The sequence below is a fragment of the Pinus tabuliformis genome, chromosome 6, assembly GCF_031772625.1.
Source record: "Pinus tabuliformis cultivar Carrire ecotype Pingquan chromosome 6, CPIR1, whole genome shotgun sequence".
In the NCBI taxonomy this organism is placed as follows: domain Eukaryota; kingdom Viridiplantae; phylum Streptophyta; class Pinopsida; order Pinales; family Pinaceae; genus Pinus; species Pinus tabuliformis.
Genome location: NC_142292.1, coordinates 2,060,417,942 through 2,060,490,030, shown reverse-complemented (window position 1 = coordinate 2,060,490,030; position 72,089 = coordinate 2,060,417,942). Strand labels below are relative to the sequence as shown.

Here is a 72,089-nt window from a genome sequence, read left to right as displayed (position 1 = left end):
GTCCACCCCGAACAGCCAGTCCTTCCTTTCTATTATCCAGCAAAATGAAGAGACACAACCTACAGCAAATCCGTTGTAATATCCTCTGTTTTCTCTCACAGTCTCACCTCTCCGTTTCTCGCTCACAGAATACACATCTATATCTCAGCCTCAAATACAATGCCCTCATACAAAGAGAGGGGGTTGCCTTCTAGGGCAAAAAACCCTAAACTAAACATAAGTTCTACCGTCAGATCATCTGCCTAATGAACGGCCCAGATTGACTAGAAATTATTATACTTTTACAAGGCAATTTTACATTTGTTTTTAGCTTCGAGGGCGCTGCCCCCGAGCCCCCGCCGGGGGACCGCTGGCCCCCGGACCCCCGCGGGGGGGGGACAAGTCCCCCGCGCACCCCCCCGCGTGGAGGGGTGTACAAAATTCCTGGGGTATACATCCGGCTGAAACAAAGACCTCTGAACAATCATGCTCCACACACAACAATCTCCCACTTGGAGAATGATTGTAGAAACTCCACCGCTGCTTCATTTGCTGGAAAATGACTCCTCTTTGGACCTGGCTGTTTCTCATCTTCATCATCATCCTTGAAGACCAATTGAAACTGAGCATATTCACAGTTTCTCCCTGGTTACAACTTTTGTTAGCATATCTGTAGGATTCTGGCTAGTGTGTATCTTTTCCAGCTTCAACTCTCCATCTTCCAACACTGATCGTATGAAATGGTACTTGAGCTGTATGTGTTTAGTCCTATAATGAAATGCTGAGTTCTTTGCAAGATGAATGGCACTTTGGCTATCATTGTATAACGTGCCCATATCATGCTCCTTACCCAATTCACCCATAAACCTTTGTAACCAAATCATTTCTTTACTAGCCTCTGTAGCAGCAACATACTCTGCTTCTGTTGTTGAAAGTGCAACAACACTTTGGATTTTTGAAACCCAACTGACAGCTGTTCCTCCAACAGTAAATACATATCCTGTAGTGCTCCTCTTGTTATCTCTGTCACCTACCATATCTGCATCAACATATCCCTGTAGAGAAATGCTTGAACCACCAAAGCATAATGCTTGATTTGTGGTACCTTTCAAATATCTGAGAATCCATTTCACTGCCATCCAATGTTCCTTTCTGGGATTGTTCATGTACCTGCTTACAACTCCCACTGCATGTGCAATATCAGGCCTTGTGCAGACCATTGCATACATTAAGCTTCCAACTGCTGATGCATATGGAACTTTAGACATATAATCCATGTCTTCTTGGGTCTTTGGGCACATTTCCTTGCTAAGTTTGAAATGGCTAGCAAAAGGTGTACTAACTGGTTTTGCATTTTGCATATTAAATCTTTTCAACACCTTTTGTATGTACTCATTCTGAGACAATGTTAATTTGCGATTTTTCCTGTCTCTAGTTATTCTCATACCAAGGATTTGTTTTGCAGCTCCCAAATCCTTCATTGCAAATGAATTTGCCAATTTTCTTTTGAGTACATTTATTTCCTGCATGTTAGATCCTGCAACAAGCATGTCATCCACATACAATAACAATATAATATAGCTGCCATCATTTTGATTTTTCAGATAAACACAATGATCAGAGTGACATCTAGTATAACCTTGTTCAGACATAAACTTGTCAAATTTTAGATACCACTGCCTTGGAGCCTGTTTTAAGCCATACAAGCTCTTCTTCAACCTGCACACTAGTTTCTCCTTCCCTTTCACCTCATATCCTTGTGGTTGCTGCATATATATCTCTTCCTCCAAATCCCCATGGAGAAAGGCTGTCTTTACATCTAACTGCTCAAGATGCAAATCTTCAGCTGCTACAAGACTTAAAATAGTTCTGATTGAAGTCATTTTAACAACAGGAGAAAATATTTCATCAAAATCAATACCTTTCTTCTGTGCAAACCCCTTCACCACAAGTCTAGCTTTGTACCTCTGTTTTCCTCCATCTTCTTCCTTCAGCCTGTAAACCCATTTATTCTTCAATGTAGTTTTTCCTGCAGGCAACCTGACTAAATCCCAAGTCTGGTTATGCATTAAGGAGTCCATCTCTTCTTCCATGGCTACCTCCCACTTCTTCCTGCTTTCAACCTGCATTGCTTCTTCATAACATTCGGGTTCACCAAAATCAATCAACAATAAATAATATAATGAAGGAGAGTATCGTTCAGGTGGTCTACTTATCCTGGTAGATCTTCTAACACCACTTTCAGGTGTTTGGGGTGCCTGTTGCTATTGTGGTGGTTGTTGTTGTTGATTATTATTATTTCCAGGCACCTTTACCTTTTCAGTGATGTCATCAAGAACTACGTATTCCTTGTTTTTGTTTTCTTTCTTTCTTTCCTGCAACTGATTCTTATACAAGACCTTTTCATTGAATATTACATCTCTGCTCCTAATGATTTTGTGATTTTCATAATCATATAAGCAATAACCAAAATCATTAACACCATATCCAATAAAGGTACATTTCTTTGACTTTGCCTCAAGCTTTGTTCTATTTTTTTTATCAATATGGACAAAGGCCTCACAACCAAAATGCTTTAAAAAAGAGTAGTTTACCTTTTTACCTGTCCATGCTTCCTCCGGAACACCACCATCCAAGGAACTTGAAGGCCCTCTGTTTATTAGATAAACAGTAGTATCTACAGCATCTGCCCAAAACTGTAAAGGCAATCCTGCATGCAATCTCATGCACCTTGCACGCTCCATGATTGTTCTATTCATCCTTTCTGACACACCATTTACTTGTGGTGTTCTTGGAACTGTCTTCTCTCTGGGAACTCCATGTTCTGAACAGTACCTATCAAACTCTTTGCTGCAATATTCACCTCCATTGTCTGATCTAAGACACTTCAATTTCTTTCCTGTCTCAATCTCAACCAAAGCTTTCCATTTCTTGAAAGTATCAAATACATCAAATTTATTCTTAATACAATAAATCCAAGTTTTTCTAGTTGCATCATCAATAAAGGCAACATAATAACGAGAGCCACCGAGAGATGATACCTGAGCAGGTCCCCATACGTCTGTATGCACAAGCTCTAATTTTGCGTTCTTCTTTTCTTTCCCAACTCTGAGAAAACTGACTCTCTTCTGTTTTCCATAAATGTAGTTCTCACAGAAGTCCAAATCAACATTCTTCAAGCCTGGCAACAAATTCCTTGAGTGAAGAATCTTCATCCCTTTTTCACTCATGTGTCCGAGCCTATGATGCCATAATGCTGCATCTACTCCTTTGGAATTCAAAGCATTAACAGAGTTAGAAATACCATTGCATAAATACAATGTACCAACCTTTTCGCCTTTTGCTATTACCAGGGCTCCTTTGGTGACCTTCCAAGCTTTATCTGTGAAAGTTGTCACACAACCTTCACCGCCTAGCTGCCCTGTTGAAATCAGATTTTTCTTTAGATCTGGAACATGCCTTACCTCCTTTAGTAGCCATTGGTTTCCATTCTATTGTTTTACAAGAACCTTACCCATTCCAACAATTTTACAGGGTTTATCATCACCCAGACGAACTTGTCCAAAATCTCCTTGAACATAGTCATGAAAGTATTTCTTATCAGGTGTGGCATGGAATGACACCCCTAAATCTACCACCCAGGAATCAGTAATATTTTCGAAAGAAATAATCAAAGCATATTGTAACACCTCACCTGTCACATTTGCTTCATGATTGTTTTCTTGCTGTGCATCTCCTTCTTTTCCCTTTCGAGATCTACAGTATTTCTTTAGGTGTGTAGGTTTTAACCCTGTACAGAAATTACCTGCATACGAATTCTTAAACAAAGAAAATAAACAATGTGAGAGCATAACCCATAAAACACATATGCACATATATTTTTCCCTGGATCCCAAAACCGGGATTACCAGCTTGATTTTTCATTATGTTCCTTTCAATGTTACAATACATATTTATACATGCCGAAGCATCCAATACCATGGACCGAAAACCATCGCGTCCAAAAAACATGTGCGAAAATCATGCACAAAACCATAGGTGGGTCCGCCCAACCTAACATATGGTCCAAAACCAAAATTTTCCGGGGCGCTGCCCCGGACCCCATAAAGTGGGGTTACGGGTTCCCTTCAAACCCCCTATTAACTACGTGGAAAGAATATAACACAACCCAACAATCTCCCACTTGTTGTTTTCTTTCCACAGGGGGCCACAGGAGAGCTTAGTCATTTTTCAGCCCTGAGATTCCCATTGCTTCTCTACACCAAGAGAACTTCTCAGAGCTCACAGATTTTGTCAATGCATCTGTAGTATTCTTCAAAGTGTCCACCTTTACCAGCAACACCTTTCTGTCTTCTATCATATCCCTCACAAAGTGATATTGAACATCAATGTGCTTTGTCTTTGAATGATAACCAGGGTTCTTTGCCAAGAAAATTGCACTTTGGCTGTCACAGTCTATTCTTATAGCTCCCTGTACTAACCCCATACTTGAACACAATCTCTGCAACCAAACTGCTTCCTTGCTTGCATGAGTGGCTGCCATGTATTCTGCCTCTGTAGTTGATAGTGCCACTACAGATTGTTTCTTACTCATCCAACTGACTGCACCTCCAAATAGGTTAAACACATACCCACTTGTAGATCTTCTCTGATCCAGATCTCCAGCCCAGTCTGCATCAACAAAGCCATGAATATCCAACACTCTGTCCAATCCTGGTCTTCCTTGGTAGCACAAACCATAATCACTAGTGCCACGCAAATACCTGAAAACCGCTTCACTGCTGTCCAGTGCTCCTTCCCAGGTTTTGACATAAACCTGCTCAATACTTCCACTGCATGTGCAATGTCTGGTCTAGTACAGACCATTTCATACATCAGGCTACCCACTGCACTTGCATATGGAACACGGGACATGTCCTCTTCCTCTTCTTGTGTCTTGGGACACTGTTCAGCAGATAACCTCACACCTACAGGAATAGGAAACTTCACCGGTTTACTATCCTGCATATTAAACCTCTGGAGTATTGTCTCGACATACTTCCTCTGGTTTAACCAAAGCTTCCTCTTTGACCGATCTCTTTTAATTTCCATGCCCAAAATATAGTTTGCAGCACCAAGATATTTCATGTCGAATTTGGAGGACAATTGGGTCTTCAAATCCTGGATAATTTCTTTGTCATTTCCAACCAGCAACATATCATCCACATACAAGACCAGATAAATAATACGGTCACCAATTAATTTAAAATACACACAATGATCTGCTTTTCTTCTAGTGAAGCCAAGTCCCCGTATAAATGTATCAAATTTCTGATACCACATCCTTGGTGACTGTTTTAACCCATACAGAGACTTCTTTAACTTGCATACCAGTTCTTTCTTACCCTTCACCGCAAAGCCTTCAGGTTGCTTCATGTAGATTTCCTCTTCCAAATCCCCATGAAGAAATGTTGTCTTCACATCCATCTGTTCTACCTCAAAATCAAAAGCAGTAGCAACAGATAAAAGTAATTTAATAGAAGTTACCTTGGCAACAGGAGAAAAAATATCACCAAAATCAATTCCCGGCACCTGGGAATAACCTTTTGCTACCAACCGAGCTTTGTATTTCTCCACCTTTCCTTCTGCATTTGTCTTCTTCTTGAACACCCATTTGCTGCCAATGGGTTTCCTTCCAGTCGGCAACTCCACCAGATCCCAAGCCTCATTTTTGTGCAAAGATGTCATTTCATCGACCATGGCCTCTTTCCAGAGTTTTCCATCCTCTGAATCCACTGCTTCCTTCACAGTTCTGGGATCATTATCAGTAACAGACAAAGCAAAATTTGAACTAAAATCAGATGGACTATACCTTTATGGCTGCCTTCTTTCTCGAACTGATCTTCTCACAGCCGGAGTTTGTGGCTCTTCATCTTTTGATTCCTCCTCTGCTGCAGAGTCTGATTCTTCCTCCTTTGGCTCAAACTCTATCTTCTCAAGTTCCTTTGGTTGGACTTCATGTTGAATAACATCTTTTACCTCTCTGAACAGCACATCTCGGCTGTACACAACCTTCCGTGTGACTGGGTTCCAAAGCTTATAACCCTTTAAACCATCCTTATACCCAATAAAGATGCACTTTTTAGATTTACTATCCAACTTGGTTCGTTTCTCCTTTGGAACATGTACATATGCATCACATCCAAATACCCTTAGATGTGAAAGAGAGGGTTTCTTACCAGTCCATACTTCTTGTGGAGTCTTATCCTCCAACGCTGATGAAGGTGATCTGTTGATCAAGTAACATGCAGTATCCATCGCCTCTGCCCAGAATTCCTATCCTAACCCGGCACCACTGAGCATGCTTCTTGCCCTTTCCATCAACGTCTTGTTCATTCTTTCTGCGACTCCATTTTGCTGAGGTGTATATGGAGTAGTCTTCTGCCGTGCTATACCACACTTCTTACAAAATTCTTCAAATTCCTTGCTGCAAAATTCTCCACCATTATCTTCTTCTCTGTCTGATTTTCCACCAGAGCCTTAAATTCTTTAAACCTGTCAAAGACTTTAGATTTCTTCTTAAGAAAATATATCCATGTATTCCTTGAGAAGTCATCTATGAATGATACATAGTACACAGACTTACCCAGTGATGGAACCTTCACAGGTCCAAACACATCACTGTGCACAAGCTCTAATATCTGTTTCGTCCTCTTACCACCAGAGGGGAAACTCACCCGATTCTGCTTCCCATATACACAATTTTCACAGAAATCAAAATCCAGAGAGCTATTATTCATACCTTCTACCATACCTTTACCATGAAGTATTCGAAGGCCCTTCTCTCCAATATGTCCAAGCCTTTGATGCCACAACATGGTCTTCTCTCCAGAGACCACTAGATTCTCTACTTCATTTTCAGGAACCATAGAACTATTGCACCCATCAACAACAGTGCTACCTTGCAGCTTGTACAGAGTTCCAATCCGAACTCCCTGCATTAATATCAGTGCTCCTCGAACCATCTTGCAGGTATCTTTCTCGAACGCCGTCTTTACACCTGCATCATCCAACTTGCTTATAGAAATCAGATTTCTGGCCAATGCAGGAATATGTAGAACACTCGGAAGTGTTCTAACCCTTCCACCTTGCAACTTCAACTTTACTTTTCCCCGACCAATGATTCTAGCCTTCCTATCATCTCCTAAGAAGACATCACCACCATCGTATTTCTCATACTCGCAGAACCACTCTCTATGGGGAGTGAAGTGAAAGGATGCACCTGAGTCAATCAACCATGCCTCATGATCTACATGTGTACTTGAAGAAGCCAAGTACACATCCCCACCTTCATCTGAGGTGGTTTTCGCCTCTGCAGAAGGAGCATCATCAGATCCCTTTCCTTTATCAGGAGCTTTAGATTTACAATCCCTTCTGAAGTACCCTTCCTTTCCGCATTTCCAGCACACCACCTTTGTAGGTTTTCCTGGAGATTTAGATCTCCCTCTAGATTTAGATCTCCCACTCGATGACTTATTTTTGTTTCTGTTCTGGGACTGTCCTCGTACAGACAAGGCATCACCATTCTGGTTGTCCATATTTTTCCGTCTCATCTCCTCCGTCAGCAAGGCTGAGACTATTTCATCAAACTGCAAAGCAGTTGCATTGCTACCTATTGCAATAACCAGACTATCCCACGAATCTGGTAGAGAACACAACAGACTGATGCACTTATCTTCATCTGAAATTTTAATATCAACAGATAATAACTGACTTACCACAGTATTAAATGCATTCAGATGCTCTGTCACCGAGTCTCCATCTTTCATCCTCAGGTTATACAGCTTTTTCCACAGGAACAGTTTATTCACCAGAGACTTAGATTGGTACAAAGTCCCTAACTTGACCCACAAAGCCTTTGCCGTAGCTTCCCCTGATACATTCAGCAATACTGAATCCGAGACACACAATCGTATTGTGCTCTTTGCCTTCTGATCCAACTTCTTCCATTCTTCATCGGTCACTCCCGACGGTTTAGTACCCGGATCTACCGCGATCCACTAATCTTTATCCACCAACAGATCCTCCATCTTGAGTTTCCACAACTCAAAATTCTGACCATTGAACTTCTCAATCTCTATCTTTCCACTGCTCGCCATCTTCTTTCACCACCAGAATCGATCTCGCAGATCTCCCACTGAACAGGGTCTACCACAGGCCCGAGCGAAACCCCTCAGCAACAAAGGCATCCCCTTGAAGACAAAATAGCTCTGATACCAAATGTAGGTTTTAACCCTGTACATAAATTACCTGCATACGAATTCTTAAACAAAGAAAATAAACAATGCGAGAGCATAACCCATAAAACACATATGCACATATATTTTTCCCTGGATCCCAAAACCGGGATTACCAGCTTGATTTTTCATTATGTTCCTTTCAATGTTACAATACATATTTATACATGCCGAAGCATCCAATACCATGGACCGAAAACCATCGCGTCCAAAAAACATGTGCGAAAATCATGCACAAAACCATAGGTGGGTCCGCCCAACCTAACATATGGTCCAAAACCAAAATTTTCCGGGGCGCTGCCCCGAACCCCATAAAGTGGGGTTACAGGTGCCCTTCAAACCCCCTATTAACTACGTGGAAAGAATATAACACAACCCAACAAGGTGTCCTTTCTTTCCACATTTCCAGCACACTATCCCCGATCTAGACTTGGATCTGCCTTTCCTTGATTTACTGCGATATCCTGAGCTCTTTCCTCTTTCCATTTTTCTTCCTCTAGACTTTGCACTCAAAGCATTTCTTGATGTCCCACCAGAGCTTTTCCGTCGCATTTCCTCGCTAAGGATAGCATCGACAACATCATCAAACTTTAAAGTACTAGATCCAAAAACGGAGTTACTAATGGCCATTACCAAACCATTCCAACTTTCTGGTAATGAGCACAAGAATAACAGAGCTCTAACTTCATCATCAAAGTTTACCCCTACAAAACTTAACTAACTTGTAACTGTATTAAAATCATTTAAATGGTTTGCAACATATCCACCTTCCGACATATTCATATTAAATAACCATTTCATAAGAAATACCTTGTTTGAGGCCTAGGGTTTTTCATATAGTTTCGACAACGTCTGCATCAAACCCTCTGTCATGGTTTCCTTCGAAATGTTGAAGGCCACTAACACAGCAAGGCACAACCGTATTGTTCCGAGTGCCTTTCTATTGAGAAGGTTCCATTCTCATCTTTCATACCCGTCAGCATCTTTGTTTTTCCGCCCAATGGTAGGTATAGATCTTTCTGATACAGATAATCTTCCATCTGCATCTTCCACAGCGAGAAGTTTTGGCCGTTAAATTTCTCGACCCTAAACTTACCATCTTCCGCCATTGCTCCCACTCGAACCAGGAACCCTTCTTTCCTGCGAGTTTATCAGCCAAATAGACCTTCGGCTCCGATACCAGTTGTTAGAAAATTATATATTACGGAGCAATGGAACACATAAAATATTGCAGAAATATAAACACAGAAAACGCACAAAACAAGAGAGACACAGATATACGTGGTTCACCCAGTTTGGCCTACATCCACCCCGAACAGCCAGTCCTTCCTTTCTATTATCCAGCAAAATGAAGAGACACAACCTACAGCAAATCCGTTGTAATATCCTCTGTTTTCTCTCATAGTCTCACCTCTCTGTTTCTCGCTCACAGAATACACATCTATATCTCAGCCTCAAATACAATGCCCTCATACAAAGAGAGGGGGTTGCCTTCTAGGGAAAAAAACCCTAAACTAAACATAAGTTCTACTGTCAGATCATATGCCTAATGAACGGCCCAGATTGACTAGAAATTACTATACTTTTACAAGGCAATTTTACATTTGTTTTTAGCTTCGGGGGCGCTGCCCCGAGCCCCCGCCGGGGACCGCTGGCCCCCAGACTCCCATTGGGGGGACAAGTCCCCCCCGCACCCCCCCACGTGGAGGGGTGTACAAACTTCCTGGGGTATACATCCGATTGAAACAAAGACCTCTGAACAATCATGCTCCACACACAACATATGATGGAGAGACTGTATGAATTGGTAGAATGAGAAAACAAGTGAGTATAATGAAGGTTTACGAAGATGAGTTATTTGTTTGAATGCATTCAATTCAATGATTCAAAGATCAAATAGATGGATTCGAAATGGGGATGAGATAGGAGTTAAAATGGTGGCAAACTATAATGGATTTGACAAGCGACTATCATCCATGAACTGCAATTATTTCGTTTTTCTTTTGGTAATGTTATGTCCACATAATTCATATACGCAATAGGTTAACTCTTATTCGAAAACTAAAGTTTCACATACCTTAGATTGATTTTCTAACCTTTATTTGTCTTTTTATGTATTTTGCAGCTACCTTTCACTTTGAAAGGAGGTAATCATTTCATCAATTTGAGCCACCAAGTGTCCCTGTCAGATTGGCTGCAAAAATATTATTAGAGCTGCAGAAACTTGTCCAAGCTGCAGAAAGTCACTAATTCTATAGCTGAAAGATTTTTAAGAAAGGGATGTTTAGAAAAAGGAATTTTCTTTTTAGAATAAATGGTGAAGAGAAAATTTAAGGTGCCAACAAGAGTTGGTTTTCTCTTTAATTTTTTTTTATAAGCATGCCAACAACTTGCTAGTTTTTATGTTTATACATTATTATTAGTTTTGTTGTTATTATTATTATTATTATTATTATATATATTAGCTGATAGAGAAAAATAAAATATTAAGGTGGAAAAGAAGAAGAATTCTTCTCAACCATCTCCAATTCTGAATTGTCCTGGAAAATTTTGGCAAATTCTTATTTTGTCAATGGCTTCTGATAAAGTCTAAGTCGATGTCCATTCACTAAAAGAGGAATTTTCTCTTCATAAATAGTCCTGATTCTGACTACACCATTGTCAAAGACATTTTCAACTTCATAAGGTCCAAGCCAATGAGTTTGGAATTTTCTTTGGAAGTTTTTGAACTTTGAATCAAAAAGTAATTCCCAATCTCCTGGATGAAATTTTCTTTCTTTAATGTATTTGTCATGCTATCTGGATCTTTGTTGCTAAACTAGGTTGGTCTTCTGGAATTCTTATTGTCTTATTTCATCAAGCTCATTGAGTTGTCCCATCCTTTACTTTTGTGCTTCTGATAAGTCAAGATCCAACTGAACTGATGTTTTATAGGTCTAGATCTAGAACTCTATTGGAAGTAAGACTTTCTTCCCATCAATAAGTTCATAGGGAGTATGTCCTATAGTACTTCTCCATGTAGTTCTATAAGCCCACAAAGCTTCTGGAAGCTTTTCTTCCCAATCCTTCCTATGTAAGTGTACAATCTTGGTAAGAATTGCTTCAATCACCTTGTTTGTAGACTCAACTTGTCCATTGGCTTGTGGATGGTATGGAGTGGATTTCCGATGCTTGATTTTGTACTACTCCATAAGCTCTGCACTAATCTAGATGTAAACTGTGTTCCTTGATCTGTTACAATTTCTCTTGGGACACCAAAACGAGTGAAAATATCCTCAAAAAGAAATGAAACTACAACATTTTCAGTAGCAAAAGGAAGTGATTTAGCTTCTACCCATTTAGTGACATAATCAGTACATACCAGAATATACCTTTTTTGTTTTGAAGGTGGATTGATTGGACCAAAAAAATCTAGTGCCCATTTCTCAAATAGTTCAATGAGTACCTGAGGTTGTAATGGCATTTCATTTGAAAGAGTAGGTTTCCCCATTCTCTGACAATTGTCACATCTCTTAACATATTCCTTGGTATCCTTAAAGATGCAAGGTCAATAATATCCTACGAGTAGGAAATTATAAGCAGTTCTTCTGTCATAAAAATGTCCTCCACATGGTTCATCATGGCATGATTTAAGTATTTCTGGTATTTCATCTTCTTCAACACATCTTCTGATGATGAGATCTGGTCCTATTTTGTACAATTCTTCATTTATCCATGAATAATATGTGTTGTTGTGAATTATATTCCTCTTTTCTCTAGGATACAAATGAAATGGTAATTTTCATGTAGCTAAATAGTTGGAAATATTTGCATACCAAGGTGATTAATATATACTACAAAAAGATATTCATCAGGAAATTTATCCTCCACAAGTTGATCATTGTTATCATTCTGAATTCTAGATAAAAAGTCAGCAATTATATTTTGTTTTCCGGGTCTATCTAGAATGGTGATGTTGAATTCTTGTAACAATAAGAGCCATCTAGTTATTCTTCCATTAGTGATTGGTTTATTCATTATATATGTAATGGTAGAATGGTCTGTGTGAATGAAAGTTTCATAGCTAGTTATATAATGTCTAAATTTGTTAATGGCATGAACTACAGCTAAAAACTCCTTTTCGGTTACAATATAATTTAGCTCTGTTGGAGTTAAAATTTTACTGGTATAATAGATTGCATGAGTAAGGTATTTTTGTCCTAACACAGCTCCGAAGAATCAGTTGATATATGGAAAGGAAATTTCCAATTAGGTCCTTTTAAGATAGGTGCTTCAGAGATTTTCTTTTTCAAAGTTTCAAAGACGGCTTGACAATCAGGATCCCAACTAAATTCATAGTATTTGGTAAGTAGTTTGAAGTGGAGATGCAATTTTTGTGAAGTTTTCTATAAATCTTGTATAATATCCAGTAAAACCAAGAAAACTCCTAACATGTCGTTGACAGTTTGGCACTGATAATTTAGAAATGACCTCTACTTTAGATGAGTCTACCTTAATTCCATCTCCTGAAATATGGTGACCTAAAACAATTCCTTCATTAAACATCATAAAACATTTCTCATGACTTAACGCAAGATTTGTTTCTTTATATCTTATTAGAACTTTCTCTAAATTTTCAAGTGCTTCTTTAAAAGAATTTCCATAAACTGTGAAATCATCCATATACACTTCCACACAATCATGAATAAGATCATAGAAAATTTAGAGGAATGCTCTTTGGAATGTTGCCGAAGCATTGCATAATCCAAAGGGAAGTACTCGGTAAACATAAGTTCCCCATGGATAGGTAAATGTGGTTTTATCTTGATCCTCAGGTGCTACCTAAATCTGATTATATCCACTAAAACCGTCCAAAAATGAAAAATATTTTTTCCCTGCTAATGTGTCCAAGACTTGATCTATGAAAGGGAGTGGAAAGTAGTATTTTAATGTTGCTTTATTCAATTCCCTGTAATCGATACATACTCTCCATTTCCCATTTTTCTTAGGAACAATTACTAGGGATGAAACCCACTGACTGTCTGATATTGGATAGATGAAGTTTACATTTAGCAGTTTTTGTAATTCCTCCTTAACAATTTCTTTTAGATTTGGGTTCATTCTTCTTTGTGGTTGTCTAACTGGTCTTGCACTTTGTTCAATGTAGATATGATGCATGCAAGTTTTAGGATTAATTCCTCTCATATCAGTGTATTCCCATGCATAAGCAGAAGAATGTTTTTGTAAAATTTCTACCAGTTGATTCTTTTGTAATTCTTCCAGGTTTTCATTAATGTTCAAAGTTTTACCTGGAAAAATTTCTATTGAAGAATTTCCAAATTTTTCCATAGAGAGTAAAGATACTTGTCTAGATGAGAGATATTCATTTCGAATACGGTCATAATGTGAGGAGGATTCATTATTTTCCATTAGATTTAAAATTTGGTCCTCCTCTCTTACTTGTTCAGTAGTGAAAACAGGTTGTATATCATCATCATCATCTATCCATTCCTCATTCTCTATTTCTATTGTTGTTTTTGCAGGTGGATACAATGTAAATTTCTTTGTAGAACTTCCATCTGAGATAAACATGTCACCTGATCTACAACCGATGAAAGCATCAGTTGTAGCTAACCAAGGTCTTCCTAGGATTAATGGATGTCCTCCTAGATTATTCTTGGGTGTTAAGACCATGAAGTTGACAGGATATTCCCAAGAATCTAAGGATACACAAACATCTTCTAACACACCATCAGGTTTAATTACAGACCTATCTACTAATTGTAACAGTGTTGGTGTGTATTGAAGGTTAGGAAGCCTAAGTGAATCTTTGACTTTTTTACTCATTATGTTTATGGCTACTCCTAGATCAATCAGTGTGTTTGGTATTTCAATTCCATTGATTTGAATTTTCACAATGGGTCTCCCTGGATCTAGATTTTTTTTATTGTTATTTCCCCATCATGATGTCTACAATTTTTTCGACTAATTGAATTCTTCTTATATCTTTTCGCTTTCTTCTTGATCTTTGAGTACTTAATTCCTTGATTGTTTTTTCAAAGATTGGTATTTCTTTTATGGCTTTCAACAAAGGAATTTGTATACAAACATTTATTAATTCATCCAACATATTATAATCAAGCAATGTGATTTCTTTTTCTACTCCTTCATCAATTTTCAACTGTTCAAGGAAATGTGGTCTAATGGATACTGAGGGTTGTACTATAATAGGAGTATTTATTGGAACATTTTCTATTTGATTATTTTCTTTCTGAGGAAGAGAGGTTTCTCCTTCTTCAGATTGATTTTTATCTTTTTGAAGATTTGTCCTTACTTCCTGAATAACAACAGGGGGTTTTCTTTGCAATACTCTACCAGACCTTAATTGAACATTATTTAGATCTAGTGGAGTTATTACATATGTTTGGGATTTTCCCTTCCATATTGTAAACAGGTTGTTGTGACATTTTATTATTGGGATTCAGAAGTGGTTGAGTGGGTAATTGATTTGATTTTTTTGCAAATGGTAGGGAGAGTTGTGGATTTTGATTTTGAATTTGGACTTGAGGTAATTGGTTAGCTTGAGGAATTTGATTAGTTTGGGGTAAGAATTGTGGTGGAAAATTAGGATAGGATGGTGAATATTGTTGATATTGAGCATAGGCCCCATAAGGATTTTTCCATCCTTGATTCCAAGATTGTGATTGTGGCTGAGCCCAAGACTGCCAAGATGGATTCCAATTATTTTTTGAAGACAGAGAAAATTGTTGTGATCTAAAGCCTTGTGGTTGATTTGCTTGAGAGTTTTGCCATGGTCTTTTGGCAATAAAATAAAGAGGGTCTACTTGTTCTGGTATCCCTTCATCATTAAATACAACCTTGAGACTTGGTAAAGAAGGACATTCCTTAGTATCATGGTTATCTACACATATGGCACAAGTTTCTATGGTTTTTAAGTCTAAAGGACATTCTCTTAGAGCATGCTTCTTTCGACACCTAGGAAAAAAAATGGATAATGCAACATTTTCATACTTTTGCTTGTTTTGTAGCTTAAGGGTGTCAATTTTTTCACTTAGACTCCCTAAAATATCTGTCTTAAAAGTATCAAGAAAACTTCCTAATTCTTCCCTACTGATTGTCCCAGCTGCAGATTTATTGATTCTTGATAAGAGAGGGTCCCTAGGACTTTTTCCAACTTGTGCTTTACCCCTTGAGATATGTACACATAAATCACAGATATCTGTAAATGGTAGTTGAGAAATATCTCCTTTTCCTGTTAAGTTAAGGATATCAATCCACTCATCTCTAATAGATTTGAGTAGGAGGGCTTTCAAATTTTCCTCATCTAAACTATCCATTTTTTCCCTTTTAAGATTATAGACAAATCTCTCGACTAAGTCTTCAAGATTCTCATCTTCTTTTTGTGTCATTTTGAAGACTTCGTCTCTAATGTTGTGAGGCATACAGTAGTCTCTATATTTCTCTAAGAAATCTTCTTTCATTTGTGCCCATGTCCTTATAGAATTCGTTCCTAGACTCATGAACCATTTTAATGTTGAATCCTTTAAGGTAGCAGGGAACAATTTCAATTTTTGATCATCATGCAAATAATCATATGATTTGCATAATACTTCAAATTCAAAGAGAAATGTCTCTGGGTCTTCACTCCTTTTTCCATGGAAATTAGGAAGAATAGAAGGTGAAATATTTTTCATTGTGAGGGTTGTATCTTCATCAAAAATAGGAAATCCAAAAGGATCTTGATTTCCTCTACCTCTACCCCCTCCCCTGCCTCTATCTCCACCTCCTCCTCTACCTCTACCTCCTCCAATCCTATTTTTCTCACCATTGACATTGTGTACCTCCCCTTCTCCTTCTTCAACCATGATAGATTCTTCAGAACTAATGTAAGGATCTTCTAATTCTTTTGGTTCCTCTATCAATGGATAGTCAAAATGAGTTTCTTGTTCCTCTTCTTCACTAGGAATTTCTAATTCTTCTCCTAGAATTTGTTCACCAGTGGAAGATAGAAAAACTACTCCTGTAGTTGGGGATGTAGGGTTTTCTTCGATTATGGCTTCAACAGATGAAGTAGGTGAAGTTCTAGATTGGATTTCTGATCTTAAGACTTCAAGAAGTCTTTGTTGACCTACAAATGGAATTCGGGTTTGAGTAGGTGGTGTGGAACTTCAAAGTCGTGGTGGAGTGAGCAGATTTGTGGGAATTAAAATTCTTCCTTGTCCTACAAATCTACCTCTAAAGTCTCTTTCCCTATGCATATCATGTTTTTAATTGATGATTTTTTTATTTTTATTTTAAATTCTATTTGCACTTCCCCAACAATGGCGCCAAAATGTTTAGTCAATTTAATGTTCTTAAATTGTAAGCATAAATTATTGACCAGGGCAGGTAAACTGATGAAGTACAAGTGCACTGTATGTGCTAGAAGTTGTTTATGTCATTAAGGTGATTATGTTATTGTTATCTAAATTAATGTCAAACTCTAGAATCAGTGTTGAGATGATGTTATTATCTATACTAGGATGTTATTTCTAAGTTTGTTAATTGATTACTCTAAATGATATCTCTAGAATTAGTTCCGATTTGAATTGAGCTTTTAGAATAGTTGGTTAATGATTTTAATTCTTTTCAATGAATATGTTAAGTTAATCTACTTTTCAACTTATCAAATGTTTTTGGATTTTTATGCTGCAGCTAAGAAAAGCTAATTATGAAAACATGAAATTACATAAAGAAAATCATATTTTATCAATTTGAAAAATGAAATATGCTTGAGTTCAGATGCTGAGAAAGATTGTCACTCTTATCTACTGCAACTTCATTCAATGCAAAAGTAAAGCAGAAACAAGATTACTAATCTATGAAATAACTAAACTATGAATGAAATGAAATGACTGAGTTATACTAGGTATAAAGAAAATGAGATAATTGAGTTATGCTAGGTATAAAGCAAACGAGATTATTGAGTTATGCTAGGTATAAAGCAAAAAAGATTACTGATGTAGAGATCAATCAAGTGAACCTAGTCGCAAACTCCATTGAACTGCATCCTAAAAATATAAAAACAGAGCATCCATAAATTAAATCTATAAAATAAAATCTAATTGTGGTGAATCAAAGACCTGATCTGCATGCAGGGGCCCTCCATGACGCAGTCAACAACTTTAATCGAAAACACATTAAATGTATGAACCAATATCTTTGCATTAATCGGAAAATAGTTTCTACAAGATGCTTCAAAATTACATACTGTGGTGCACCCCTAACACAGAGCGGCCATTGTTCTTATAGAGTTTTTAATTAACAACATGAGAAATTCAAGCCTACGGATCTTCGCTACAATCCTTATCAAACCAAATCATATCACTTATTCGTTGATTTTCTATTGAAAAAGAAAATCGATAATATCTCTTGAAACTCGAACTCTGTTCCAGCACATTATCTTGCGGTTGACTGTCATGGTTGACCATGTTGTAGTGTGAACATTTTGATGGATTAGCTCGAGTAAACAGGAATAAATCCATGAGAGGATCATTCCCTATTGTTACAGGAAAATTTGGGCACATCAACCCCAGCTTCCAGATCTGTATTATTAGGGTACATAAACCCCTAATTCAGTTGTTTTCATTCCCTAATGAAGTTAACCTACATCATGCTTGCTTCCCAAGGGTTTCATGACACCATTCATCCAATAAATGTCCCTAAGGAGATCATCGCAAGTGGCCTTCTATCTGGCTGCAATGAATGGAAGGCACTACACTGTCTGGGTGCTATGCATAGCACCTGGCCTTTGTATCACATGCGATGAGTGAGATCCATCGAATTTTTCAAATGAATCCATTGGATTCCTCATCCAATGGATGCTTCTAGAGGTTTCTAGAAAGATTGGGCTCGCTTTTGGATGAGGAAAGAGATGAATGAACCTTAATCCATTATCCCTTCCTCCATGGAACTTCTTCCCAATTATGGCAAAGCATTCATGAGGGCCATTAATGGCTTAACCTCCTCCATTCAGCTATAAATGGACCAGGCATTCAAGGCCGGTCTAAGGTTGAGACTTCTTGAGCTAAGGAAATGCTGCTTGGATGAGATTAGTAGAGAGAGTAACGTTATCATGTCAAATTGTTGTTTCCATGAGGAGAGAAGGGTTTGAAGCTGGGAGGATGACGCTGAATCAGACATGCATCTACATGGGTTGTAATCTTCCTTTCTATCAGTAAAGAGTTCTTTGCTTTTTCCATTCATGTGTTATGAAATGTACATTGTATTTTTTATTCTATAATGTGTTTAGTTAACAGATTGATATGTATGCTTTGATGGTTTTCTGTCTCGGCTCGTGTGCAAGTACCATTCAAGTGAGTTAAGTACGGAAGGGAGTGGCAAAAGCGGTCGAAGGGAAGAGGGATCGAGCGAGATATACAGGTTGGTACTTTTTCTCCTCTTTCTTTTATCTGTTAGCTATAGGAAAAGCAATAGAATTACTTTAACTGTTGTTCTAGACTTTCTACTAGGTCTAGAGGTTAGTCGTTTGAAAAGACACTAAATTTTCCCATAACAAAATGGCGACTCCGATAGGGAGCAATTTTATCCCTTATAGTAGCTAATCAATCTCTTGGAACACTTTGACATACTTTACCCTTTATTTCTCATCAAATTCAAGTCCAATTCACTGAAATTGAGTCAATTTTGAGCATAAAATTGTCATTTTGAAATCATTGCAGCCTTGTAACTGACAGGGTGCTATGCATTGCACCCTCTACATAGAGATAGTGATATGCATCGCACTATACCTCATTCTGGCCTACGATGATTCCTTTAGGATCAATTTTCCCATCTAGAAGCTGAAAGCTTAAGTCAATTTTCAATTGTTTGAATTGCTTGTTGGATTTAAATGAGGTCTTGTCTCTGAAAACAGTCTTTGTTTCCTTGTTTCAACCTGATTTAGACTAGATTGTCAAATGTTTGTTTGTGTATTTATTTTATCATTTGCAGTACATAGTCGAAAGTAGTTTCAGTCGATTGTTTTGTCAAATACGAAGTGTCGTAAAATCTTCCTTCATTAAAATAATCGATTGGTCTACTTGTACATCTGATTCATATTTTCGTTTAAGTTTTGAAAATCTTTGTTTCCTTAAATTTTAAAGTGTCATTTAGTCTTCCTTTATCTTTAAGTGAAATTGTCATAAATCGACATTTTTGTGAAAAAGGATTTTGAATCATTGTGCATTTGTTCTTTTTAGTGCATAATTCACATTAAGGAGAACTAAAAAGAAAAAGAAATACATGTAATTGCATTTTAGGAGATTGAATGTGTGTGCTTAAAAGGAATGGATAGGGAAATGTATTAGTGAGTGCTCTTTGTTGTTTGATCCAAAAAGTACTTGTTTTCTCTTTCCCTTGTAGCTAGTATTTTCATTGTCAAAATGGAAAGAGTGCTTCTCATTTTAATTGCATTCTTAGGAATTTTGGAAAACATCATGTGGTGAAACCCAAAGGAAAATTTTAAGCAAGATCAACCTAAAACTAACCTCAATTAACCTAATAACGCATTGGAATTTAACGCAAACATCTAGAGGTGTCTAGGCTAGAGATGTGTTCCGGCGTCTTAAAACCTAGTGGCTATCGTTTCATTGAGGTTTGGTGATTCCTCCTCTCTGAACCAGTAAGTACTAGTACGGACTTGTGCTCCCTGTATTGTCATGTATATAGTGGGAGACCCCAATAGGCTTAAATCCTTTATCCCTAGGAAGCCGAGTCTGCCGCCTTACCGATCACAATGCACTGAACACAACATTCTGGAAGACTAATTGCCGTACGGTAAATCCTTGGTATTTAATTTTCCACCAAGGTGTATATTGCAGTTTTGTGATTATTTTGGTAAACCCTCTTGCTTAGTATCTCCAGAGCAGTCACTTTTGTTCCTTTTCAACTCCTTAAAAGAAAAGGTCCATCTAAGCGCTTGTCCTTACAAGCTCATTAAACAACGAAAGCGACTAGAGTCATTGTTTGCTTTTTCTCGACTCTTAAAAAATGGAAAAGCAAAGTTAAGTTCTAATGTCATAAAAATTAATTGACCGCGGATAACATCCTCCATGCTTGCATTTTAAGTTGATCTTAGGTTGAAACATATGGCAACAAATTCGGAGTCCACCAATCAAGGAATTTCTTTTGATGGGAATCCTAGTCTTTTTCCTCCTTTCAGAAATATCAGTGCTCCTTATATGGCTACATTGTCCCTTCCGGGATTTACCATTGGCTTGCTAGTATGGTTGTTTTCAACCTCTTTGGTTCAAAATGTCGTGATTTCTCCACAACCAAGTACACCTCAAACTAGACAAAATCAACCTCCAGTTGATCCTAAGGTTGACCCTTTGCCTTCTTCCTCATTTGTTTCTTCCTCTCCTTCTTCCTCTTCGCCTGGTGAAAGTGTTGGTACTAGTAACCAGGTGGCTAAGAAGAAGAAGAAAGGGAAGAAGAAGAAGAAGAAGCAAATTCAGCAGAGGGGCAACCAAGCAACCATTGCTTTGAATGCAAAATCTGATGAGAAACCATCCATTAAGCCTCACAAAGTTCGATATCCATGCAAACTTTGTGCGGGATACCATCTTCTTCGAAATTGTCATGATATTCCTTAGATCTTAGAAGAATGGTCTTCTCGTTCACATCATCCCGTGTCATCAACTTCTGGAGATCATGTTGGTGACATACCATCAACTAGTGATAGTAAAGTTCATGGAAAGAAGGGAAAAGTTAAGTTTCCATGTAGGTTATGTGAAGGGAATCAGCCCATTCACCTTTGTCCCTATCTAGATGAAGCCAAGAGAGTGTTGGATAACCGTCCTACTTCACCACAACGACATCCATCTGGTTACAGGAAACTTTCCCTAAATCCTTCACTAGTTGATGAATTGACTAACCAAAATCAACCGTCTGTCAAACCCACTCTCTCTGAAAGTGAATCCTCTGAGTCTATACCCGACCCAAATCAACAAGTCGAGGTAACAGTTGACCCAGTTTCACCTTCAGCAAATCGTACCTTTTCCGAAGAGAGTGAACATGATACCACTCAAGTTATTTTTGTTTCATCAGATTCAAATGAGCTTGGGGGCAGTCCTCCTGTTCCATCATGACAAGAGGAAAATCCTCCAGTTCCCGTAACTCAAGGGGTTAATACTCCCATTTCTACAGTCCCCCCTCCAAGTAGTCCAGTCACTTCCTTTGATTGGAATCGACTGGCAGCATTCCGCCTTCCTTCCTATGTGCCTTTCCAAATCATAGTATAAGTTTGTAATATGATTGTATTGGGCACTATTATAGATGAAGGTGCATCAGTGAGTATCCTTTCCTCAACTGCTTGGCAAGCGCTTGGCTCGCCACTGCTTGTGCCTATTACATAGAATTTGTTGGGTTTTAACAGAGCAACGACTCAACCATTAGGGATCCTCCCTCAGTTACCTATTACTTTGGGAGGAAAAACCGTTTATCTGAACGTGATGGTAGTCCCAGGACCTTTAGATTACAATTTACTTCTTGGGCGCGACTATGTTTATGGCATGGGAGCTATTGTTTCAACACTCTTTCGAGTGATTTGTTTCCCGCATGAAGGCAGGATTGTCACTGTTGACTAGCTTTAATTTCCCGGTCCAAATATAGCTCCTAGTCAACCATCTTCCCTAAATGGTCCATTTATACCATTGGTATCATCCCCACCATGGGTTAATTATGTGGAAACCTGTTCCATACCTACATCAACTGACAATCAATTCAGTGATGTTTTACATCATGTACTGGGGGCATTGGAACCAGATCTCTCCTTCATGACCTCGTATGGGTCATGAAACCAAGGAGTCTAAGGATAGTTCTTTTACTGTGTCAACCTCATTAAAAAAATGAAACAGCTCCTCGAGGATAGTTCGTTGTCTTATGTCAACCTCGTTAAAAAATGAAAACAAGGAGTCTGAGGATAGTTCCTTGTCTTGTGTCAACCTCATTAAAAAAAGAAACAAGGGTTTGAGGATAGTACCTTGTCTTATGTCAACCTCGTTAAAAAATGAAAACAAGGAGTCCGAGGATAGTTCCTTGTCTTGTGTCAACCTCGTTAAAAAATGAAACAAGGGTTTGAGGACAATTTATGGTCTTATGTCAACCTCGTTAAAAAATGAAACAAGGGTCTCCAAGGAAAGTTCATTGTCATGTGTCAACCTCGTTAAAAAATGAAAGAAGGGGTCCGAGGGTAGTTCATTGTCTTGTGTCAACCTTGTTAAAAAATGAAACAAGGGACTATGAGGATGGTTCTTTTACTGTGTCAATCTCGTTAAAAAATGAAACAGGTCCATGAGGATAGTTCCTGGTCTTGTGTCAACCTCGTTAAAAAATGAAACAAAGGGTATGAGGATAGTTCTTTTACTGTGTCAACCTCATTAAAAAATGAAACAGCTCCTTGAGGATAGTTCATTGTCTTGTGTCAACCTTGTTAAAAAAATGAAACCAAGGAATATGAGGATAGTTCCTGGTCTTGTGTCAACCTCGTTAAACAATGAAATCAAGGAGTATGAACATAGTTCCTTGTCTTGTGTCAAGCTCATTAAAAAATGAAACAATGTCCCCTGGAGCAAAGTTCTAAGTCGAGTCTTTCACTTGATCTTGTAAGCTAACCTTCATTCCATCCACCTGATAGCCACGAGTAGTCTACTTAGGTGAATGTAATGAAGCTTGGGGGCATGCACCTAATGGTAAAGATAAGTTTCCCTGTAGGTTATGTGAAGGGAATCACCCCATTCACCTTTGTCTATCTGGACGAAGCCAAAAAGGTGTTGGATAACTGTCCTGCTTCACCGCAGCAACTTCCATCTGGTTACCGGAGACTCTCCTTTTCATCATGTTGGGGGCATGTAAACCAATTCAAGCATAGTTTTTCATTTTAAGCTTGTGTAAAAATGAAACTGAAGCCAAGCATAGTTTGTTCGTTTCAAGCTTCTGTAAACATGAAACTGAATCCAAGCACAGTTCCCTATGGTTCAAGCTTATCTAAAAATGAACCCATTTCCATTTTTAACCCTCATGATTGCCATTCTTTCAGCCTTTTCTATTAGATGAGCCTTGGTTGTTTCATTCCATCACCGCCATCCCTTTTGCCGATCATACACATTCACTTGGTTATTTTACCCTTTTTTAGGAACAGTTGTAATGAGTGGTCTTATTAGCCAGCGTCTTCACATAAATCAACATGTTTTGAGAAGTTCCAACATCACCGGAACCAGTTGCTACCCTAGACACCACTCGTTCCTCAAAGTGAAGTCCTCTTTAAGCTCTTTTAAGACTCTTTAAACATGAAAAGATTGCCGAGCACTTGTCCTTTCTAGCTCGTTAACGGATTAGAATCGATATCTACTCAGTATAGTTTTACCCCTTCTTTGGGATGAGATAGATTAACTACGAAAAAGGTACTCATTGATCAAACATGATCAATAGGTTCTCTCATGTATTGTTTTATGCTTTTTCGAGCTTGAGAGACAAATTTACGAAAAAGAACTTGTGGAGTTTCCTTTTAGTCCCTTTTCAAACTCTCTAAATGTGAAAAGGACCGAGTTATATTTGTCATTAAACTCGTTAAAAATATTTAATAGCGACAAACTTGTCCATCTAAACAAGACCTAGTTTCACCTTTGCTAGACTCGTTAAAACATCAAATAGCGATGGATTCACTCAAAGGGTGAAATTATACAACAAGCATATGTTATACTCCTCAAGCTTGATTAAAAATAAAGAGGTATTGGTTAGAAATGACTGGGAAAAATGGGAAAAATCTGGGAACACTTTATGGAAGCAGGTTGCTCTTGAACATGACACTTTCACCTCATCACCGTGACTATGTGGGTTGGGTCATTCAGCTTGATGGTTATCACATTATTGGTCTATCATACCATCCATCACTTTGTTTTGGGTAAATGCTACCAATTCACTTCATTGTTGCCAATATGTTCAAGAGAAGTCATTCAGTCTAAAACTTCATCCTTTACAATACAATAAACCTTCATTTTCATGCCCGCCATTCTTGAACCTTGTGTTGATAGTCGATGTTTCATCTCCAAAAATAATTTACCTCGTTTCATGTCATTGATGTGGGATACATCAAGGCCCTCCTGCGACGAGTCACTTCTTGTCGACATCAGCGCATCATCCAAGAACTTGACTTAGAAACACCCCTTCAGTACCTTGAGGCTTGCATACATCAATGGCAGGTTTCTTACTTCCGGCGATAGGTTGACATCAATGGCCTTTGACCGAAAAACTTCGTTTGGTGTTCGACATCAAATCATTTATTCACACCTTGTGAAATGTACTGCAGTACCTTGAGGGTCATTATCATTATCGGTGATTCCTCTCGTGTCTATTAACGGCTTACATCATTGGTTGGTAATCAGACGATGTCTCTCCATGTTCAACTTCAGATCATCTATTCACATGGTTAGACTTGTACTTAAGAGAAATATTGGACAAGATTGAAGACCTCGGATCTAGTTTCATCCATCCGGGCTGCGATATATTTTCAGGAGTAATATATCAAATGTACAATGGCTTTACATTCATGGTCATCCTTTCATGGGTCTACATCTGGAGACAACTATATTTGTACATGTAATGAAAGTTTATAAAGATGAACATGGGTATGCCTTCCCTCAACTAAATTGTGAGAAAAAATCAAAGTATCATGATATTTGTATTGTAACTGATGCAAGTCACCTTCCGGTTCAAAACCTTCTCTCCAAGTGGTAAAGCATCTCACCCGACATGGTTATTTTCGACTTCATGCTTTAGGGGGCATCTGTTACAGGAAAATTTGGGCACATCAACCCCAGCTTCCAGATCTGTATTATTAGGGTCCATCAACCCCTAATTCAGTTGTTTTCATTCCCTAATGAAGTTAACCTACATCATGCTTGCTTCCCAAGAGTTTCATGACACCATTCATCCAAAAAATGTCCCTAAGGAGATCATCGCAGGTGGCCTTCTATCTGGCTGCAATGAATGGCAGGCACTACACTGTCTAGGTGCTATGCATAGCACCTGGCCTTTGTATCACCTGTAATGAGCAAGATCCATCGAATTTTTCAAATGAATCCATTGGATTCCTCATCCAATGGATGCTTCTAGAAGTTTCTAGAAGGATTGGGCTCGCTTTTGGATGAGGAAGGAGATGAATGAACCTTAATCCATTATCCCTTCCTCCATGGAACCACTTCCCAATTATGGCAAAGCATTCATGAGGGCCATTAATGGCTTAACCTCCTCCATTCAGCTATAAATGGACCAGGCATTCAAGGCTGGTCTAAGGTTGAGACTTCTTGAGCTAAGGAAATGCTGCTTGGATGAGATTAGTAGAGAGAGTAATGTTATCATGTCAAATTGTTGTTTCCATGAGGAGAGCAAGGTTTGAAGCTGGGAGAATGACGCTGAATCGGACATGCATCTACATGGGTTGTAATCTTCCTTTCTATCAATAAAGAGTTCTTTGCTTTTTCCATTCATGTGTTATGAAATGTACATTGTATTTTTGATTCTATAATGTGTTTAGTTAACAGATCGATATGTATGCTTTGATGGTTTTCTATCTCGGCTTGTGTGCAGGTACCTTTCAAGTGAGTTAAGTACGAAAGGGAGCGGTGAAAGCAGTCAAAGGGAAGAGGGATCGAGCTAGAGATACAGGTTGGTACTTTTGCTCCTCTTTCTTTTATCTGTTAGCTATAGGAAAAGCAATAGAATTACTTTAACTGTTGTTCTAGACTTGCTACTAGGTCTAGGGGTTAGTCATTCAAAAAGACACTAAATTTCCCCATAACACCTATCTACCATATACTTCTTTACTGAGTTGGCGCACTCAAACCCTGTCAACAATGGAAGTAGCAGCGAATCTGTGGATTAGCTAAAGAATCACGTCAATTTTGTAGCTACATGTAAACTTTAATAAAACAATAAGGCATATTGACAAAATATTAAAAAGAGGACATATGAATTCTTACCTTAACAAAACCTTATATTTATTGCATTTATTTGGATGATAGCGATATGAAAAAGGAAGTAATAATGGACAAAAAGGGTGTTAAGATAAAGAAGTTCTTGGACTCTACAGTATTGCTCAAGGTTTGTTTAGGAAGCAATGAGACAGATAGAGATAGTGTGGAGGTTTCTCGGGCTTGAGAAAAGCATTGTAATCTTCTCATATTTTCTTTCTAATGCAATATACAAATAGTAGGGGTTTTTAGTTGTGGCTTTCCCCAGGAAATCATTGTGTAATGTGATGATTGAATTCTTTCTCTTATATGCTTCGTGATTGTTAATTTTTTTGCAGTTGGTATAGTAGATTCAAGTCTATTGTTTTAGTAAATTACAATTAGAAGTTTGAATCTACATGGTCTCAGAGCAGAAATCACACTAGAAGAGAAGAATATGAGTTTGTCTTTGCAGGTGAAATCAAATTTGTAGGATCATTCTATAGAGTCAGCACGATTTCGTTCTATGGATTGAGACTTGAGTATGCCCTTGAGGGTGCTCGAATTATATTGCTTGGAAGGACATGATGGAGGCAGTGTTGGAAGAAAACGGGCTGAAGGAATTCGTAGACGGTGATATTCCTAAGCCTCCAACAACCCATGCTCAAGATTTGGCAAAGCGGAAGAAATGTGTGGAAAAGGAGAGGAGGATCATACTAGAATGAGTTCGAGATCATATTGTCTTGAATCTCCACAGGAAGGATACACCATATACAATGTGGCAAGCCTGTGTATACTTATTTCAGAATAGCAGTGACCACAGGAAGTTGTAACTTAAGGACAAACTTCGAAAGATCAAGATGGAGAAGGGCGACGCAATACCACAGTACTTGAGTAGGTTCACCCAATGCCAAGAGGAGATTGGGAGCATTTGTATTACAGCTTTTGAAGATAATCTAGTCAGCCTAGCACTTCTAGGCCTTCCTAAGAGCTGGCACAACTACCAGGATTCAGTAAATGGGAGGGAGCATCTAACAAAGTGGGAGCTTTTGTGGTCTGACTTGGTGCAAGAAGAGATAAGGTGGAACACCAAAGATGGAACCTCATCCAAGCATGATGATGAGGAGAACTGTGCCTTGGCTGGAAAGGCAAAGAAATGGAAAGGGAATAAATCCCAATCCAAAGGGATTCCAGTTAGGGCGGTGTTGAGGGTCAAAAATGTCTACCTCAACATTGGGGGATAACCACCTGGTCAGGACCTTAAATCAGCTCCTTTTCCGTTTGGAGTAGTGGCTCCGACTAGTTTAACTAGGTCCAGTTACCTTTTCCTTATCGCTATTGGTTTAAGATGTATCTTTAACTACCAATAGACAGGGATATCAAATCACTTCTTCTTACTGATCGGGTAAGAGAATGACCCTTAAGCTGATTTGGGTTCAGCCAAGCCACAACTAAAATTTTGCCTCTTTGAGAAGAGGACTTAAAAGAATGTAGAACTTAATCTAAAAGCAAAATTATTCTATAATGCAAGCAAAAGAAACTAATTATAATCATATTTCAATTATGCAGATATAAATCTAACCCAACCAAGAGCAAGATATTTAAAGTATTGGGATTTAAATATGTCTTGTTTATAATGAATATCAAGTTAATGAAGTAGTTCAATTAACTAATATTATGGATACCTAAACACATCCTATTGAGACCTCTTAACTGAAATAATCAATCAACAACACTCAGGAATAAGTTCGCAGAATGATTTTGATCATTTAATCAGTAACTTGAATTATTAAACAATAATATGCGGAAGAATTTCTCAACATATCATTATTCAACAAATCAGCTTTATAAGATAGATTTATGACTAAATAGTTACTCAGAAATCAGAATTTAATCCATAAGAGTAGAGATAATAATCACAAAAAATAGAGACAAATTACCCACACCGACAAAAGTGCACAAATATGTAAATAAATTGACACAATTCTGTCATCATAAAATGAAACCAGCATTTAAAACAATAGTATTTGAAATACCAATTTATTGAATCCATTTCTAATTCGTATTTAAACAGGAACGCAACAAATTATAGAGATAACCATAAAGACAGATATGCAACGGAAATAATACTTCATTTCATTACTCTAAAATATTGAAATATGCTTACAAACAGAAATGGAAATAAACCAGCTAGGGTGATGGTAGCTTATCTCTGAGAAGAGATGTGGCAGCTACATGCCTCTGAACTATGTTAAAATGAGGCTCGAAGGCCTATTTATTGTTGAGAAGCAATGGAAAACCCTTAACATTCCAAAACCTAACCCTAGAATATGAAACGCCAAATTGTGGACCCCGTTTGGGTAAATTGGTACATCAACTTCCCGGGGTCGTGACTTTGGCATACGATCTATGTTTGATGTGTACAATAGTTCGTTAGAAAGATCTATCTGAGCACTACCACTCCAAAAAACATCGTTTAGGGCCTAAAAACAGCTCCGAAAGTTCAGGACCCGAAAAACTGCTAAAAATAGTAAGTTGTGCTACAGTTAAGGAACTGATAATGCTGAGAGAAACAATGGTGGGGGTCCAGGTGGACTTGGCAGGTGGCCACCAATATCCACCTGGATCATTCCTCCCCCCTTAGGAAGCAATGGTCCCCATTGTGTTGAGTTCCTCCATGAGATGAGGAAACTTTTGCTGAACTTGGTCCCTGGTGAGCCACCTGCCCTGGTGAAGGAGTTGCCCTGCTTTGACATCTCGATATAGTTGGATATTCTGTTGGCGAGTGTTCTTGATCTGTGTGTCCATGATCCGATCAGTTGCATCTTGTTCCATGCAATCTGGATTTAATTCTGTGGGTGTGAGCTGTTCTGCAATGTCGGATGTGTCTAGCAATGGTGGAAAGTATGGCCAAAGGCGGTCCACATTGAACACTGGGTGCAGGCCAAGGAATGGGGGAATGCTGAGCTCAAATGCCCTATCTCCCACAGCCTTAGTAATGGTGTAAGGACCATATCGGAGTGGTCTTGGTTTCCAATAGGCTCTAGTAAGGCGTTCCTTTTGCAAATGTAACCAAAATTTGTCGCCCACTTGAAACTTGTGTGGTACCCCTGTGGGTGAAGAGAAGTTGTTCCTGTGTTCTGTCATGACCGTATCCCTTTGTTGATGCTACTACGTGGAGGAACCCTTTGCGGGGGTCATGGATGTAGCAACGATCTTCCCCTTACTTTGGGAGCGAACTAGACAGAAAATAAATTTCCTAGTCTGTGATATGAGCTTGCTGCCTTTATTGGTAGTGATCAAAGAGGTGGTGTTAGGTGAGGCTAGCTCTGATATCCTATATAATGAATTATCCAAAGAAATAATAACAGCGCGAGGCCTTGACTCATACACAACATGTCGCCTCCACAATTATGGTTGGCCTAATAATACATCACAAACATCCAGAGGTGTAACATCACACAATACCTCATTTGTGAAGGGCTTGATGCTGTAGGGAAGGTGGCACTGCTGGCGAACTTTGAGATCTCGTCCTTCATAAAGCCACCTGATTGTACAGCTATGGGTGTGGTGTAGTTGGTAGGCCCAACTGCTTCACAACCTCTGCTGAAAAGAGGTTTTTTTGGCTGCCACTATTGACAATGAATTGCAGCGGCGAACCCTTCACCCACATCTGTGAGTGGAAAAGACATTCCCCCTCCTCTGGGTCTTCGAGTTCATTCTTCTGGATCTTGGCGGTGGCAATAGTGGCGTTGGGCTCCGCATCAATGATCTGCTTTCCTTTTCCATTCCCCTTGTCGGGTTCTGGCTCAGGGTTGGAACATGCATCTGATTCGGAAGCCTTCAACTCGGCCACCAGCGACTGCTTGGTCCGACACTCACTTGTGTTATGAGTGGGACTCTTGTGGAAATCACACCACTTTCCTGTCTCCTTCTTCGACTTCGTGGTGTTGTTCTTTTCTTGCGGCTTCGACGAGTTGTCTTGGGTCACCCCGCCTTGGCTTTGTCCTTTGGGCTTCGGATTTGCAGATCCAAAGTCTCGCATCTTCTGTTTGAAATTTTGCTCGATTTTCACAGCGTATTGGTATGTTGTGCCGAGCGAGGATATGTTCAGGAACTCCATCTCTTCCTCGATGTATCTGTGTAGACAACCATGGTATTTGAGTACTAGATGTAGCTCAGAGTCCTTGATACCCAACTGTGTACGAAGGGTATGAAAAATGTTTGTGAACTCCGGCACATCTTGGTCCCGTCCTTGCCATAGTGTGGTCCATTTGATGTATTTATCCTCATAGCTTTTGACAAGGTAGTACTGCTCCTTGACGGCATCCCGGAATGAATCCCAAGTGGGTGCGGCTAAAAATAGTGAGCCTGTACTTTCATCCTTCTGCTCGCAGTCAGTTTCCCACCAGTCCTTGACGTGGGGGGCTGCTTTGAGAAGAGCGAAAACAATCTTTTCTCGACTCGAAAATTCATGAACAGAAAAATACCCATCTAGCAGATTTAACCATTTATCTATGGCATCTGCGTCTATTTGACCCCTGAAGATGGGGATTTCAAAATTAACTTGTACCTTAAACGGTGTGGTGGTTCTAGAGTAGCTATTGGAAGCCGATGCGTCGCCTCTGGGTAGCCGCTAAAGGATCTGTAAAAATCTGTCAATCATCGCATTCCGTTGTCACTCGAGGGCTTCTTCGAGCAAGATTTTGATAGGATCTCATGCCCCCTCGTCTTTCTTCTCGTCCACCATGGGAGGCCGTCGGGATTTGCGAGGCTGGTTTTGCAAAGGTTCGACCAGTTCAAGTCCTAACTCCTTATATCTCAACCTCGTTGGGGACATGCAAAGAAAAACAGAGAAAAAGCAGATCGCTCTGATACCACTGATCCGGATTTAAACAAGAATGCAACAAATTACAGAGATAACCATAAAGACAGATATGCAGTGGAAATAATACTTCATTTCATTACTCTAAAATACTGAAATAAGCTTACAAACAGAAATGGAAATAAGCCAGCTAGGGTGATGGTAGCTTATCTCTGAGAAGAGATGTGGCGGCTACATGCCTCTGAACTATGTTACAATGAGGCTCGAAGGCCTATTTATTGTTGAGAAATAATGGAAAACTCTTAAAATTCCAAAACCTAACCCTAGAAGATGGAATGCCAAACTATGGGCCCCGTTTGGGTAAATTGGTACATCAACTTCCCGGGGTCATAACTTTGGCATACAATCTTCGTTTGACGCGTACAATAGTTCGTTAGAAAGATCTATCCAAGCACTACCACTTTGGGAAGGGAAACATCGGTCCATGGACCCCTGTTGCCCCCAGATTTCCCAAAAAACATCGTTTAGGGCCTCAAAAAGGCTCCGGAAGTTTAGGACCCAAAAAATTGCTAAAAATAGTAAGTTGTGCTACAATTAAAGAACTAAAAATGCTGAGAGAAACAATGGTGGGGGTCCAGGTGGACTTGGCAGGTGGCCACCAATATCCACCTAGATCAATTTCTCCAGCTCCAGTCTCTAATAGTCCTTTACAATGCCTGAACTTCTGCTTTCAAAACCAGAGCTACAATAGTGTAAACTCTTTTCATTATACATAACTCAGAACGTAAAAGAAAAACCTCAATAATCTCCAGATCTGAGATTCCACTCCTTCCACATACAACTCTAAATCCCTATTACCTAAGTTCTTTTAGAAGTCCAAAATTGCAGAGGAGAGCAACCCTCTCTATTACATTCTGCAATCTGCCATTTATAATGTTTCCAAAGGTATTTTTGAGAGGAAAGTTTGTTGAAGGTAAATCTACCCAATCCAATTTTATTTGCTCAAAATTCCAATCTTTTAATTGCTGGAGCATTCTCATTGATTGAGATCTTTTCTTCATATCACTTCAATTGTTTTCCTGCAAAAATAAATCAAAATAAATTAAGACGTAACAATAAAATTGAAATGCCATTTCTGGCATTTAAAACAAATCCAAACAAATGCAATTAAATAATTGAAAATAAAATATAAGATTTCTATTGATGCCTGGTGTTAGTGTCAGTATCTTCATCCCTCCGTCAGAGATCAAATCCTCTTGTTGCATTTCATATTAGGTGTCCTGCCCAGTCATTTGCATTCCATTAGGCACATGGATCATCTGAAGGTAGTGGCATTCCTACAGTATCCCTCATGTTATTTACGTGTTGGCTCATGTTTGTTCATTAAAAGCATATACAGTCTTCTTTTTGTCTCAAAGATTGCAAAGGTTGTCATTAGGGTTTCATTGTCAATTAGGTCTAGGGTTTCATTAGGGTTTTGTCAAAAAATGTTGCAAAGTGTCCAATAATTACCAGCAGGGCATGAGGAGGTTCCAGCATCAATAAAATTCACCATCAAGTGTTTGAGAATGTGTTTTTCCTCAAAACTCTGTTTTGAGGAAAAAATAGAGTATTTTGCCTTTATTGTACAAAAATCATGAAATTTTGTTTTCTTCATTGTGTATCACTCCATCTGCAACCCTGGTTTCTTTCCTTAGCCCCATAAGCTCCAACACCTGCAAAATAAGCAAGGCTCAGGTCATTTAGTCATAACAAATTTCAAATGAAGTGAAAAAGTCCAAAAAACAGAGTTTGAAAATAAAGTCATTTGCAAAACATTATGAAAGTGGGTTTGGCAAAATTAAAATTGAAAAGCTCCATGTATAAATCATTTCTCCAAATGTTTGAAAGCTCATTTGCACTCCAAGAGAAAAATAGAAGCAAGGCAAAGTGATTTTGGTGAGTAAGTGAGAAGTTTGGGTGAAAATCGCTGTAAGTTACTGGCGCGGCGCACTGGATAGGAGGCGCGGCGCACTCACCAAGCGCGGTGCATTGGGCCTCAAACTCCTGTGTTATTTTGCAAGGGCGCGGCACATTGTGCTGGATGTGCAGCGCACACAGCCAGAGAGCCCGAAAACTGTCAAAACTCGCTTAAATTGCCCAAAAACGCATGGATTTGCCTTGTTACAAGTAGGTAGAGCCTCCATCATTGTTTTTTATCCAAGTTTGGTGCTTGCTTCATGGTGGTTGATGAATGGTGATTGTTTAAAGAGATCAAACCCTACCATTTGAAATTCCTCAAAGAAACTTGCTGCTAGGGTTTTGATTGACTGTTTTGCCACCAAGTTCACTCCCTTATCCCATTTTTCCATTGATTTCATTATTCCCTAAGTTCCCCTACCCCCTAAATTCACTAATCCCCTATCCCAAGTTCCCTTTCCCAAAATCCCAATTGTAAATTCCTAAACCCTATACTCATACTTAAAACTCTCCAAACTACAGTCTCATTTCCTGTTCCCTTAAATAACCCTACCTCAACAGTCCCTAATTCCACTATTTTTCCCTCCCCTTATAATCCCTCATTTCACTGTTTTCCCTTGGTGGCAAAGGTCAAACACATCACCAAAAACAGTTCAAGACAGTTTGACATATCAACACCTACTTTTCCAAGGCAATTTATCTACCAGCAGCCATGGCATCTGATCCTTCATATGATTATGAAGAGGAGACCCAAAGTGACTCACACACAGAGGGACATGCACCCAGGAGGCCTCATAGAGGTGGAAAACATATCAGAGAAGAACCAACCACTCTTGATGAATTACAGGCCTGCCCTCTTGCCATCTCTTGTTTCCAACATCAATCATGTTATGAATTTTGTGAGAAGGTTGCTAACATTTAGTTTCATCATGAGTTGGCCCACTTATTTGTGTTGCATTTACACGGTGATCAAGCCACTCTTGCTGGTGTCACTTTTACATTAACACCAGAATCTATTTCATTAGCAACCGGCATACCTAACATTGGAAAGCCATGGAACAAGAGGCAGAAAATTGACTGGCAGCATTATGAACCATATATTAAGCCCGACTTTTTTAGACAGCTCAAGAGAGTGTTTCCTTTTCGGTACCTCAAGGATGAATATGATCCTTTAATGAAACTGATCATGAAGTATTTCAGTTGTGAGGGCCAGTTATCTCGTTTATATGCTTATCACATCAGGCTGTTGATGCATTTTACGCGGGTACAGATGATGAACATTTCTTACTTCATGTGCTGAAACATAGAGAAGATGACCACCCTTGTGTAGCACAAGACTCCTCAGCAGCAGTTCAACAGTATTTACCATTTTGCTCTCATCAAAATTGTGGTCATTCATCAGCTTGGTTTATAGGGCATCACTTGGGAGGACTTCATCTCTCGTGAGTTTTTCAGAGCTCAGCAGGGACCTTTAGAGGCTTTGCATGAGACAGGTGGACCTTCTTATTAGCATGAGGGCCATGAGACACAGACTGCTAGTGTGCCGGTGTTCATCACCTATCAGAAGGGCACTAGACAGTTGTTTGCATCAGCAAAGCGAGTGTTATCTCCACCTGGGGTGGAAGGGGCCTCGCTTCCTTCATCAGCACTACAGGTTCAGGACCGAGGCAAGAGGTCACTACAGGAGGAGGGACCATCAGGTGAGCAGGAGACTGATTTCATCCTCATTGAGGGTGATGATACCGATATGGACCTGCAACGCACAAATCTTAGAGAAATCATTAAGGAGCAGCAGGCGGACATTGATGCCGTGTTTACCAACTTGGATAGAGCCCAATGGACTATACAGTACCTAGAGCAGAGGAATAAGTAGCTTGAAGACCAGCAGGTGATTATGGAGTTGCAAAACATTCGGGAGAATCGCCAAGCTGCCTGAAGAAGGAGGGTGCAGTTCACTTCATTGGAGCAAGAAATCAATGCAGATAAGGAGTCATGGCTTGAGAGAGCCAACATTCACTTGGAGAGGAAACTAGAGAAGGCCATCAATGAGAAGAATATGCTTAGAAACCTGTCATATCATTACTTGTCACGGAACTTGGTGTGCCAAGCGAGAATCAGGAGTTTGAAAGTAAAGTTGAAGAGAGCATCAAGGAGGCAAAAAGAGGATGAAGGAATTCAGATATTGGCCAAGGCTTCCTTGGCCCAACATCAAGCTTCATAGAGAAGACTCAGCCCAAATTTCAAGAAATTTGGAGCATTTTTTGCGTTTTGGAAATTTTTTGGCACAAAAACAGGTTTTCCTGCCCTATGCGTTGCGCCACGTGGCGCTCGATTTTGCTAGAGGCCTCCAAATCACAAAAACTTAGCATTTTTGGATTTGGCATGAAAATTTATGCTTGCCTACCTATGGCCAAGAAATTTGGGCAGGTTTTGAGCCCTCAAAAAGGTCAAAAACACTCAAAAAATGACCTCACTGCCCCTATTTTGACACACAGGAAGTAGTGTTGGTAGAATGGACTTTTGGAGGGGTAAAAGGAGGTCAAATTGAAAAATTCCACTTGAGTTGGAAAGTATACAGGTAGACCTTTCCAACAAGCACACCTAGAGCTCATTTGGACATCGGGAAGGGCTCCAAAAGTGAGTCCAAACAGGCGCGATGCATAGAGAATCAAGCGCGGCACATAGAGGAAAAATTGCCAGTTTGACTAAGTTTTGCTTTGTTTTTCGCCCATCTTTGCCTAGTTTGACTTTTTTACTTTCCTAATGGCAAAATTATGATGTAATTTGATGAAAATTGATGGATCATGATGTAAATATGTTAGATTTTCACTTGTAGAGGTAGATTCATCAATTTAAAGGTTGTTTGAAACTGAATGAATCAGTTCCCTTGTTTCTAGAGGCATGCTGTTATGTTGCCTAGTTTCTAGTTCTCAGTTTAGAATCAGTTGGATCAGCTCCTAAACATGTTAGCTCGACCCCTAGAGGCAAGGATGAGTTATGGTCGTCTATATTATGTTGTTTTTCAGTCTTTAGCATGGTTGGACTTTTGAGAAAGCCTTGAGCTACATTGTACATTCATATCAGCATTTTGGCTAAGGAATTGAGACTAAGATTTGTAGCATGTGGAAATTTGTCTTGGTACAGTGCTTCTCTTTGTAATTGTGAATTTGTTTATGTGATTGCATGCCATTATCTATCTTATTTCTTCTGAACTAAACAAACAAGAGTGTAAGTAGAATCCATTGAAATTGCAGTGCTCTACTTGAAGTTTGCTTTAGTTATTTGATGTTTTCAGCTGTTTGGGGAGGATCCATGATTTCTCTTGCCCTCTTCAACACCTCACCTGTCTATTCCTTCCATCTCACTCAAATTTAAGTGCCAAAATGATTGCCTACCTTGCCCCATTGAGATCTCTGCAGAACTGAGCCTCAATCCCTGCAACCCCAAAATGTGCCTTTCCCTCTGAGCCAACAAATCATCTTTTTATTCAATCAAACTATCTTGCACTCATACCTAGCCTAATATCAGACGATATTTCAGTCATCTCAATCCCTCATCAATCATAATTTGCTGAGATTGACCCAGAGAGAGCCCTCTCCTGACCTGGTAGGGCTAGCTACCAGGCTGAGCGTGGTTTGATGTTGACCCTGGATCCTACCTTTTCAGCCTGAGGTAAATCTATGAACTAATAGCTGGGATAGTTTAATTGGCCAAGGATGTCATTGACGAATGGATCTACATTCAGAAGAAGCTTGGACAAATGAAAATGTAGAAAATAAAACTCAGAAATTGATTTTGTTTTAAAAATTCAGAGCTTGATCTTCTGCCTGATTTTCGACCCAATAAATGACCAAATCTGTTAGTGAAACCTCCTCAGAAATGTTCTCCTTGATCTTATCTTTCCAATGAGCCGTTATGGGCCTCATTTGGCCAAGTATAACTCAATTTATGAGCCTCCAAAGTTGATGAGCCAAATCTAGCACAATTCTGGAATATCTGTTGCTGGGCTAAAAAATCAGAATTTTAATTAAAAATTTAATTCTAAATTAGAATTCTATTTATCTAATCATTAATTCTAATTTAATTGTTAATCATAAATTAAACTAATTATTTAATAAATTACTATTAATTAATATTAATCTAACTAACTAATATAATTAACTATTTATAAACTAATTAATATTAATCTAAATAATAATTTAATTTTATATATTAATTAAATTAATTTAAATTTTAAATAACTATTTTAATATTAATTTAAAACTATCCGACCTCTTTATTCATATGTTGATGTACTTACATAAACCATTTACTAACTAACTCAAAACAACGAATGAATATATGAGCTCAAAAAGAAAGTCAATGTTTGACTTATCACATCGGAGGAAACCTTGAGTTGGAGTTCATAAAACTTATATCAATTGAAGACTCCCAATGCGATATATATATATATATATATATAACATAATACTACATACCGTATTCATTCCCATTTCACTCATTCATATGAGTGATTCATATGAGTGAGGTTAAAAACAAATCGAATTATATAAGAAGACTTTGTTTTAATGCCCCATGCCATTTAATGATCGGGGGATTGGTGATCGGGAGGATTGAAGGTCTTATAAAATCGTTACATTTTAAAAACTTCCGATCCGATCGTGTAAATTCTTTATTTTTTTTATATATTTTAATTTTATAAGGTTTTTTTTTTGTTTTATTTCAATGAGGTTTACTTCAGTTATGAAATTATTTAAACTACAGTTATTTTGAAAATAATAAAAAATAAAAAAAATAAACTACACCCACTTTGACATTCTGGTTTTTCGATAGTAGTAATTAATTTGGAAATTGCAATAAATTACTAAAATCCAGATGCTTCATGATTTGGCTGTATAAGTAAAAATGAAAAATATTAGTAATAACTAACTAGGGGTTAATACTTAAAACTAATGAATTATTGAACTAATTTAATTACAAAAATGGAAATTTGTACATTTCACGCATTTTTTAACCCAGGCGATATAATTGATTAAACTTTAAAAGAGTGTTATTTACAAACCAGTTGACTAAATGAGGTAAAACAAGCATCAATGGGAAGCTTATAAAAAATCGATTTTAACAGAGCGATCAAAAACGAAAGTCTAAAAAATGAAAAATTAACAAAATCGTAGGATATTCAACTTAAATAAAAATCCTAAAAGGCATTTAGCCAAAAATTTTATAGAAAGGGTCCCCATTATTTGAAATGAACAAGTCAAAAATTGGGGGGTTGTGTTTTACCACAACAATAGCGACACACGAGAGAAGAACCAGTTATCTCTATTTGTTATGAATGAGATTTTCCTAAAATTAAAGTAAAAATAATTAAAGAAGAGAAAATTGTTTTTTGGAATGCTTGACTAGGTTCATTAATCTGAATAAAAGTAAGAATCATCTTATCGTAATTTTTCTTAAAATTCGTCATAGATTAAAATATTTCAAAACTCTATATCAGTCCTTAATTAGTTGTAGAGATAAAGCAGGGGTCACTTTACAGCTTAGCTTTTAATATATTCTCATTTGTCACAGGTAGAGCCACTGCTACCAGCAAACGTCTATAGTCTCGACAAGGTTACCTTTTAATCATCAACGATTCAAAATCCCATCTATTTAAGAATTATTGACCTAGAAATAAATCCATTTATATATGTTTATTTTCTTTGAATTTTTTAATTTTTTTTAAGCCATTGTCCTGGTTTGGTAGCGAGATAGTTGACAATGCCACTCACTGGTTATAATTGGACTGAACAAGCTGGCTCATGATGAGACCCCTTGTCTTATAATTGTTTGCAATCATAAGCCATTACCCTATTTTGTTTAGCAGTGTTGGTAATGTCAGACTATTTTTCCCCTATGATCATGGTAAGCGGGCTCATGATGAGACTTCTTATCTTTTAAGTTTAAATATATTTTGTATTACACTCTGGAAAAATAAGACTTTTGAACAGGGAGAATCATTAATTCTTTAAGAGTTAAGAATGACAATTTCAGAGTTAAAGGTGCTTTGCTGTAAAGTGTCTTTACTTGGTTAAAGTAACTTTTCTTGACTGATAATAGAACTTTGAAAGATCTTAATAAAATATTGAAATCTCAAAATGATTACAATTTTGATGAAAAAAGAAATTTCTCAGATTTTATGATACTTTGTCAACTTCTTTTGTTTTGTAATCTCTTCCTTAAGTATGTCTACCTCTACAATAAGAAAAACAAATTTTATTAAGAAATTTAAGAAAAAGCTAATAGGTGACTATTAACAATTTTTCCCTATGTATGTCGACCATTGTTAGGTAACAAATAGGTATTCCATATAAATCATGGTAGAGTCACCAAAATTAAAACTAAAAACAAAAGGAAAAGAATTCTTAAACTAAAGTGAAAAAAGAAATCGGCAAATAAAAATACAAATGAAGAAATTAAAAGTGAAAAGGAAAATCCAAGTTTTGAAAGATAAACTCTAACAAGAATGTTTATACCAATGTCTCAACAAAATGAAGCAAAATAAAATAATCATGTAACCATTCCTTTTTATGTCGGGATTTAGATAAATTATACCTTGCAGGGTTGTAAATGTTTTAGGCTTTTTAGACAGCAGTGATGATAAAATTCAGCCACAATGAAAACTTTCTGTCTGATGTCAATCTTCTTGTTTCAAAGTATCATCTTAATAATTTTTTGATAAAAGGAATGTTGAAAGAAACAGATTAAAGGTTCAGAAACTTCCTAGTGTAACTGTTTCAATGAAGATTATCATTGCTTCCTGAAATAAAAGCAGAGAAGAGTATAGGACTTCCAAAAATATGATCTGGCGAAGGACTGAAAGCTTTTATGAAGAGCTGCAAAACAGATTTATATATCAACAAAATTTAAAAACAAAACTGAAACTAAAGTAACGAAATGGAAATTAATGAAAGTGAGTATATGAATCTTACTATTGGATAATTGCTTTTGATCTTACCTGAGAGGTATCAGTTTCTCCAATACTAGCTGACTTCTTCTTTTAGTTAACATTAAAAACATGAAGAAGTCAAACTAACCAAATTCTTATAACCCAAAATCATTATTTATTTTATTTAAACTAAAGCAAGCAGTAAAATGTAAAAAAGTGAGTGATTTATATTCAGGGAAATCGAAATTAAAACAAATGCAGCAGAAATGAGAATGAGAATTTGCAGTGATGAATGTTTTGAAAATCTTATAAATTTCATATAAACTCCAGAATTAAGACCAAATCCAAGATAATGAAATTTAAATGTGAAGATAAAGAGGTCTTGAATTTCATATAAATAATGAAATTATTTAAAACTGAAATATATGAGAAATTGAAATGATTTAAATATGTTGCAAATTGTTATCAATTGCTTTAGTACAATAGCGATTACCCAAGATTGCTTTTAAAATAACACAACGCCTTATCAAATGATTCGCATTGCATGTTTCTTCATCATATTTAAAGTTCAATGTGCAAAATTTCACCTTTGTTGCTATGCCATATATTGATTAAATGTTAATGGCATAGAGGCATGCGTTGGAGTCTATCGCATTGGAGGTTGCAATGAAAAATTGCTGATATGAGAACATGCGAAGAGATTATGTGCGATGAGATGGAGCGATCACATCATTGAAGAAATGTTATATATGGGATCGAGGATAGTCATGTCATGCTTTGTACTTCGCACATCATACATCGCACATCGCATATTCAGAATTGTGATGTGAGCATAAATAAAAATGCAATGAAGCGATTGCGATATCGGCATATCGGGATATTAGAAAGTAGTCATGTCGGAAATGCCAATATGATTCTTGCAATAGCAAGAATGTGATGGATGACATGGCTCTCTGTGATCGGCAAACTTTAAGTACAGGATGTAATACAATATGATTCTTGCAATGCCGATATGCGATGAATAACGGGGCTCTTAGATGGGACCGGCTTTGGACCTCAAAAGATATCGACGATCAACAATCTTAAGTACACGATGTAATATTCTTGATATGCCGATATGCGGTGAAGAATGGACCCGATGAATTTATTATGAGAATTTAATATCATATGGGATCCGAGACATCGGTACTTTTAAAATTATGCCCCTACCATTATTGCGATTGAATGGATGCGATATGTCTTATGAACTTGATTTAAATTTCATATCGGGTCTAGAAATATGTGAACATTACAATATTGGTAAAGTCGATTATCGAAGATTGGTGATTCAAGATAATGGAAGTATATTCAACTGAAAACCTCTGATATGCGAAATGTGATATAGATTTTTATGAGAGAATGAGTGAGGCAATACATTGGAGTTCTTTCATGAACAATTTGTCATCAAAAAATGCTAAGAGCTACTTCCGATGAAATCTTACAATACAAATGGTTGTGATATGGATGATGTGATATCGGAATGAAATAATTGACGGAGATGAGCGGGATAGGAATATTGCGAATATATATTCACTGTAGCACCAACAATATGAAAATCAAGTTGAAATGTTTCTGATGTGAATCCTATGATACTGTTTAAATTTCAATTGGGTTTTTTAATGAATGGAAGAAAAGTTAAAGAATGCTCAAATTTTAATAAATCACAAATAAAATTTCCCTGAACCTGTTGCAAATTTGGAATGGGTTTGTTGCTTACTTCAAGTTTTGAAAACAAATGAAAACCTGCAAATAAAACAAAACAAAAATAAAAAATAAACTAAGGAAAAGAGAAACTAATAATAGATGAAAATGAACTTGTAAATGCGTACCTGGAAGGAAATTGTCTGTAGATTTTACCTCATGAATCTTCAAATTCTTCCTTTGATTTATCAAAATTATGACTTTGTTCAAAATCATCTCATCATTTATTCTAAATTAGAGTCGGAAATCAAGCTGAAGGGAATCAATTATTCATGTTCAAAAAATTTGAAATTCATAGAATCCATCAGAAACGAAAATGAAAATATGCTTCCTTTTGAATTGCAACATCAATTTATTACCTCTGCTCATTCTGAATTAACTTGAGAAAAATTTGTATTGTTATAGTGACTTATAATGCCTTTAGTAAATAAATATGATGTATATTGCAACATCAGATAATAAACTAAAGATCAGAATGGGATAAAGCCACTCATTGTGGAGGAATATCAACACAGATTTGAATGTGTGCACATAGCAAAATGGACACCCTTAAGGTCATTTTAACAAATTTCGAGGGAAATGACATAAACTTCATGTGATTATAGCAAAAAAATAGACTGACTAATAATGATTAAATTAGAATTAAGCTTGTAATAGACAGTCATATATTTCATGGGACAATGAGGTCATGAAGCTTTGTATCCTCAAAACCTTTAACAAATAAATTTCAGAAGAAAATCTTATAAGGACATCTCGAAATGGAGAAAATTGGCTTTGAGGTGATCAGTGCCAAGTGCAAACTTAAGTAACTTTGGTCATGACATTATTCAAAATAGGCAAAGTAGATGTATTGCTACAATAAATTTTGATTTAAAAATGGAAAGCAAGAATTAGAAATTTTCTGATGAGAGGAAAATATTTCCCTGAACATCTATATGATATGAGAAGCATTGATTGCTTGCTTTATTTTTTATCTGCAAAACTATTAAGAATAAATTAACTACATAAAACCAACTAAGTAAATTAATTCTACTTCTATTCTAACCATATACATGAAAATGACTAATATAGTCATATTTCCAGTGTAACCATTCTCTTATTTTAACTCTTGCGTACATGTATAGTTCAAATGTTAGTAATAAAAATACAAATCTAATTAAACTAAGGAAGATAAATTTGTAAATAGAATTTACAATTATTGTTAGCAACTTAATTAAAATCTCCTTTTCTTAAAATTTCATTTCCAATTAAATACCAATTGGATCATAGAAATCTGGATGGATTTCTATTAATGATTGAAAAGATTTGAAAAGAGAAGATAACAGGCCAAATTGTGGATATGAGCTTTTAAATTCAAAGGCTAGAAAAAATTGTTAGTGTTATGTGTAAGTGTTAAACTATTAACAATCTTTCATGAAGGAAAACTTTCCAAACATTTTTCAAATGAGTTAATGAAAAATGGATGGAAATTTGTTTGATATAATGGAAGATTATTAATTGAATTGGATTGTTGGCTAGATTGTAAAAATACATTCTCTTGTTGACATTGCCTTCAAAAAGATAGAAGCTTTTGATAAAACATTAGCATTGATTGAAATTGAAATATTAATAGCTTTTGATGTTCATGATTATAATATGAAATTTCAATTTCCCAATAGGGCAATGCATAAATTGAGTGTTTGATAGTAATGTGCTCAATATGCCAGCATAAAGTGCCAAAAATTTAAAAAATAAAATCAGAAAATAAATCTAAATTTAAACAAAATAAGTGTAAAAGAAAAAAAAAATGAAATCACTATTGGTACAACTAATGTTACAGCACAATTGGGATTGTTTTGATATAATTTCTTTTTTCACAAGGATTGGCCAAAATTATGGAATTTGAATAATTGTCAATTCCAACTTGTGAATTATCAAGAGAATTATGATTATCAGTAGGAATGAGAGCTTGATCATGATATGAATCATAAATTAGAATGTTTTCTCAAATATTGAAATCATGAAGATAATTTGCTGCTTTAGAATGAGGATTGGTTAGAATAATTTTTAATTTGAAACGTTCCTCAGTTTCAGATATTATTTGAATTTTCTCATGAGGATTCTCTTGAGAAAAATAGAGATCAACATCCTCAATGTCAGAGTAATTATTATAAATGACTTCACAATATTCTCTAGAATTCTCTTCGATCTCGTCCAATATATCAAAACAAGGAGGAATAAAAATTTCATGTTCATTAAAGGCCAAAGAATGATCAATAATTGTTTCTCTATCTTGATAAAAACTTCTTGGTAATTCACTTAGATCACCCTCTTTATTTTCTAAAATATCATTTATATCAAGAGGGGAAAAATTACCATCACTAAAAATATCAGGATAAAGGGAAAAATGTGAATCTGAAATAATGCATTTAAAAATGTCCCTGTTTGAGAACTTTTGTGCATAAATTTCAGATTCTAGATCATTCCTTTGTGTAGTCGTGCTTTCTTGAAGAAGGTTGTTTTGCTGATCTAATTTTGGCATTTGCTCATCATGGAAAAGTTCAGAAATTTGTACAGCAATTTGTGTGTTATTGGTTACTTTGATTGCTGCTTGCACTTGTTGATTTGCAATCTGATTTTCTGAATTTAATGCAAAGTAATTTTCAGATTTCAAGGCAGGTCTTTCTCCAAAATTGTTGTTGTTGCCTTCTTGCATTTGATTAGAATTGTTTTCTAAGCTTTGTGAAACCACTTCATCATAATTTATTTGCACATCCATATTGTAATTCTTATTTATGTTGGGAGGGGATGGAACAAAGCTTAAACTAATTTCATATGGATTGGGAATGGGAGGAAGAGAACAAATATGTTCAAACCAATCTAGTGATTCTTCTTCTGTAGGTTTATCTTCAACTTTAAATCTTAAATAATTCAAATGAAATCGAATATTAAAATCTCTAATAGACTCATATTCTAATCTTCGTAGATATTCAATTTCCTCACATACCTGGTCATAATCATAACCGTCAAATTTACAAATGAAAATTATAACAAATTGATCCCAGCTGTGAATTGAGGCAGCTGGAAGAGTTTTACACCAGTTTCTGGCTTTTTCCGCAAATGTGAGAGTAAAAATTCTGCATAAAATGCCTTCATCAATTCCTTGAAAATCATAATTTGAAACATTTTGAATAAATTGAAAGACATGATTAAAAGCAGAAGAATTCCTCTTATCATTAAACTTTACCTGAAACAAGAGTCTTATCACTTCGAGTGGAATATTGGAAGATGCACGTCCATGGATATAACTCCAAATTAGAAGTTTAAGAGGAGCCATCGTGATTTAAATAAAATGTTAACTTTGAAAAGACTCCAATAGACAAAAAGTTTCATGCCCTCCTTCTAGAGCCAAAAATGTCTACTTCAACATTGGGGGATAACCACCCGGTCCGGACCTTAAAGCAGCTCCTTTTCCATTTGGAGTAGTGGCTCCAACTGGTTTAAGTAGGTCCAGTTACCTTTTCCCTATCGCTATTGGTTTAAGATGTATCTTTAACTACCAATAGACAGGGATATCATATCACTTCTTCTTGTTGATCAGGCAAGAGAATGACCCTTAAGCTAATTTGGGTTCAGCTAAGCCACAATTAAAATTTTGCCTATTTGAGAAGAGGACTTAAAAGAATGTAGAACTTAATCTAAATGCAAACTTATTCTATAATTCAAGCAAAAGAAACTAATCATAATCCTATCTCAATTAGGCAGATATAAATCTAACCCAACCAAGAGCAAGATATTTAAAGTATTGGGATTTAAATATGTCTTGTTTATAATGAATATCAAGTTAAAGAAGTAGTTCAATTAACTGATATTATGGATACCAAAACATATCCTATTGAGACCTCTTAACTGAAATAATCAATCAACAACACTCAGGAAAAAGTTTGCAGAATGATTTTGATCATTTAATCAGTAACTTGAATTATTAAACAATAATATGCGGAAGAAGTTATCAACATATCATTATTCAACAAATCACTTTTATAAGACAAATTTATGTGTAAATAGTTACTCAGAAATCAGAATTTAATCCATAAGAGTAGAAATAATAATAACAAAAAATAAAGACAAATTACCCATACAATCAAAAGTGCACAAATATGTAAGTAAATTGACACAATTCTATCATCATAAAATGAAACCATCATTTAAAACAATAGTATTTGAAATACCAATTTATTGAATCCATTTCTCCAGCTCTGGTCTCTAATAGTCCTTTACAATGCCTGAGCTTCTGCTTTCAAAACCAAAGCTACAATAGTGCAAACTCTTTTCATTATACATAACTCAAAACGTAAAAGAAAAACCTCAATAATCTCCAGATCTGAGATTCCACTCCTCCCACCTACAACTCTAAATCCCTATTACAGAGTGCTTTTAGAAGTCCAAAATTGCAGAGGAGAGTAGCCCTCTCTATTACATTCTGCAGTATGCCATTTATAATGTTTCCAAAGGTATTTTTGAGAGGAAAGTTTGTTGAAGGTAAATCTGCCCAGTCCAATTTTATTTGCTCAAAATTCCAATATTTAATTGCTGGAGCATTCTCATTGATTGAGATCTTTTCTCCATATCTTTTCTACTGTTTTCCTTCAAAAAAAAATCAAAATAAATTAAGATGTAACAATAAAATCAAAATGTCATTTGTGGCATTTAAATCAAATGCAATTAAATAATTGAAAATAAAATACAATCTTTCTATTGATTCCTGTGATGGTTTAATTGGCCAAACATATCATTGACGAATGGATCTGCATTCAAAAGAGACTTTGAAAAATGAAAATGCAAAAAATAAAACTCAGAAAAATGATTTTGTTTTAAAAAATCAGAGATTGATCTTCTGCTTGATTTTCGACCCAATAAATGACCAAATCTATTAGTGAAACCTCCTCAAAAATGTTCTCTTTGATCTTATCTTTCCAATAAGTCATCCTGGGACTCATTTGGCCAAGTATAACTCAATCTATGAGCCTCCAAAGTTGATGAGTCAAATCTGGCACAATTCTGAAATTTCTGTTGCTGGACTAAAAAATCAGAATTTTAATTAAAAATTTAATCCTAAATTAAAATTCTAATTATATAATAGTTAATTCTAATTTAATTGTTAATCATAAATTAAACTAATAATTTAATAAACTATTATTAATTAATATTAATCTAACTAACTAATAGAGGATTCGGAGGGAGAGCGATGGAGACGGATCAGGTTATCGCGCGAAAAGGGTTCGGTTAGGGTTTCTTTGAACCCTGAAGCTGTCTGGTAACCGCGCCGCACTCCGTCTCCTCACACTGCGACCGCAACCTCCGCCCTCCTCTACGCCGTTACTGTCACCCTCCGGTTGCATCGCGACCCGCGGGGATGTGCTTTACCTGAACTGCGACCTCCGGGTGCTACTGTGGCGGTTTCAACTTTTCCCTACAACGGACCGTTAACTGCAACCTGTCATTTTCTCCGGATTCTCTACATCTCAAAGTGTTCGCCGTTCCGAGACGCAGCTGGCCATGGATGATCTGGAAGCCGTTGATTACTCCGCTGACCCGTTGGAGGGGGTCTCCATCTGGCGAACCCCTATTGCCAGCTCAGGAGGTATGTATTATGAAGATTTCTCCGGGAATTTCTCTCAGTACTCTCTTGGTGAATCGTCTAGATCTCTGCCTGTGGTCCTTCCGGATGAACCCCCCACCTGGCCGGCCCTCTCAACGCCTCCTCACTCGCCGGCAACCCTCGGTTTTGTCGCTAACTGTCTAAACCCTAACCATGGTTTAGACCTCCTAACAGCTGGTTCTTTTTCCCGTTTACCGCACAACCCTACTCTGCCTTCCTCCTCTTCCGGTCCCTCGGGTTATCTTGGTCCCTCCTCCGGCTGTTTTACTTCCGTACCCCCGCTCTCGGGCCCCCCTCCTGTTACTGGTCACGACATCCCAGCCGGAATCCCTGCCTCCCATCAGAACTCGGCTCCATTGCATGTCTCTGCTCCGAACCCGGGCCAAGCTCTGAACCCTCCCCCTCCTGGCGGCCCTAAAAAGAAATCCAAGTGTTTCAAATCTAAAGAGGACGATTATTTCCTTAGACTGGAAGAGGATATACAGTGGGGCGAAGCGATGGATTTTGCAGATCGGGTCTTGGTCAGCCGCATCAGGGGTCGCAGCTATTCGGCGGCACGATTGAAGCTTTGGGCGACTGAGGTTTGGGGAACTCACTTGGTGGATATCCCATTTGTGCAGACTTTTGTGAGGGGATGGTTCGCACTGAGATTCGCTCGTGCTGACCACACTAATTGGGTTCTGTCCTCACATTGGCACTTTGAGCATGCGCCGGTGCTCCTAAAGAGATGGACTCCTTTGTTTGATCCAGAGACAGAGCAGATTGGGGTTGGACCTATTTGGATTCGGCTCCCGGGGCTTCCACTCCAATATTGGTCTGAAGAAATATTTAAGCGCATCGGCAATGCACTCGGCACTTATATGGGCTACGATAAATCTTATCTTCAGAATGGCATGATGGCTTACGCCAGGATCCTCATTAATATGGACACTAGGGGCGGACTTTATGAGCATATTACCATCCAGTGGAGAGACTCGGCCCGTAGACAGATAATCGACTATGAGGGCATACCCTACCGTTGTCGAAGATGCCATAAAGTTGGGCATCTTTACAAGGACTGCCCACTCCTCCGGAAATCACAAAGGAATGGCAAGGACGTGGACACTGAACCTACTCAGACAGCTCCCCCAGTCCAGCATCCAATACAGCTACCTGAGGTTCAAATGCACAATCAAGGGGAAGGTGCCACCCGGGGAGAGACAGGGGATGCAGGCGCAGATATGGTTACAGCCACCTCTGCACCACCCACTACTTCAGAGGCGCCTGAGCAATCTGTGCCCCCTCCGGTGGACGCGGAAGTCACGGGTATGTTTACATCTCCTATCACTTTGCCTTCTACTGCATTCTGCATATCATCGGACATTTCACGTAACCCTTCGAGCTCTGACCCCATTCCCTCCTTTGCTTCTCTTGCATCTCATACTCACACACATTCATCCCTCATTTGCACGCTTCCTCCCCCTCCTCCGATGGCTCCCCCCCCATTGATCACATCGACTCTTGTTACCACCCTGTCATCATCTCGTTATTCTCTGCGACCTCGGAACAAAGACCGAGGACCTGATGTAGTCGGCCTCGACTCTGTAAGCTCCCCCATCACTCTTAAGACCTCACGAGGCCGACCCTCCCGCATCACCAAAGCTAGGAATACAGCAGATGAGCAAACAATCTTTGGGGCCCTTAGAGCAAAGGACGGCCCTCCTCCTACCCCCTAATGAAGATTCTCTCCTTCAACTATCGAGGGTTTGCTAGTTCTGCCAAAAAACTAGCACTTAGGAGGCCGCTAACTTCGTCCCACCTAGACATTATCTTCCTGCAAGAAACCCTTTGTCAGGCCGATCCCCTTATTCATACCCTTAACTCTTGGCTCCCTAACTGGACATTCCATGCACTGGACGCATCAGGGAGGTCCGGAGGATTGGCTATCGGGGTATGCAATAGGTCAGTGGATATTCGCAATTTTTGGGGAGGCAAGGGTTTCATCGGCCTTGACATCTCTGCACACTCTGTAAATCGGGATATTCGCATTATCAATGTCTATAGCCCCTGCTCCGATCGTGCCTCTTTCTGGAGATCCCTACTTGGATCTGATCTCCTCCATGCAGACAACATTATATTGGGAGGGGACTTAAATTTTTCTCTGGGGTTCTGCGAATCATGGGGGCACATGGCCCAAGTTGACACACTCTCTGACACCATCTCCTCCTTATTAGAGGACCACCACTGGGTGGACATCCCATCTGCTCGACTACAGTATACCTGGTCAAATAATAGGAGTGGGGATCAGAGTTTGGCCAGGAGGCTCGACCGCTTTCTCATTAAGGAAACCCTTTATAATTTGCTCCCCAGATCTCGTCAATGGGTTGGATCTGGCGGATTATCCGACCACAGGCCTATCTTCCTGGAGGCAGATGGTATCAATCACAACATCAAGAGCCCTTTCAAATTCAATGCATCCTGGCTACAAGACCCCTCATACATTCAGCTGATACAAGAATACTGGCAGAACAATCCCAACAGGGAAAACGAGGATCTCTCTGCTGGTTTTGTTAGGAAGCTCACAGAACTCAAACAGATCACCAAAATATGGGCTCACCAGAAGCGCATCCAGGATAACCTCACCCTAAAGGAAGCGGAACGGGTCATAGCTGAGTTTGAGAATTCATCTATTGGGACATTCACTACCCAGGAGAGCAAGGATCAGTATAACCTCCTCATCGCCAAGCGTTCTCAGATCCTGAAAGAAAGAGAAGAAAGTTGGAGACTGAGAAGCAGGGCTACATGGCTCACCGAGGGAGACAACAACACCAAATTTTATCATAAATTTGCCAATGGACGTAAAGCCATCAATACTATTTGGGAATTAAAGGATGATTGAGGCCAAACTGTATCATCCCAACAAAACCTGGCCAGACTTGCCACTGAGCACTTTAGGGGTATATACAAGGCGCCTGGAGACATAAACATTTTGGATATCATGAGAGTGGCAGAACTATTCCCTCGATATGTGGATCAGGAAATGTCGGATGAGATACAAAAGGAAGTGTCCATGGAAGAGCTGGAAGCTACACTGAAATGGTTTAAAAAGGACAAGAGCCCTAGACCTGATGGATGGACCATTGAATTTTTCATCGCATTCTTTGATATTCTGGGCAATGACCTTTTGAACATTGTGGAGGACAGTAGGAGAAGAGGTAGGATATCATCTGCTATCAAATCCACCTTCATCGCCCTCATTCCAAAGACCGATGACCCGAGCTCCTTCGATGATTTCCGACCCATATCACTCTGTAATTGCCTCTATAAGATCATTGCCAAGATTATTGCCAATCGCCTCAAACCCATTCTTTCACAGCATATATCATCTGAGCAATTTGCTTTCTTGCATCATAGACAGATTCACGAGGCCATCGCTACAGCTCAAGAGCTCTTGCACTCCCTTCAGATCAAAAAGCAGAAGGGTATGATCCTCAAAGTAGATCTCTCAAAAGCTTTCGATAGAACAAACTGGCTATACCTTAGATTGCTGCTTACTCATCTTGGTTTCCCTTATGATTTCATCAAATGGACGATGAGCTGCATCACTGATGTATCTTACAGCGTATTACTTAACGGGGAAGCTACACCTTTCTTTACTTCTGAAAGAGGACTCAGGCAGGGATGTCCTCTCTCACCGTTGTTGTTCCTCCTGATTATGGAAGGTCTGAGTAAGATCATATCATCTACCAGAGACAGGCACCAACTAACAGGCATCAAAATTGTGGACAATTTATTCCTAACTCACCTATTGTTCGTTGATGACATTTTGATCTTCCTGAATGGTAGCATCGGTGACTCCTCTGCATTACATAACTCTTTCCTCCTTTTTCAGCACGCCACTGGAATGCAGATCAACAATAATAAATCCACAATCACTTCGGTTGGATGCTCGGTTCATGAAACCGTCTATGCTACTCAACGCTTTCCATTTGTCAACTTGAATCTAACCGATGGTATAAAGTACCTAGGGTTTAGACTTAAACCATCTGGCTATAGAATTGCTGACTGGTTATGGCTTATAACAAAAGTGGAGAAGAGGCTTCAGGTTTGGTACCATCGATACCTCTCGCGGGCAGGCAGATTAGTACTCATCAAAGCTGTTATTGAGGCCACACCTGTCTATTGGATGGCCCTCGCTTGGATTCCAAGGGGCATTCTGAACAGGCTCCAAAGCATATGCTATAGATTCCTATGGAAAGGCCACCAGCCGGGGCGGCTATTTGCTTGGGTAAAATGGGAGACCATCACCAAACCCAAGAGATGGGGCGGCTGGGGCATCAAGAGGTTGGCTATATTCTCAAAGGCACTGGCTGCCAAGCTTGGCTGGCGATTACTCACTTCAGACAGCCTTTGGTCACAAGTTGCATATGCAAAATATATTAAGCCACTAACCGTATTAGACTGGATATGCATGCGACATGGAAATAATCATCATATATCCAACATCTGGAAAGTTGTTATCGATACTATACCTCTGCTAAGGGAAGGGATCACATGGCGAATCAAGGAAGGGAACGCAGTTCGTATTGGGGTGGACCCATGGGTCGGATGTGGGAACACCCACAGATTACCTGCTGACCTCATCAGACATCTCCATGACAGAGGAATCACTCATATCAAACATATTGGTGATCGAGCAAACTCTTCATTCCTCCAGCAGGCTTGGTTATCCGCCCGAGCATTAGATCTACCTCACCATTGGATAAACGAATGGAAGGAATATACTGCTGCCCTCACTCAAGCACAAATCAGACTCACAGAGGGATCTGACGAGATTATTTGGGCCTTTGCCAAGCATGGTATCTACACCCCAAAGCTGGGATATCTTAGACTCATGGAATCTTACAGGCCCCCAGTCATTCAACCCACCTGGAGCGCGATATGGAAGCTTAAGGCAGCCCCTCGGACGAGACTTCTGATGTGGAATATATTATTTGACAAAATTCCCACTGGTACCAATCTCATGAAGCGGTCTTTCTATGGACCTTTCCGCTGCCACCTTTGTCATAATGCGGAAGAAAGCACAGAACACTTGTTTCTAACCTGCAGTTCTACACAAAATCTTTGGCAAACCCTGTCATCACATTTCCCGCATTTTAAAGAATGGCATGGGAATAACCTACCTGAGGCTTGGACTAACTGGTGCCTCGAGCACTCTGGTAAAGCTAAAAACATGCCTTTGCTGGCATGCTGGGCTGTCTGGAACGCTCGTAACCGGGCAATCTTCAATCTCAAAGATCCTCACTGGCCCTCTATCATCCTTCATACGGTCGCTGATTACAACATGCTACCTGAAGAAGACCACCCCGCCCCACCGCGCATTCTCAGACCTGTGCCCATCGATAAATCTAAACCTTGGGCTTTTTTCGATGGATCAGCTCAAGAAGATGGATGCGGGGGTGGAGCTATTCTCCATCTCGATGACAGGCATTGCTATAAGCTTCAAATCAACCTTGGTAGAGGCACTAATAACTTTGCAGAACTTAGCACAGCCAAACACATCATCCACTTTGCCATCCATAAACATTGCAGACACCTACAGATATTTGGAGACTCTAAAATTGTTTGCAATTGGCTGAATGATGCATCACATTGTCATGCTTTTTCTTTGAGGCATATACTTGATGAAGCAAAGAGATTGACTACTTCATTTGAATCTTTTGTTTGCCAACACATCTACAGGGAGCAAAACACCGTTGCAGATCAGCTCTCCAAAGAGGCAGCGCACAGAATAGGTGAAGATTGGTGGATCCAAGAGGAAGTAGATGGCACCTTTTATCAGTACTATCACCGCCCTTTTGATGAACAGATGGAAGATGGGCTATAAAGCCCTTACACTATCAGTTTTGTTTTTTGATTATAGCATGTAGATAGACACTGTTAGATAAGAAACAGTACAACTTCTTGTTTATATTCAGCAGTAACATATTGCTCTCTGCGAAGAGACAGTCACAATTTTGATCACAGTTAGACTTTTTTGAAAATGCTCCCTGCGTGGAGATATCTTGTTTATACTTTTTTCAGTTATTATGAACTCGACAGGAAACTGCCTGCATATGAATATGCTTCGGCATCTGCAAAATGTAATTTCTTAATCTTAATGGAAATTACGACTTTTTCCCAGGGGAAAAAAAAAAAAAACTAACTAATATAATTAACTATTTATAAACTAATTAATATTAATCTAAATAATAATTAAATTTTAATTTAATTAAATTTTATATATTAATTAAATTAATTTAAAATTTGATATTAAATTTTAAATAACTATTTTAATATTAATTTAAAACTCTCCTACCTCTTTATTCATATGTTGATGTACTTACATAAACCATTTACTAACTAACTCAAAACAACGAATGAATACATGAGCTCAAAATGAAAGTCAATGTTTGACTCATCGCATCGGAGGAAACATTGAGTTGGGATTCATAAAACTTATATCAATTGAGGACTCCCGATGCGATGGAACAATTTATTATATATATATTTTTTTATTTTCATACCATATTCATTCTCATTTCACTCATTTGTATTAGTGATTCGTATGAGTGATGTTAAAAACAAATTGAATTATATAATAAGACTTTGTTTTAATGCCCCATGCCATTGATCGACGGATCGGTGATTGGGAGGATTGAAGGTCTTCCAAAATTGTTACATGCGATGGAACAATTTATTTTATATATATATTATTTTTATTTTAATATTAAACTTAATGTTACATACCATATTCATTCTCATTTCACTCATTCGTATGAGTGATGTTAGAAACAAATTGAATTATATAAGAAGACTTTTCTTTAATGCCCCATGCCATTTAATGATCGACGGATCGGTGATTGGGAGGATTGAAGGTCTTCCAAAATTGTTACATTTTAAAAACTTCCGATCGATCTTTTGATCCAATTGTGTAATATTTTATTATTATTATACATATTGTGTTTTGTTTTTGTTTTATTTTAATGAGATTTACTTCAGTTATGAAATTATTTAAACTACATCTATTTCGAAAAAAAAAAAAAAAAAAAAACAAACCACAGCCACTTTGACATTCTGGTTTTTCGATAGTAGTAATTAATTTGGAAATTGCAATAAATTACTAAAATCTCGATGCTTCATGATTTGGGTGTATAAGCAAAAATGAAAAATGTTAGTAATAACTAACTAGAGGTTAATACTTAAAATTAATGCATTATTGAACTAATTTAATTACAAAAATGGAATTTTGTACTTTCCACGCATTTTTTAACCCAGGCGACATAATTGATTAGACTTTAAAGGAGTGTCATTTACAAACCAGTTGACCAAATGAGGTAAAACAAACATCAATGGGAAGCTTATAAAAAATCGATTTTAACAAAGCAATAAAAAACGAAAGTCTAAAAAATGAAAAATTAACAAAATCGTAGGATAATCAACTTAAATAAAAATCCTAAAAGGCATTTAGCCAAAAATTTTATAGAAAGGGTCCCCATTATTTGAAGTGAACAAGTCAAAAATGGGGGGGGTTTGTGTTTTACCATAACAGGCGGAAAGAAGAAGGACTTGTCGAAGATTAAATGTTTTGACTATCATGAGTTGGGACACTATGCCATGAAGTGCCCACATAAGAAGGCTAATAAGAATCCCTCAGTAGGAGCGGCAGGGGAAGCTCTTTCTTCACAATTCGAGTTGGATTTCACCCTCATTGCATGCATGGTGACATCGGTGATGGGTAGTGTGTGGTATCTGGATAGTGGAACCTCATTCCATATGACCGGCAACAAAGAATTTTTCAGTGACTTGGAGGAGAAGGACCTCCAGATGCACATCGATATGGGAGATGATGGAAGGTATAGCACGACCAGCATCAGTACTATTACTTTTCAAAGGGAGTTTGGTTCTCCTCTCACATTAAAAGATGTCATGTATGTTCTGGGTCTGAAGAAGAATTTACTTTTAGTTGCTATGTTGGAAGATCATGGCTACGATGTGATACTTAGAAAAGAAAAGGATTTCCTTCGTCACATAGCCACAAGACAAGTGAAGCAGATCGGGGTTCGTGTAAAGAACCTCTACAAATTGGATGTAGAAGATTGTGTTGCTTTGAAAACGAAAGTAGAGAAGGTGTATAGCCAAGAAATTAGTGAATTATGGCATAGAATATTGGGTCATTTGCACCATGGAGCCTTGAAGATCATGCAGCGTATTTCTACAGGACTTCCCAAGGGTTCACTAGAGCAACGAGATACATGAAAAGGGTGTACATTGGGGAAGTACACGAAAGCCACCTTTCATGATAAGGACCGTCAAGCGTGAGAGATCCTTGAAATAATTCACTCATATGTGTGTGGACCATTCTCGAGATCCTCCACATTCAAGCATAGGTATTATGTTATATTTGTAGATGATTTCTCACATAAGTGCTAGATATTCTACATGGAAAAGAAAGATGAGACATTTTCAATTTTTTGTGAATTTAAAGCACTTGTTGAGAAAGAAACTGGTAGGAAAGTGAAGGCTCTCAAGAGTGATAACATTGGAGAATATGTGTTGAATGAGTTCAACAACTTTTGTGCATTAGAAGGCATTTTATGGGAGTTAATATCACTCCATAACCCACAACATAATGGGATGGTTGAAAGGAAGAATAGAAGTATTATGGGAGTTGCACAGACGATGTTACATGATCAAGGCCTACCATTACACTTGTGGTCTAAAGCATGCAACATAGTTGTATATGTACAGAACAAGAGTCCTCATCCAATTCTCGAGATGAGTACACTAGAAGAAGATTTTTCAGGGAAGAAACCAAATGTGTCACACTTAGGGATCTTTGGTTCATTATTTTACTGTCATGTTACCAAGGATGCAAGGAAAAAGCTAGAGCCGACAATTGAGTTGGGATTATTTATGGGTTACACTGATACACCTCACAACTATCGAGTGTTCCTGTTATCTCACATGATAACATTTGTTCTTAGAGATGTGAATTTCAATGACGAGAAGGCCATGAGATATTCCCTTGATAGGGAGCTTCAGTTACATGCAGATGAGGAAATTTTAGCTCTAAAGGAAGAACCTCGAGATGATGTGGAGAAGCCACATGCATAAGAGACGAGAGTGGAAGCACCCAATCATGGAGAGACATCCAGAGTTGGAAGGAATCTCACCAGAGAAGATGACATATTGATGCATAAGTCTAGAGAGAATGTGGGAGCACCCACATCACAGTGCAAGCAGAGGAGGTCACCAGATCGATACACTAGCTACATGGCTCTGATGAGCGAGAGTGTAGAGACTGAGCCATCCTCATTCAAGGAAGAAGTGCAGCAAGGAGTGTGGTTTGATGCCATGGTAGAGGAGTATGACTCCATTATCAGGAACAATGCTTGGGAAATTATCCCAAGGCCAAAGGACAAGTCTGTGGTAGGTTCCAGGTGGATCTACCAGGTGAAGCAAGCAGCATATGGGAGTGTCGAGAAATACAAATCTAGATTTGTGGCCAAGGGGTTCTCTCAGGTGGAGGGAATTGATTACAAGGAGGCATTTTCTCTAGTAGCAACATACTCTTCAATCATATATATTCTAGCACTTTCAACGTAGATGGGATGGAAGATACATCAGATGGATGTAAAGATAACCTTGCTCAATGTGGTGATTGAGGAAGAGGTGTACATAGAGTAGCCAGAAGGATTTGAAACCTTAAACAAAGAATCACATGTGTGCAGACTCAAGCATGCATTGTATGGATTAAAACGAGCACCCTGTGCTTGGTACACCAAGATCAACAGTTATTTCACTAGGTTGGGCTGTACCAAAAGTGAAGCAGATGAAAACCTTTACCATATTGTGGGTGAAGGTAAGTTATTGATTATAGTTTTATATGTCGATGATTTAATTCTAACAGGAGATGAGAAGTTGGAAAAATCTTACAAAGAGGATCTTGCAAGAGAATTCGAGATGAAGGATTTGGGGCTCATGCATTATTTCCTTGGTATGGAAGTATGGAAAGGATATGGGCAACTTTTTATCTCTCAAGGAAAGTACGCCAACGAGATATTGAAGAAGTTCCACGTGGAGAGAAACAAACCCATGGAGACTCCTCTAGTAGGGAATTGGGGGAAGGAAGATGCTACTTCAAGTGAAGTAGTGGAGGCTATTATTTATAGGCAGCTTGTGAGTTCACTTATGTACTTGGTGAACACATGACTCGACATGTGTTTTGCAATTAACCAGCTTATTCAAGCAATGGTTAAGCCAACAAAACTCTATTGGAAGATAACTAAACATGTTTTGAGATACCTGAGAGGCACCAATCATTTTGGTATTTGGTACACACAGATAAAGGAAGTGAAGCTTCAAGGCTTCATAGATGCAGATTGGGCAGGGAGTCCATCAGACAGAAAGAGCACATTAGGGGGAATATTTAGTATTAGGTCAGCAGAAGTTTCCTGGTACAACAAGAAGAAGAGATCAGTTGCACATAGTTCAGCAGAAGCAGAGTACATGGTTGCTAGTTAAGCAATTTTTGAGGATATGTGGATGAGGAAGATCCTTGTTAGGTTATTTCGTCAACATATGGATCCTACAGTGATTTTATGTGACAATCAGAGTTGTATCAAAATCTTTGAGAATTTAGTTTTTCATGATCGGTCCAAGCATATCAACATCCAATATCACCATCTCAATCATGTTGCTGGAGTACATTCCTAAAGAGGAATAGGATGTAGGCATCTTGACTAAGGCACTGTCAAGAGGAAAATTCAAGTTCCACAAAGGTAGAATTGGGGTATTTGATAATCACTTTCTTGTTGAGAGAGAGTGTTGAAAATTAAACAAGAAAAATCTTGATTTAATTTTCCCTTGAATTAAATTAAGAGAAAAATTGTAATTCCACATCAAAAGACAACTTGTACGAGTTAACTAAGTTAATTTGACTTAGTTGATTCAGTTAATTCAATTTGAGGGTCTAACTTGAGTCATGTAGAGTGTCTCCTACTTTATAGGAGCCCTAGTTGAGTTTATTTTGAGTTGTAATTAATTAATTTAGTTTAACTAAGTTAAGGTCAGTTAAACTAATTCCAACAAATGGCGGAACTAGTAGAAGGTCTAACAGTGGGGTGTTGCTTCATGTGTTCAATCAGTTAACTAACAATTCAGTCATAAATAACTCATGCATGTGTGATCTGAGAGTTACCCAGTTGAGATTGGAGTTCAAGGGCAGTGTATTATCCGTTGTATAATCATCCAAATTGTACACATGGTGCATGCAGTTAAAGGAAGGCCTATGATGGATTGTGCAATTCCAATTGAGGAATTTCCCTAATTAGAAGGGATAATTCCCAAGGAAACAATGCAAGGAAATAGGGACTTGGGCAAGTAGAAAATTGGTTAAGTATTCACCAAGGCTTGTCTAGGAAGTAATGAGACAGATAGAGATAGTGCAGAGGTTGCTTGAGCTTGAGAAAAACATTGTAATATTCTCATATTTTCTGACTAATGTAATATATAGATAGCAGCAGTTTTTAGTTGTGGCTTTCCCCAGGAAATCATTTTGTAATGTGTTGATTGAATTTTTTCTCTTGTATGCTTCGTGATTTCGTGATCTTTAATTGTTTCTGTAGTTGGTAGAGTAGATTCAAGTCTATTATTTTAGTAAATTACAATTAGCAGTTTGAATCTACAAGGAATTTCTACAACTATCTCTTGGGCACCAAAGACAATGTTGAAAAATCAAAGGCTCCTTTTTCTCGGCCAAATATTTGTCAAAGCCTCTAAGGTGATCATGCATTCTTATATAGTTCTTGGTAGGGGAAGTTGGAACTTGAATACAATAAGACGATATTTGTCCTAAGCATGTCAATTTCGATTAACATTATTTCATTTGAACCTCATGCTATATTAATGGATGCATTATGAAAAAATAATTAATGATAAAAATATTATTTTAAAACATTATGCCATTTTAAAACAATAACAAGTCTAATATGTATACATTTTGGCACATTGTTGACATGAGGGAATCAAAACAATGACGGTCCTCGCATCAAGTGACGTTTATGGAGGAATCATTGATGACGTGAGGGAATCAAAACTGAGTCAGATTATTATCACAAACAATTGATCATCTAGCCATAATTTACTAGATGGACCAAAGTACACAATGCAGGGTCAATTTTACCATAGTAAAATTTCTTTCATTGTGAGAAATTACTTAATAAACCACATCTATTAAGTCATTTATAATTAAACCCATGAAGAATAATTAAATAAATCACTATTTATTTAACTATCTTTTAGGAATAATTAATTAACCATTGTTTAATTAATATTCATTATCACATTTGACCCAATTATGAGAAATAAACAGATAAATCATTAATTATCTTATTTTTCTCTAGGAATAATTAATCAATCACTAATTAGTTATTATTCCTTGTCAAGTTTGACTAAATCCCTTAGGAATAGTTAGATAAATTATTATTTGTTGATTATTCCTTAACCATATTTCTTGAGATGATAAATAAATCATTTATTTATTTATTATTTCTAAATAAAAGTTTAAATACTTTTTCCCTCCAAACCAAATATAATAAAATATTCCAAATGCTTAATTCTAGAATGGGGTTAGTAATATTTTATTATTGCTCATTATTCGAGAATAACCTAATATTTTGTTATAAATAGAAGGATTTTCCATTCATTCTTCACTTTTGATTATTTTCATTGTTACACTCATTGTTGTAGCTCTTATTATTATCATTGTCACATGCCATCTTCTTTTCCATTTGAGTTCTCATTGAGCTCAAACATTTTGTTTGCTGGGTTTTACACATTATAGAGGAGAGAGACTCTACAAAAGCTGAAGACATTGAGGATAGCTAAGAACCCATCCCATAGAAGGACACTGGTAGCATTATTTGTTCCCTTCACAAATGTTGTTTAATCAAATATATTCTTTATATATCTGGTTTCCATTGGATTATTGGAGTTATTTGCGCTTATTTTACTATTTCATTTTGTTGTTTAATTATGTTTGTTGCATAGATCAGGGCTTTGGCAAGTTTTGTTTCTATCATTTGTTGCAGATAGATACACTGTTTAACAACCATTTATATTGTTAGGATTGTTTGTCATCCACAGTCTAAAGTGGTTTCTTTTCCTACATCATTGAGAAGAAAACACAATAACATATTGGTGACTCCACTATGTTTTAGTTCTGATCTGAAAACCTGGGTGACCTTCAGTTTTCAGCTTAGGGTTTTTCTTTTTCAATCTCTTAATGTTGTTTACTAGCATTCGAACCCTAGATCAGTCAGATTTCTAACTTCTGTAAGTTTTCTGGTCATTTGCACAGGTCACAGGAACCAACTGCGACAAAGACGGCAATTTTTTCTGAGACTTGCCGACCGAGAATCAAGGAGCATAAATCACACTTTTCTTCCCCAAAAGTGCGATATCCCCCTAAACAGGTCATTACCTGCGATTTTAGTTTTTCTAGGACTTTTTCCGATCTATTTCTGGGTTTTGTCGAGAGCTGTTTGCTGGGTTGGTTGACCGCTGTCTTAGCCCACTTAGGTTTTGATCTACTCTGTGTCACTCATCGAAGTGGAATTTAGCCCCTTAGGGCTTCTAATATGATTCCACCTTTATAGGAGAAGTTTAGTTGAGTAAGAAATCTGAGTTTTTGCAGCGCTTTTAGCCATATTTTCTATATTTGTACCTTCCTGTTTCATATCTTCAAAGATAGGTTATTTCCATCCAAAGTTTCATTTTAAACCTTATTTGGTCATTTTCCTTAGGGTCCCATTGTTTTCCCTAGGTTTCACACCCATCTCCCTATAATTTTGCAGTGATTTTCCTCAGGTTTTTGTTGTTGTTGTACCATTTTCCAGCAACATAGTGTCATTTGATCCCAGTCACACTGACACTTAGATATATTGGCCTTTTTTGTGTGTTTTCAGTTGATTTCGCCACCAACCAGCACAGTGTTTTAAAACCCAGTTTGGGTGGGGTTTAGAAAGTTGATTTGTTGTTCATTTTCTGTTTTTAATTTCAGTTTATTTCAACAATATTTTTCTTTTTTCAAACATGATATGGGCTTAATTAATAAACACACTTGCACACACAATCACACCTTAAGCGAAGGGCACTTGGTTTACACTGCCAAGCCAATACTTAATTAATTTATCTCCCCACACAGAGACAAAAACATCTTGTTCATCTCCCTTCACCATTTTTGTGTCACTTGTGTCATAAAACCATTACGCCACGAAGGCATTTGTTGCGGAGACTCTTAGGCCTTCATCCCCAGTTTCCGCTTGGGCATATTACTCCTCCTCGTAGGATTCGAGTTCATAGTCCCCCTGAGTCCTCATACCAACTCCTCTTCTGGTTCATCTTGTTCCTCATCCGATTCCGAGCCTCCTTCACTGCATACTGTCGTCATGTTAGGACCCACAGCAGGTGCAGGAAACCAACTTGGTTCTGGCTCTAGTTCTACCCCGGTAGTCACATTTAGTGGAATCGTTTCAATAACCATTCCAGCAGCTCCCATGCAACCTTTCATGGCTGGGTTAAGCCTCTCAGATTTTAGCCAATTGATTAACAACCCTATACACCATGATGCTGGTTGGCTAGCTATGTCGACTAAGCTCCCCTCCGACATTCCCAAGTTTGAGGGTAATTCAAGAGAGGACCCCACCAATCACGTCTGCTCCTTCCATATGTGGTGTTCATCCAACTCCATCACTGATGATTCCATTCGTCTTTGTTTGTCCCAATGCACGCTCACTGGAGATGCTTCGAAGTGGTATGTTGATCAGCCTACTGCCTCTCATTCCACTTTGTTGACGCTTGCTAAAGGGTTCCTTTCATATTTCTAGTTACCTCTCTGATACGACACTTGGTACAGAGCTCTTGACCGCATTTTGTCAGTCCTCTTCCACCCGTCTTTCTGATCATGTTCAGGAATGGCATAGAAGGAGGAGCATGTGCCATGCTCCACCCTTCAAAGACCATTTCTACCTCGATTGGTTTCTTAGGACTCTTTTATTGCCTATTGCCGAAGATTTCGTGTCTCATTTTCCTTAGACAAAGGAAGAGGCTCTCCAAACCACTCTAATATATGACTTGATTTATGCTCAATCTAGTTATGTTTATACCTTTATACCAGACCTTCTCCGTCCTAGTGGTGCCAATGCACCGAGAGCATCTCACACCACCGACGATATCGTTGGAGCTATTTCACATCCTTCGTCATATACTCAATAGAGTTATGGCTATCTGCAGGGGAGCACCAATTCCTCCAACACTTATTCCCCTCCTGCCAACAATGTGTATTCAAGACAAAGCACCTCTTATGAATTTATTCAACCACACTAGCAGATTTTAGGGCCAAATAGTGCTCAACCTTCCTACCAACTGTTTCCCCTTCACCATCTTATACCTATGCATCGTCGAGCACTCCAGCCCCTCAAGCATTAGCACCGCAGCCTCCCATGCATCCTTAGTCCCAGAAGCCACCACCCCCTCAGGGTCAAGTGTTTTCACAGGAGAGTGCAACCAATCCCCAAAATTCGAAGAAAAAAAACTAAGGGGAAAGGTAACAAGGGTAACCAAGGTAATCAACCTAACGAACCCTAGGGGAACCAGCCTAACATCAACAACCAACAATAGGGTACCATCCCAAGTAGAACAAGGTTATTCGTACGAACAATATTTGTGCATGTTGTGGTGTACATGGCCATTATACTCATTAGTGTCCCCTCTTACCCTAGATGCACCAAATGTGGGAAGCCCAAGCAGCTTCTAGAGGTCAACTGCCCATGAAGCAACCGCCTCAAGATCTTGCACCATCTCAACTAGACGTGCTCACAAATCCTTTCCCTCAGCAAGGATTTGTGGTTGCTCAACCTCAGCAAGTTCAAGGATGATGAATTCTGGTCCTGGTGACTACCAGATCCTCATGATGAATTCTGATGAGGTCAATACCTCTGATATCAAATTGCAAACTCGATCGCATGAATATGACAAGCCATCAACTTCGTCTACCACTGAGTCCAAAACCAAACCATCTATTGAGCCTCTTATAACACCAAATGGTCCATTACAGATCCCTCAACCTAAATATGAGTCAACTCCCAAGATCCCCAAGGGACCATTACACTGTAACATGACTTCTAACCAAGTTTCCCATACATCCAGTATAATAGACGGCTTGGCGCAATCCCCTGCTGCCATGTCAATGCTGGAAGTCCTCTAGTCATGCCCATCTCAAAAGAAAGCTATACTAACTGCTTTGGGCATAGTAGATCCTTCAGACGATCATTTGATTGTCTTTCCTATTGATACGTCAAAACATCCTCCATTACCTTCATCTGTGGCTTTCCATATATCAGTCTTAGTCCATAATGCCATCATCGCCCGATGCATTATTGATGAAGGTGCATCCACCTGCGTGATTTCCGCTGGCATTTGGAAGCAACTCAAGTCGCCTGAACTGCCCCCATCCACCATCACCTTGTGTGTTTGGAACGGTCACTCCTCCCAACCTCTCGGCATGTATCACAATTGTCTAGTGACTCTTGCGAGAAAGACTGTTCATGTATACATAGAGGTTATTAATGCCCCTCTATATTACAAAATTCTCTTGGGTCTTACTTACACTTGTGCCATGTCAGCCTTCGCGTCTGCAGTTTTCCGCAAGATGTGTTCCCCCATGAAGGGAAGATCATCATTATCGATTAGTTGACATACTACGAGCCATCATCCTTGACCTCCCCTGAGTCCATTATATTTTAGATGTCTGACAAGCAGTCTTCTACCCCAAATATTCCTCATTGTTGGGTTTGTTCCCTGGTCCTCCTCCTCCTATCTTTGAGCCTAGCTCTTTGAGTATTTGCACGTTACAAGCGTCATGGGTTGCTCACAAGCAATCTGGTACATCTGATCAATAGCCAGCTCCTCAGCACCCTGTTGTTACCATCTCATCTTAACCATCCGAAACCACCCCCTAATACCTCCTCCGTTTGTGGGTGCCTCTCCTTTGTTCCCACCAGGAACTGTTCCTCCAAGTCTCAACCATCCAGGAGTTGTTCCACCAGGACATTTCCCTCCATGATAGATACCTTTCTTGTTTCATCCTCCTGGAATCTTTTCTATCCCTGTCATGGCTTCATTGATTCTCCCTAACATGACTTTTGGGATCCCAATCTAGTACATTTATCCCCCTGTGAACACTCCACCTGTTCATCTCAGACCATATCATGCTTTGACCCCGGATCAACTAGTCCCTATAACCCCTGTCGCTACTTTAGTTCCATCGCAACCTCAATAGGAACCCATTCCTGTTGTGAAAACATCTGGACAAGGGGGCAAAGCCAAGAGGAAAGAACCTAAGGACAAGGCTCCCCAAGCTCCTCCAAACCCTAAAGCTCCAAAGTCGACACCTCCATGCGCTTTGTGTGAGTTTTTTGGGCATGCCACCAATAATTGTCCCGATCTTCCTCATCTCAAACCTTTCGTTCATGAAACGTTCCCTAAGTCAAGTATCCCTAAGGTCCAAGTTACGTTACCGGGACCAACCAAGAAACTCAAAACGCTGTGCAAAAATCACCCTTGTGCCTTGTGTGATCATTATGGTCATTATTCCCATTGTTTCCCTCATCTCGATGAATTTCGTGATTGCCTTCAAGTGCTTTGTGAATATGTGGTTACTCGTAGTGGATCACCTAATCCTCTACCTGTGGATTCTAATACCACTAATACAATAGAACAAGGGGACTCTGGTCCCACCATCGTGATCCCTCCCCCCTTTGTTGAGATGAAGGACTCCACGGTCCATATCCTTTACCTGTCGTAATCCTTGAGATCCTCGCAGCAAAACCTCTCTGAGTTTCCTGCGCGCACTTCTGGCAAACATCCCTCGTTGAAAACCCAGTTCTTAACATCAATAGATATTTCATCTACTAGCTTGTCATCTACCATTTCAGATGATGCATATGTGAACCTTCTTTCTCAGGATGATGCACCAGGTATCATCGCCGCATCATGTAGTTATTCTTCCTTCCATCCGCCCATATTCCATTATGATGAGGACATCATGGAAGCTATGTCTACCCCTGATTACCCTTGGGACAATATTCACCATCGTGCGTACTTCCTGCCACAGTCGTCCCTTGACCAATATGTTGTGGAATCAAAAGACTTCATCCATGGTGAAGTCAATTGGTTTTGACATCCCATCCCTACCCCAGATGCTTTTGAAGAAGGGAATATGGTCAACATCTCTCCTACTATCAAAATAAACATTTCCAATAAACCAAATATCGAAGAAAACATTACCTTGGGGGCACAATGCACCCTGAAAGAAATTGAAGCTTACACCAAGCTCTTCAAATAATTTCGTGATGTTTTCGCCTAGTCTTACTCAAAAATTCCTGGACTTGATCCCGCCATTGTTGAACACCATATCGACACATGAAATGATGCCACTCATGTCCGTCAGAATTTGAGACCTATTCACCCTTCTCGTCGTGAGGCCATAAAATTTGAGATCGATAAGATCAAGCAGGCTGATTTTATATATCCCATTGACTATACCACATGGGTATCCAACCCTGTTCCTATTCTCAAGAAACAAGGCACCATTCGTGTCTGCACAGATATTTTCGCAACTTGAACAAAGCTTGTCCCAAAGACAACTTTCCCACACCCTTTATTGATCAAATAATTTATGAGTGTGTGGGCCATGAGATTCTATCCTTTATGGATGGATTCTCCGGTTACAACCAGAATAGTATCCTCCATGCCAATCAGTTAAAGATTGCATTCATTAGTCTGTGGGGAACCTTTGCATATAGGGTCATGCCAATTGGCTTAAAGAATGTTAGAGCCACATTTCAACGGGGCATGTCATACTGTTTTCATGACTTGGCACACCTTATCCTTGGTCTCAGGTGCAACATATTCATGATTTGTGCACCATTTTCCTCTGATGTCGCAAGCATAACATCTGCCATAATCCATTGAAATGTGTCTTTTGTGTTCCCTCATGTCGTCCATTAGGATTCATTGTGTTGAAAGGATGGTGTCACTCTTGACCCCATGAAAGTTCAAGCCATTCTTGAGCTTCCACCTCCTCATACCTTGTGTTAGTTAAAAAGCCTTCAAGGCAAGGCCAACCTCCTTTTTAGGTTCGTACGTGGCTATGCAACCACCACATAGGGTTTCTTAGACTCCTTCGCTCAACCATTCCATTTGTTTGGGATGACCATGCTCAATAGTATTTTGATGCCCTGAAACGTGCTCTCACTTATGCTCCCTTAATCAGTACCCCTGACTTCACAAAGGATTTCATCCTGTACATCTCAGCGTCCACCCATTCAGTCACTGGGGTCCTTATTCAAGAATATGATGATTGGAATGAGAACATTATCTACAATGTCAGTAAGAACATCGTAGGTCCCCCTGTGAACTACTCTCATGAAGATAAGTTGGTGCTAGTTGCCATGTTCTCCATCCAAAATCTTCGTCACTATATCCTTACGCGTACCACCAGGTCGTAATAAACTCCAACCCCATTATCTTCCTATTGAGTTGATGGATAATTAATGGGAATTATGCATGTTGGATCGTCATCCTCCAGGAGTTCGATCTTGAGTTTGTGTTGAGCCCCAAACTTGCATCTTCCCTATACACCTTTCTAGCCTTTTCCCATTTACCTGGACTTCCTAAGCTGTCAAATCATTGCATATTAGTTTAAAAAGAGCATATAAAGTGGTTTCCTAACTATGTCTTGTGTCTGCTGTTTAAATTAGATTTTTGTTCATTGAGCTGCAGAATCTTGTCACTTTCCACAGCCAATTCAACTTTCCGCAGCCTTTTTGTTAAAGTCTATGTTACAGGTGTCTTCACACAAATCCGGCCACATGGGCAAGTTGCAAATGACTTGGACATGGACCGAGTCCTATTGGCTCAGTCGAATTCACCAAAGAAGGCCGTGGTCAAAGATAGTCAAGCGGTGGTCAACCTAAGAGTCCTACGGTGATAAAACTCTGTTTTTCACCACGTGAAGACTTGCGTGGCCGTTCCTAGATTTCTAGGGACATATCAACACCTGTGGACTGCTCCATGAACCGAATCAAACAACCACCCTCCTTAGATTTAATCTTCACGACTACCATAATGCTAGATTTCTGGACGTGGTTGTTCACGTGTCTTTTATCAACGCAGATTTTAGGAAAGTAGTTATGTCATCCTCTGTTATAAATAAAGCATTCTCATACGCATAGTAACTAGCTTTTGGAATGTAACATTGACTGTTAACGAGCCCACTGTGCCGTGACTTTATTTCTGTATTATGACTGCATTTTAATACATGAGAAGACTCTATTTATAAGCTCAATTCGTGGTTGATTGCTGACTGCCCGAGGTTGTGCAGAGGGCCCCTGTACACACCGAGGTTTTGTTAATTGTTGTATAGTTTCATGCTTTATTTATTTACATTCCTTATGCCATAATCATTTACTTGTATATATTGCACTGCTTATGGTATTCATGTTGATTGTTGTCCATAATTTTTATGCTTTCTAATGCTGTTAACTGATCAGTGTCTTTGTTTCAGATTACAGTAGGCAGCCCGGGCAATTACACATAATTTTCTAATGACTAATGACATGGAATTATTCTTGTCCTTCTGCTGATTTATTTTTCGTAGTTCTTAGTTCCAGCACTGTTTTATTTATTTCAGTTTTGCTCATTTACTTTTCTACAAGATAGATATTAAATTTCTCATGTCATTTTTAGTTACCTCCTAAAGCCAGAGCGAGACGAATGGTGAGGGATTGAAGTATGAGTGTGTAGTTTGATATTAGTTTATTTTTCTGCAAGTTAGTTATTGAATTTCTCATTTTATTTTCAGTTACGTCCGAAAGCCAGAGCGAGACGAATGGTGAGGGATTGACGTATGAGTGTGTAGTTTGATATTAGTTTATTTTTCTACAAGTTAGTTATTGAATTGCTCATGTCATTTTCAGTTACCTCCGAAAGCCAAAGCGAGACGAATGGTGAGGGATTGAAGTATGAGTGTGTAGTTTAATATTAGTTTTATTTTCTGAAATTTAGATATCAGATTGCCCAAGTTGTTTATGATTACCTCTGAAAGCCAGAGCGAGTCGAATGGTGAGAGGTCAGAATATGAGTTGATGTAATGTTATTTTAGTTTACTTTGCTTGCAATTTTTGGATTTCTTTGAGTTCAGTTTCTTTTATATTTATACAGCAACAAGGATACTGAGTTTCATGGTCACTAGCTCACTATTTGTTTAATTAGAATAGTGGCATATTTTCATTCTCTTTTAGGAATTAATTTCATCATTGAATGTTTTAAAACCTTTTTGCAAGTTTGAAGTTTTGGAAATCATTTTAAAGACATCATTGCTTTGAACGTTTTTATCCATACTTGTCTTTTAGAATTGCCATCTCACATTAGGGAATCAACGAAGATAAACCCAAAAACAAACTAAAAATAAAAAACGACAAAAAGTAAGAAATCGGTTATCTTACATATATAGTGCGCCTCACTTCAGCAGTTTACGACTCCCGGATTGACAATTAATATAGCAATTTAGGACACTCTAAATTGACCAAACATTTTGGTGCCGTTGTCGGGGAAGTGAAACTAGGTAGCCAATTTCTTAAAAAAAAACAGAAAAATTTCAAGGAAGGTAAAAATTGATAACTTCTCAAAGTATGCTCTCCTCTTGCACCTAGTGTGATCTGGAGGATCATAAAAGAGAGTTATTGGTTCAATAATTTCTTGAGTATGCTCTCTTTTTGAACCTAGAGTGATCTGGAAGATTAGAAAGAGAATTATTAGCCCAACTTGAAGAAAAATAAAAAATGACATGCATAGAGCAAGAGATTCTAGGGGAAGGTTTATAGCTAGGGCCAAGAGTTTGATTTTTACAACTCCATCTACTTCAAGGCATAGACAAGATACACCTCCATCATCTCCAACTCACACTCCTAGCCTTAGGATTCCTAGAATTCAAGGGGCAGCAGCTGAATTAGGAGAAGAACCTTTCTTCACTACTACAGGGGAACATATTGTAATTAAAGAAGTAGAATCACCTGAAGAAGAGGGAGAAATTCCTCCTCATTCACCATTAGTAGAAGAACCAGAGGATTCTGAAACCTTTGAGGAAACTATCATGACATAGGAAGTACTAAACGGATTTGGAGGAGGAGGTAGAGGTAGAGGTAGAGGAGGAGGAAACAATGGAGGAGGCAAAGGTAACAACGGAGGAAATAGGGATGGAGATAACTCATTTGGATTTCCTATAGCCGATGAGGAAACTCATACAACAATGAAAAACATTTCACCATCCGTCCTCCCAAACTTTCATGGGTTGAGAAGTGAGGATCCCAAAACATTTCTATTTGAGTTTGAAGTCTTGTGTTGAACCTATGATTATATTGAAGACTCTCAAAAACTCAAACTGTTTCCTTCAACATTGAAAGGAGCTGCTTTGAAATGGTTCATGGGATTAGCCACTCAGTCTATTAGTACTTGGAATGATATGAAACAAACATTTTTGGATACATACTTGGACTATTGCATGCCCACCAATCATAACGATGAGGTATTCAAGATGATGCAGAAAGAAGATGAAAACTTGGAGGATTTACTTGAAAGATTTCAGTACAACTTAAAGAGAGCAAAAATGAGTAATCTAGATGAGGAAACCTTGAAATCCCTTCTATTGAAATCCATTAGAGATGAATGGATAGACATTTTAAACATGATGGGAAAGGGAGACATCTCTCAACTTCCACTTCGTGACATAGTAGAACTATGTGTCCATCTCTCAAGAGGAAAATCTAAAACTACAAAAGGGCCTAGAGATCCCTCTCTGATTAGAGCAAACAAATCTGCAACTAGTTCAGTAAGTAGGGTAGAGATTGGCAATATGCTTGATGAGTTCAAAACTGATTTTCTAGGGGGCCTTAGTGAACAACTAGACACCCTTAAAATACAAAACAAGCAGAAAGCAAAAGCTGAAGCTTTGGCCATCTTTTGTCCAAAATGTAGAAAGAAACATGCTCTAAGGGAATGTCCCTTGGATGCAAAAGTTGTAGAAACATGTATGATTTGCTCGGAAAGCCATGAGACCAAGGATTGTCCTTCAATTCCTAGACTCAAAGTTGTCTTTCAAGAAGATCCAAATTCAATAGAGTCTCTCTATTTTGTTACAAGGAGACCTTGGCAGGGGCAACAAAATCAAGGATTTAACAATCCTATGAACTTTCAACCCCCGCCAAATTGGAATCCTTGGCAACAACCTTGGTCCCAACCTCAAAATACATATCAATCATGGGTACAAGGTATGCAAAATCCTTATGGGACATTTGCTCAATTTTATCAATATCCTCCATCTTTTCAAAATCAACAAGCTTTGAAACTTCCAAATCAAAACCCACAACTTTCATTACCATTTCCACAACAACAACAACCTCCTCAACAAAATTCTCAACTCTTGCTTCCATTCCAAAAAAATCCAAATCAACTACCAGCCCAGCCATTGCCAAATCCCAATAATAAAAATCCTCAGAATGCTTACATGGTAGAAGCACAACAATTTCCTACCTATATGATTGTTCCTCTCAACGATGTACAACTCAGGTCTAATAGAGTTCTAGAAAAGCCTTCTATAGATGCTCAAAAGCAAAGTTTTTCTGAGGAAGATTCTCTTAAGGTCATTAGAGGTTCTGAAGCATCTCTTCAAAACCCAAATACTCAAAAAGAAAAAGAAAAAGAGTCAACCCCCACAACTCCTATAGTTGAGCAACCTGCATCTTCATCCACACCTCCTTTCCCTGAAAGATTACAAATTGACAAAGGGGTGGAAAAACAAATCTTGTTGCCTGACTATGATTTCCTAGATGAATTAAAGAATGTATGTATCAAGATTCCCTTGAGCCTACAAGCCATTAGAGAAATTCATATTCTAGCAAAAACAATAAAGGAGTTGAGTCTCAAAAGACCAGGAAGGAAACCAAGAGATACAAGAAGAATCCACTGGTAGGAAAAATTGCAGATATCATGATGGGAAAATTTACCATGCAAAAGTATGTAGATCCCGGTAGTCCAATTGTTAAGACACATATAAATGGGGTAGAAATTCCAAACACTTTGATTGACTTAGGGGCTGCTATCAACATTATGAGTAGACAAACTATGGAACAGCTAAAACTTCCTAATCTTTTTTTTACACCTACTTTACTGCAACTTGCAGATAGATCAATAACCAAACTAGATGGTGTATTAGAAGATATTTCAGTCTCCTTAGATTCTTGGGAATATCCAGTAGATTTCATGATTTTGACTCCCAAGAGTAATTTAGGAGGGCATCCACTTATCTTAGGAAGACCTTGGCTAGCCACAGCTGATGCTTTCATTAGTTGTAGATCAGGGGATATGTACATTTCTGATGGTAGTTCGACAAAGAAATTATATTTGTATCCTCCAGCAAAAGCAATCACAGAAGTAGGAGACAATGAATGGGTCGATGATGAGGACACTATACAACCTGTCTTTACCATTTCTGAAATTAGTGAAGATAGTCAAATTCTGAACACATTAGAAAACTTTGAAACATCTTTAGAATATGACCACACACAATTTCAGTTAGATTCTGACATTGAGTATCTATCATCTAGACAAA

General features: G+C 38.3%; 1 protein-coding gene across 1 annotated transcript; it reads left to right on the top strand.

Moving 5' to 3' along the window:
• Positions 1 to 49,505: 49,505 nt before the first annotated feature.
• On the top strand, positions 49,506 to 50,216 carry LOC149267491 (uncharacterized). Its single transcript, XM_089412110.1, has one exon. The coding sequence runs from the start codon at positions 49,506 to 49,508 to the stop codon at positions 50,214 to 50,216; it is 711 nt and encodes a 236-aa protein (XP_089268236.1).
• The last annotated feature ends 21,873 nt before the right edge of the window (positions 50,217 to 72,089 follow it).

Excerpts from the sequence above, each read along its gene's own strand:
- LOC149267491 (XM_089412110.1), top strand. The coding sequence starts at position 49,506 with ATGGCCCAAGTTGACACACTCTCTGACACCATCTCCTCCTTATTAGAG.